The sequence below is a fragment of the Heterodontus francisci genome, chromosome 15 (genome assembly GCF_036365525.1).
Source record: "Heterodontus francisci isolate sHetFra1 chromosome 15, sHetFra1.hap1, whole genome shotgun sequence".
Classification (NCBI taxonomy): domain Eukaryota; kingdom Metazoa; phylum Chordata; class Chondrichthyes; order Heterodontiformes; family Heterodontidae; genus Heterodontus; species Heterodontus francisci.
In genome coordinates this window covers 26,715,411-26,776,358 of record NC_090385.1, presented here as the reverse complement: position 1 = coordinate 26,776,358, position 60,948 = coordinate 26,715,411, and the positions used below count along the sequence as shown (strand labels likewise).

The 60,948-nt window shown below is 44.5% G+C and overlaps 1 protein-coding gene across 1 annotated transcript; it reads left to right on the top strand.

Annotated features, from left to right (window-relative positions):
* Positions 1-17,168: 17,168 nt before the first annotated feature.
* Positions 17,169-23,078, top strand: LOC137377856 (transforming growth factor beta activator LRRC32-like). Its single transcript, XM_068047927.1, has 2 exons — positions 17,169-17,292; positions 18,797-23,078. Exons 1-2 carry the CDS (start codon positions 17,197-17,199, stop codon positions 20,834-20,836), a joined length of 2,136 nt encoding a protein of 711 aa, XP_067904028.1. The 5' UTR covers positions 17,169-17,196; the 3' UTR covers positions 20,837-23,078.
* Positions 23,079-60,948: the final 37,870 nt, after the last annotated feature.

Genomic DNA, 60,948 nt, shown 5'->3' with positions numbered 1-60,948 from the left:
GAGAAGTTGGAGGGAGGTTTGGAGTCTGGGGGAAATTGGAGGGAGGTTTGGTGTCTGTGAGTAGTTGGAGGGAAGTTTGGAAGAAATTGGAGGTAGGTTTGGAGTCTGGAGGAAATTGGAGGGAGGTTTGGTGTCTGTGAGTAGTTGGAGGGAAGTTTGCTGTTTGGAAGAAGTTGGAGGGAGGTTTGGAGTCTGGAAGAAATTGGAGGGAGGTTTGGAATCTGGAAGAAATTGGAGGGAGGTTTGGTGTCTGGGAGGCTTTGAAGGGAGGTTTGGAGTCTGGAGGAAATTGGAGGAAGGTTTGGTAAGTGGGGGAAATGGGACCAGAGAATTGAGGAACAGTACTAACATTTGAAGCAGCAGGAGAAAGCAGCAACAGGTGAAAAGCTATGGTGCTTAGGGAAGGAGGGGGTAGAGTGAAGGTGAGGGAGGCAACAAGAGGGACTAGAGGGAAGCAATAAGAGGGAGTAGGTAACAGGAGAGGTATCGAGTGAAAGGCTTCATTTTCACAGAATTTAGGAGGAACAATCAGAGGTAAGTACAATAAATAGGCATATTGGACAGATATCACAGAAAAAAATCATGATGGAAAAACCATAAAAGCAAAGTGTTACAGAAAGTAAGGGTTACAGGTAGAGTACGTGAATGCTATACAGAAGAACAAAGGACAAAGAACAAAGAACAGTACAGCACAGGAACAGGCCATTCGGCCCTCCAAGCCTGCGCCGATCTTGATGCCTGCCTAAACTAACACCTTCTGCACTTCCGGGGCCCATATCCCTCTATTCCCATCCTATTCATATATTTGTCAAGATGTCTCTTAAACGTCGCTATCGTATCTGCTTCCACCACCTCCCCCGGCAACAAGTTCCAGGCACTCACCGCCCTCTGTGTAAAAAACTTGCCTCGCACATCCCCTCTAAACTTTGCCCCTCTCACCTTAAACCTATGTCACCTAGTAACTGACTCTTCCACCCTGGGAAAAAGCTTCTGACTATCCACTCTGTCCATGCCACTCATAACTTTGTAAACCTCTAACATGTCGCCCCTCCACCTCCGTCGTTCCAGTGAAAACAATCTGAGTTTTTCCAACCTCTCCTCATAGCTAATGCCCTCCAGACCAGGCAACATCCTGGTAAAGGCTTTTAATATATTAGCAAATTTCTTGTAGCATTGGTCACAGAATCATGTTGTCCACAGAAAGCAGTTGAGGCCAGAACATTGTATGTTTTCAAGAAGGAGTTAGATATAGCTCTTGGGGCGAAAGGGATCAAAGGATATGGGGAGAAAGCGGGAACAGGCTACTGAGTTGGATGATCAGCCATGATCATAATGAATGGCGGAACAGGCTCGAAGGGCCGAATGGCCTACTCCTGATCCTATTTTCTATGTATGTTTCTATGGAGGATTAGACTGCAATGTATAATGGGATGTAATGTCAGGATGTAGGCTTCACTCTGCCTGTTCCCATCTTGGGGAGTTTCCAGTCATTTGACAGTGATAAGTGCAGATCAGACAGTTGCCCACAAAGGAGGGAAAATTAGAGAAAGATCCCAGAAATTGGTTAGGATAGAAAATGTATAAAAAGCTCAAGAAAGAAATGTGGCTGCATTAAAGCCATCCCCTCCCAAGTAAAAACATGACATTTATGATAAATTTCCAGCACCATGACTCACATGAAGTGTAAAATTTGCACAAGATTAATGTATTTTCATATTGTGGGCTCACCACTGTGTGTAGGGAAAAGGAGAAACCTTCCCTGACCTGCCCAACAGGGAACTAAAGCATGAAGTAGGGTATTCCTGGTACTAGTAAGGTTCTATTTATTTATGTTTTTGTTCTAGAGTCAACATTGAATCTACTCGGTGACAAATTATTAAAATATATATATTTTTTAGAGCTGCAGATTGGGATCTTCCATGTCAGGTTTCTTGGTGCACACAGTGAGAAGATATGGGGAAATTGTGCAGCCACATAGCCTGTTATTGTTTGACTATTAAAACTAATGATTATGTCTGAGGGTTATGCAATATCTTGGTGTGTGTTCCCTGTGTACCTTAAGACCACTGAAGAAAATCCTGCCTATAGAGTTTACATTGTGCAAACTTGGACTGCCATGTAGCAAAGTAATTCTAAGACCCCCACCTCATAAGTTGTCTGTTTGTATTGTTCCACCCGTAGTATTGTCTATATTGATTTTGACAAAGGGTCTCCAGTCTAAACACTAACCTCTTTTCTCTTTACAGAGCCAGACCAATGGAAATCCAGAAGCAGAGCTGTGCCACCTGTTATAAGGGTACCTACCGGCAACGTGCACGATAGGTGCCTCCATTTCTTCCCTGGCACACTTCAAAGCTGACCTATGAGGAAATGGGGCAGAGGGGGGAGGTGATGTGGAATGGGAAGGGGGGCCACCCTATTCACAACCATCTCCTGCAACGCCCCTCCCACTTCAATTGGGCTGCTCCATCACTTGCCTGCAGAGCTATACCTGCCAATGGGGTTTCCTTATCCTTCACTTTTGTCCCCACCCCTTTGACCTTGGCGAAGGCCGCTCATGGGTTTCGATACCTATTGATCTTTTCTAAAGGCAGTCAAAATATTTGTTACCCTACCATGACACTTATTTTTAGTTCTGCTCCCATTGTTCTCCCAAAGTCTGCATCTGGAGGGGAATAATTTTGCAAATAACCTGACCCAGAAGATCTGAATGCTATTAGCAATTAATCATTTGGGCAAATTAGCATCAGTCTTTAATCATTTAGAACTTACTTATACCAGTTGTTACAACCAGGTGAGAAAGAGGTCTAGGGTTCCCTTTCAGCCTTCACCTGGTCTTACTGTAACAGGGTTTATTTTTAAACACACTGTATTTTTAGCTCCCCTAGGTGAATCCTTGTTCACTGCTTTCCAATTATAAGGCAAAGAAGCCAGCACAAACAGGTTTAAAGAAGAAAAGTGAAATTTTATTAAACTTAAACTTAAACTCTAATCCGGTTAATGTCTATGGACACACAACGCGCCCATGCTAGCAAGCATATTTGATACACACATGCAGATAGGGACAGAAAGAGCAGAAGAAAAATAAAGTGGAAAGGTTTGAGGCAATATCTGAAGAGTTGTTGCTACGGTTCTTCGTGCTTGCTGTAGAGTCCTTGATTGGAGGTGGATCTTGCTTTTCATCGGGGCCCAGTATTCTTCTTAAACCTTGTTCACGGTAGGAGACCTTTGTCTCTTGGGTTTCATATGTCTTCGGTGGGTTTTGGAGTTCTGTGAGAAAGAGATGGAAGCAGACAGGAGAAGAGGAACATTCTGCTTTCTGCAGGCTTTCAGCTCAAATTCTGCTGCATCCAGTTAGTCATGTGGCTAACTGGTCTGACCATGTCTGTTTGTGGATTGAATTGGAGCAGGGAATAGCTCCTTTGTCTGCAAGCACTGTCTGTGAAGATGTAAATGTTTTTTTTTCAGCCATGCTCTGGAAATTCTTGTAACAGGCCTTTATTCCCAGCAACAATTTGAAATTTAATGTCCATGTGGTGAAATTAATATGCCTCATTCTTGGCAGGTGGGGGCCTGCATGACATAGCTGTTACAAATCAGCCCATTTTCTGGAACAATAAGCTGGTTTAACTACTTAGATGTCTGCAGGTACAGTAGATTGATTTGAAACCATGACGAGGTTTCTTTCACACATACAGGTAATCTATTATTGAACCAAATCAATTTCAATAAAATGGTTATGGCTGTCATTACCAATTGCTGAAACATAGAATCATAGAATGATAAAGCACAGAGGAGGCCATTTTGCCCATATAAGCAGCAGAAATGAATAGGAAGAACCAATTTACAAAGCAACATGATTTTAAAACATAGATGCCTGATCGCTAGGGAGTCTGCAACGTTATCAAATTCTCGACCATGTGATCCAATTTCTACATTTATATCTGTGTTTCTTGGCTTATTTGCATGCTATTTCCATTTGCTGCAAAATATGAAAAATACTTTCTTCAATGAGAGCATGGGTAGTTGACAGTTCCATTCAAAACGGTGTCAATATTTGCAAGGGGTCCCTGGACAGTCTTTGTACTGGGTCCTGGGAGTATATTGACATCTCCAGGAAGTTCCCAATCTCACAGTAAAGTGTAAAAACCACTGCACAACTCTGTACCTATATTACACTTAATACCGTTTATCCTAACCAAAAAAAATGAATGTATCAGCTGTAGCTCAGTTAGTAGCACTCTCAATTCTGAATTAGAAGGTTGTGGCTTTAAGTCCCACTCCAGAGACTTAAGAACACAATATATGCTGATGCTCCAATGCAATACCTTTCAGCTGATATGTTACACTGCAACTCTGTCTGCTTTCTCAGGCGGATGTAAAAGATCCCATGTTGCTACTTTGAAAATGAGCAGGGGAGCACTGGCTAATATTTAATCAACTACGCCAGTAAATAGATTATCTCATTTTTTTTTAATTCACTCGTTTGTGGGAAGTGGGCATCACTGGGCTAGGCCAGCATTTATTGCCCACCCCTAATTGCCCTCAAGAAGGTGGTGGTGAGCTGCATTCTTGAACTGCTGCATTCCACGTGGGGTAGGTACACCCACAGTGCTGTTAGGAAGGAATTTCCAGGATTCTGACCCAGTGACAGTGAAGGAACGGCGATATAGTTCCAAGTCAGGATGGTGTGTGGCTTGGAGGGGAACTTGCAGGTGGTGGTGTTCCCATGCATCTGCTGCCCTTGTCCTTCTAGGTGGTAGAGTGGCTGGCTTGGAAGGAGCTGTCTAAGGAGCCTTGGCGCATTGCTGCAGTGCATCTTGTAGATGGTACACACTGCTGCGGCGGTGGTGGAGGGAGTGAATGTTTGTGGATGTGATGCCAATCAAGCGGGCTGCTTTGTCCTGGATGGTGTTGAGTTTCTTGAGTGTTGTTGGAGCTGCACCCATCCAGGCAAGTGGAGAATATTCCATCACATTCCTGACCTGTGCCTTGTAGATGGTGGACAGGCTTTGGGGAGTCTGGAGGTGAGTTACTTGCCACAGGATTCCTAGCCTCTGGCCTGCTCTTGCAGCTACAGTATTTATATGGCTACTCCAGTTCAGTTTCTGGTCAATGGTAACCCCCAGGATGTTGGTAGTAGGGAATTCAGCGATCGTAATGCCATTGAATGGCAAGGGAGATGGTTAGATTCTCTCTTGTTGGAGATGGTCATTGCCTGGCAATTCTGTGGTGCCAATGTTTCTTGCCACTTATCAGCCCAAGCCTGGATATTATCCAGGACTTGCTACATTTCTACACAGACTGCTTCAGTATCTGAGGAGTCACGATTGGTGCTGAACATTGTGCAATCATCAGCGAACATCCCCACTTCTGACCTTATGATTGAAAGAAGGTCATTGATGAAGCAGCTGAAGATGGTTGGGTCGCGGACACTACCCTGAGGAACTCCTGCAGTGATTTCCTGGAGCTCAGATGATTGACCTCCAACAACCACAACCACCTTCCTATGCGCTAGGTACGACTCCAACCAGCAGAATGTTTTCCCCCAATTCCTATTGACTCCAGTTTTGCTACGGCTCCTTGATGCCATACTTGGTCAAATGCTGCCTGATGTCAAGGGCAGTCACTCTCACCTCACCTCTTGAGTTCAATTCTTTTGTCCATGTTTGAACCAAGGCTGTAATGAGGTCAGGAGCTGAGTGGCCCCGACGGAACCCAAACTGTGCATCAGTGAGCAGGTTATTGCTAAGTAAGTACTGTTGACGACACCTTCCATCATTTTACTGATTATTGAGAGTAGACTAATAGGGCGGTAATTGGCCGGGTTGGACTTGTCCTGCTTTTTGTGTACAGGACATACCTGGGCAATTTTCCACATTGCCGGGTAGATGCCAGTGTTGTAGCTGTACTGGAACAGCTTGGCTAGGGACAGGGCAAGCTCTGGTCTTCAGTACTATTGCTGGAATGTTGTCAGGCCCCATAGCCTTTGCAGTATCCAGTGCCTTCAGTCATTTCTTGATATCACGCCGAGTGAATCAAATTGGCTGAAAACTGGCATCTGTGATGCTGGGGGCTTCAGGAGGAGGCCCAGATGGATCATCAACCCGGCACTTATGGCTGAAAATTGTTGCAAATATTTCAGCCTTATCTTTTGCACTGATGTGATGGGCTCCCCCATCATTGAGGATGGGGATATTTGTGGAGCCTCCTCCTCCTGTCAGTTATTTAATTGTCCACCACCATTCATGACTGGCATGGCCTCCTGCACTCTTCATTGAACCAGGGTTGATCCCCTGGCTTGATGGTAATGGTAGAATGGGGGATATGCCGGGCCATGATGTTACAGATTGTGGTTGAATACAATTCTGCTACTGCTGATGGTCCACAGCGCTTCATGGATGCCCAGTTTTGCATTGCTAGATCTGTTTGAAATCTATCCCATTTAGCACGGTTGTAGTGCCACACAACACGATGGAGGGTATCCTCAATATGAAGACGGGACTTTGTCTCCACAAGGACTGTGCGGTTGTCACTCCTACCAATACTGTCATGGACAGATGCATCGGCGGCAGGCAGATTGGTGAGGACGAGGTCAAGTATATTTTTTCCTCTTGTTGGTTCCCTCACCACCTGCCACATTGCTGTTTGTGGGAGCTTGCTGTGCGCAAATTGGCTGCCATGCTTCCTATATTGCATCAGTGTCCACACTTCATTGACTGTAAAGCACTTTGGGATATTCTGAGGTTGTGAAAGGCACCATCTGAATGCAAATCTTTATTTCATTCATGAGAACAAAGGCATCTCTTTCCTTTTAAAATAGGGAAAGCCTTCAGTTCAACTCTTATCTGAAAAGAATGCTGCCACTATTGATGATTGTTTTATATATAAAGTAAAAGCAAATCGCAATACATTCCATAATCTGTGATACACAAAAAGTGCCAACACTGGATGAACACCTTACTGGAGGTTTCATCACATGGTCTGTTACTATCAACCATTCTGCCATTCAAGCATTTTTTCCATTTCCAATATTTTTATAACCAATAAATGGAAGTGTTCAAAGGAAATGAAAAAAAAACACAATTTTTATAATGCCCCTATGATGTTCACCCTGGGTTGCTCCCAGCAGTGTCTGCGACATTCAATTCCAGGGAACTCCAGGGGAATCCTGAAGGGTTAGTAAACCTAGATACCACTCTGGACTACCTGCAAGGGAATTTGTTATGTTTAAATACTGATTTCTGTGTTCTCTAATCACAAGTTAATGCAAATAATTAACATATTTATTTAATACTAGGAAACTAAATTTCAATTAGTAGCAATGGAAAGGCAGAATTAAGCTGCTGTGTGCATTTTGGTGCTGAAATATTTCTGAATGTAGTCTTAATCAACCCCAAGGGAGGAAGACTGGGATAGCCCAACACCCCCATCAAAGAAGAAAAAACCCAATTTTATAATTCTAACCCTGATACTTTTATGCATAAGATAGGAAATTCCCTGTCTGTTTCAGATTCCCCACCATATTGGTCCTTTGGTTTCTGATGTTCTCCAAGTGTCTTCTTTGGTTCCACATTCCTTTTAATACCTCACCCCTTTACTTCCCCACCCTCTTATGGTTTAGTCCTTTCCTCATTGTGGTGGTTGATCATTTTACGTCCTATTTACTTGACAATTAATAAATGTACCCCGGAGACCAGAGTTCGTTTCAATTTATGTACAATTTGAAAATCAATGAACTAATAGATGTATTATAGCAACAACAGCTTGTATTTCGAGTGTCTTTAATGTAGTAAAGCATTCCGAGGCGCTTCACAGGAGCATTATAAACCACAATTTGACTCCATGCCACATAAGGAAATATTATGGCAGATGGCCAAAAGCTTGGTCAAAGAAGTAGGTTTTAAAGGAGGAAAGCGAGGTAGAGAGATGGAAAGGTTTAGGGAGGGTATTCCACAGCTTAAGGCCTAGTGAGCTGAAAGCATGGCCACCAAAGGTTGAGCAAATAAAATTGGGGATGCTTAAGAGGCCAGAATTAGATGAAAACAGATATCGCGATGGTTGTGGGACTGGAGGAGATTACAGAGATAGGGAGGGGCGAGGTCACGGAGGGATTTGAAAACAAAGCTGCGATGTTTAAAATTGAGGCATTGCTTAACTGGAGCCAATGTAGGCCAGTCAGCACAAGGACAATGGATAAATGGGTCTTTGTGGGAGTGAGGACACAGGCAGTAGAGTTTACGAAGGGTAGAATGTGGGAGGCAAGCCAGGAGTGCACTGTAATAGTTAAGTCTAAAGGTAACAAAGGCATGGATAAGGGTTTCAACTGAAGATGAGCTGAGACAGGGATGCAATCGGGCAATGTTGCGCATTTGGAAATAGGTGATCTTAGTGATGGTGTGGATATGTGGTCGGAAGCTCATCTCAGGGTCAAATACCAAAGTTGTGAACAATATGGATCCACCTCAGATATTTGCTAGGGACTGGTGTAGAGCCAATGGCTAAGGAACAGCATTTGTAGAGGGGACCAAAGACAATGACTTTGGTCTTCGCAATAGTTAATTGGAGCAAATTTCTATTCGTCCTGCATTGGATGTCGGCTAAGCAGTCTGATAATTTAGAGATTATGGAGGAGTTGACAGAGGTGGTAGTGAGATCGAGCTGGGTTTCATCAGCATACATGTGAAAACTGACGCTGTCTTTTTGGATGACGTCGTTGAGGTAGATGAGAAGTAGGAGAGGGGTCAAGGATAGATCCTTGGGCCACCAAAGGTAATGGGAGCAGGAAGAGAAGACATCTGGCTACAAATAGATCGATAAAAACTGAACCAGGCAAATGGAGTTCTACCCAGCTGGACGACAGTGGAGGGACATTGAAGAAGGATGTTGTGGTCAACCATGTGAAAGGCTGCAGACAGGTCAAGAAGGACAGGGAGGGATAGTTTACCTTTGTCACAGTCACATAGGATGTTATTTGTGACTTTGATGAGCCGTTTCAGTACTGTAGCAGGGGTGGAAAACCTGATAGGAGGGATTCAAACACAGAGTTCTGGGAAAGATGGGCACGGGTTTGGGAGTTGAGAACATATTCAAGGACTTTGGAGAGGGAAGGGAGGTTGGCGATGGGACCGTAATTTGCAAAGACGTTGTGGCCAATGGTTGTTTTTTTGAGGCGAGGGGTGATGACAGCAGATTTGAAGAAAGGGAGAGAGAACCGTTAACAATATCAGCTAACATGGGAGCCAGGAAGGGAAGTTGAATGCCAGCAGTTTAATGGAAATAGGATTGAGGAGCAGGGGGTGGGTTTTCATAGACAAGCTGAGCTGAGAGAAGGCACATAGAAAAAATAAGAGCAGGAGTAGGCCATTCGGCCCTTTGAGCCTGCTCCGCCATTCATTATGATCATGGCTGATTATCCAACTCAGTAACATGTTCCCGCTTTCGCCCCATATACTTTGATCCCTTTAGACCCAAGAGCTATATCTAACTCCTTCTGAAAACATACAATATTTTGGCCTCAACTGCTTTCTGTGGTAGCGAATTCCACAGGCTCACCACTCTCTGGGTGAAGAAATTTCTCCTCATCTCAGCCCTGAAAGGTTTACCCTGTATCCTTAGACTATGACTCCTGGTTCTGGACTCCCCCACCATCGGGAACATCCTTACTGCATCTACCCTGTCAAGTCCTGTTAGAATTTTATAGGTTTTTATAGGCACGAGGAGAGATAAGAGAGAAACTAGAGCACAATGTGAGTTTATTGCTAGGACAGGGGGAATTTTAGAGGAAGTTTAACCTGATGGACTGGAGAATGGAGAGAAGCGGCAGAGGCAGCCGATTGGACGGTCTCAATCTTAGTGACAAAGAAGTCCATGAGCTCCTCGCTCTTGTTGTTGGAAGTGAGGGTGGTGGAGACAGGGGAGAGGGGTTTAAGAAGACAGTTCACTGTAAAGAAATGAAGCTGGGGGTTATCTTTGCATTCCAGGATGATTCTGAAAGAGTGAGCAATTTTGGCAAACAACAGAGGGACCTGATAGTGCTTTATGTGGCCTAGCCAGCTCGGGCAGTTAACGACAAAACCAGTTGTCTGTCATATCTGTTCTGGTCTGTGTCCCTTGGATTTAAACGAGCTCAGATGAGGGCAATACCGAGGGAAATGGCCAGGGTGAAAGAGAGTAATAGTTTTAGTGGCGACTATGGCATCAAAAGTGTAGGTGAGGGTTTGGTTGAGCAAATCAACAGCTGCAGGAATGTTGTGGTGAACGGAGGGCCAAAGGTGAAACAGCTGGGATTTTGAAAGTGCACTTGTAAGCGAATTGGGGGAGATCTTCTCCCCAGGGTGGACACAGAAGGAAGTAGGTTAGGACAGAGGAGGGGGATGTGGGTACAGAGTGATAAAGGGACATATTACGGCAAATAAAGCAACAAATCCTTAAGAGAATGTTAAATTGTTTGGAAAACATTCTTCTCCAATATTAGCATGATCTGGTTTTGCAAAATAATAAGTACATATGAGAGACGCCATTTGGCTCATCTTAGCTTCATCGTCATCTAACTGTATTTTGTTTTGGTCTTCACTATATACAAAACCAAGTCTTCACCTATATCTGGGACTAGGAAAAGTGAGGCTGCATCAAACTCAGACTAGGATCAGAGTATAACTGGCAGAAGGCTGTACAACTCTCAAATACTTGTACTCTTCTAGTAAAGGTAATCATATCTATATCGTCCCTGCTCCAACATGCCTGCAATTCTATACAAACCCAACAGATGGCGCTTTCTTCCTGAAATATGGGGTGGGGGTGGAATTTTATGCTGACCACCCACCCCCCCACCCCCACCCCCAGTGACTTTGGAGGTGGGGAGAGCATACAGTCAGGTAGGATGGTGGTGGTGGGGGGGAACCAAAATCCACCCAAATTAAGCCCGGGGCAGGAAGGCCTGTGAACAACCTTCCCACCCCACTACCAATTGAGGTCCTTCAGTGGGCAATTAATGCCTAATTAAGGGCCTCATCCTACCTCCCTTGCGGGTTGCTTGCCATCTTCGTTTGTGGGGGAGTGGGGGTTCCTTGTTAAAAGGCACAGTGCCTGAACGAGGGACCCAGCATTGGGAGGGGGGCCTGCTGAGAGCCAAACCCCTTCCCTAGCTGTCGACCGCCCCACAGCCCCTCCCCCGTGATCCCCACCCTGCCATATCCCTCCCTCTGTGACTTACTTGTGGCCTGGGTCCCTCAGCGATCCACGGCTACCGGTGGGTGCCTCCACTATGGCGCTGCTCAGTTAAAGAGCTGCCCGCCTCTTATTGGCCGACGGCTCTCAGCAGGTGGGACTTCTGTCACTGAGGTCCTCCATTCTGGGAAAGGCCCAATGCAGTCCACTTAAGTATCTAATTGGCATTTGATTTGGCGGGCCTTCCCCAAAGGAGGCGTCGCAGGCCACTTGACAGCTCTTTAGACCCCCGTTGCCCAAATAAAATCCTGGCCATGGGGTGGAATTTTCCCAGGCCTAGAGAGGCAGGATTGGGGAAGGGGCCCATGGAAATGGCAGGAAGTTCTGTGAGGCTGGTTTCCCAATGTGTTCCTACCTCCTTCTGTCTTCCCCAGTGGTGGGTCAGTAATGAAGTTGGAAACCCCTTTGGCTGAGGCAGAAGGCCAACTGAAGTACTTAAGAAGGCAATTAGGAGCAATTTTGCACATGAATTCCCTCTTTCCTGACAGCGGAGCTGTCCCACATTGTGTTTCATCAGGGAATCTGACAAGCTTAGAAGGTGAAAGCCTGCTGTGAAAAGCACTGCTTCTGTCAGAGTGCTATCACTGCTTCACAGGTGATTGTCAAATGTTTGGAAGGGACTTCACCTGTCCAGCACTTCACCTACCATCAGCTGCACTTTCCTGCCAGCAGCCTCCAGAATGGCATGGGAGCAGCTTCTGCAGCTCCATCGTCCATCTCTGCTGAGGATCAAGGACAGGGGAATGACTACTGACAACTGCTGCAGCTGCAGCAGGAGCAAAACCAGCAGCAGCACCAGCTGTCTTCTCCTCAGCCATGTGCCCCTCCACAGAGCAGAGAGGATGTCCACAAAGATCCAGCTGGAAGGAGGTAAGACCCCACCACAGGGTCCACAGGCAGAGGATCAACACTCTTTCCACATGTCTGAGAGCCTCAGAAGGAGCAACTCTCATGGCAGGTTGCTGCTGACATCTACATCCTGATGGAACATGACCTCCTTCCCAGTGGAGCAGGTGGGCATGCATTGCCAGTGGCTGATAAAGGGTCTGTCACTGGAGGACCACACCCACTGCCTCCCCCCACCCACGTCTCTGCCTCTCGCCAAGTTGTGTGCTCTCTTCTGCAGGGGGCTGTGAGTGGTTGTAATGGCTTGTGTGGAGAGGAAGGAAAGACACCATTTGTGGAGGGTCACTGTGAGGCCTGGGCGCAAGAGGGCAATAGGCTGAGGGTGAGTGTGAGTGTTAGCTTCTCAGATGGGGATGCGAGGTTCCTACAGAGGGAGGAATGATTGGAGCTGCAAGTTGTGTTGACCTGAGGAGTGCTGTGCAGGAGAATGCTGCGCAAGTCAGAATGTGGGGACTGTCACCTGAAAAGTGTTATGCCGCTCACCAGCCATGCCCTCCTGATGTCCGAGATCCTCTTGGTGCATCGGCTCCAGGTTGGAGGAGACACTTTCCTGTTGCTCATTTCCTCGACCACTTCTATCCATGCCTGCTTGATTGCAGAGGCTGTCTTCCTCCTCCCAACCCTGGGAGAGCTCACCTCACCGTAGCCCCTCAGATCCCTCAGCTGGACCTCTAGGTAAGAGTAGAAAACCCCGGTGGGGGGCAACCTTCCCATTTCTCCTCTCCATTCCTGTGATTGCTGCAGCCTCAAAAATCCAAAGGCTGGTGAGCTTTCCTGAAACATGCTGTGGCCCCTTCAAACAGAAATCCTTCCTCTGACAAAATGGCCGCATCATCCCACCCACCCTCCATAAGTGGTCGGGGAGACCTTAATTAGTTAGCTGTGGCAAAGAAAACTGGAAGACCCACTGATCCAGAGGTCAGGTTCAGCATCCAAAAATGGTCCCGCCTTTCCCAGAGACTAAGGTGGTAAGATTCCGCCCTTGGTTCCTGAAGAAATGTAAAAATATTTTGGAAAAGTCAAGGAGAGGGAGTAACTGAACGTGAAAGAATTAATGTATATAATTTGTCATAGCGTTTCTCTGTGGGGGTGGGACACTTACCCAAAATAATGCATATGGCTAACTTGAATAACATTAGTCTCCCCTTAGTTCAGGATTATTTTCATTTTAAATTAAGAAAAATAAGTGTTATTCACAGAAGGATGCATCCTTGAATGGCACAAACAGACTGGAATTGAGAATAAACTGGAAGTCTCTGTGAAGGTTAATGATGAGAAGGTACAGGAGGGCTTAACACAAATAATCTTTGCAAACGCACATACAGACAAATGCAAATGCACACAAACATGCACATATACACACAAACACAAACATGCACACACAAATATACACAGCGTAAAGCACACACACACACACACAAATATACATGCAAACACATACACATAAACACACACACACAAACATATACAAACATACACACAAACATGTATATACAAATACACATACACACAAATACACACAGCCACAAACATGCACACCTGAAGCGGTGACCAAAGTAGTGGACAGGGAAATGTCTATGAATATTATTTATATGGACTTCCAAAAGGTATTTGATGAAATCCCTCATAATAGACTGTTAGCCAAAGTTGAATGACATGGAATTAAAGACAAATTATTGACCTGGTTAGAAAATTGGTTGAAAGGCAGGAGACAGAGAGTAGGAAAAATGGGCAGGTACTCTAATTGGCAGAAAGTGACTAGTGGTGTCCTGCAAAGATCTGTGTTTGGGTGTCAACTGTTCACCATGTTTATTAATTACTTAGATGATGGGATAAAAAGCCAAATATCCAAATTTGCCCATGACCATGACACAAAGATAGACAGCATTGTAAGCAGTGTAGATGGAATCATAACATTACAAAAAGATATTGATAAAAAGACTTGCATTTATATAGCACCTTCCATGACCACCAGACGTCTTAAAGTGCTTTACAACCAATGAAGTACTTTTGAATTGTAGTCACTGTTGTAATGTAGGAATTTGTGGTTGATAGCGAGGAGGATAGTTGTAGACTGCAGGAAGACATCAATGGACTTATCAAGTGGGCAGAAAAGTGGCAAATAGAATTTAAATAGAGAAGTGTGAGGTGATGCATTTGGGGAGGTCAAACAAGGCAAAGGAATATACAATAAATGGGAGGATAGTGAGAGGTGTGGAGGAAGTGAGGGACCTTGGAATGAATGTCCACAGATCCCTGAAGGTAGCAGGACGGGTCGATAAGGTGGTTAAGAAGGCATATGGAATCCTTTCCTTTATAAGCTGAGGTATAGAATATAAGAGCAGGGAGGTTATGATGGAACTATATAAAACATTAAAATAAAAGCAAAATACTGCGGATGCTGGAAATCTGAAATAAAAACAAGAAATGCTGGAACCACTCAGCAGGTCTGGCAGCATCTGCTTCTCTTTCCACAGATGCTGCCAGACCTGCTGAGTGGTTCCAGCATTTCTTGTTTTTATATAAAACATTAGTTAGGCCACAACTTGAGTACTGTGCGTAGTTCTGGACACTTCAATACAGAAATGATGTCATTGCACTAGAGAGGGTATAGAGGAGATTTACAAGGATGTTACCAGGACTGGAAAATCGCAGCTGTGAGGAAAGATTGGATCGGCTGGGGTTGTTCACTTTAGAACAGAGGAGGCTGAGAGGAGATTTGATTGAGATGTACAAAATTTTGATTGACCTCTCTGCTAAGGTAAATAGACCCTTCACCTCCGCTCTATCCAGGCCCGTGACTAGGGGGCATAGCTTTAAAATGACTGGTAGGAGGATTAGAAGGGAGTTGAAGAAATATTTTTTTCACCCAGAGGGTATTGGAGGTCTGGAACTCACTGCCTGAAAGGGTGGTCAAGTCAAAAAACCTCATTTAAAAGGTGCTTGGATGTGCACCAGAAGTGCCGTAACCTGCAGGGCTATGGACCAAATGCTGGAAAGTGGGATTAGGCTGGGTGGCTCGTTTTTTGGCCAGTGCAGACATGATGGGCCAAGTGGCCTCTCTCTGTGCCATAAACTTTCTATGATTCTATAGCAAACACCCACAAACAGCAATGTTTTTGTGATGTTGATTAAGGAATAAATATTGGCCATGACACTAGGGTAAGTCCCCTGCTCTTCTTCAAAATAGCACTGTGGGATCTTTTACATCCACCCGACAGGCAGACAGGGCCTTGGTTTAATGTCTCGTCCAAAGGACAACACCTCTAACAGTGCAACACCCCCTCAGTACTGCACTGGAGTGACAGTACTGATTTTTGTGCTCAAACCCTGGAGTGGGACTTGACCCCAAAACCTTGTAATTCAGAGGTAAGAGTGTTACCAACTGAGTCACAGCTGACACGTAAGTTAATTAAGTGTATGGCAAAACTGTGACAAATGGATTTCAATGTAAGCAAATGTGAGGTCATGGGCCTTTATTTCCAGAGGACTACAATACAAGGGAGTAGAAGTCATGCTTCAGCTTTACAAAGCTCTGAATAGACCATATCTGCAGTACTGTGAGCTGCTCTGGGCACAACACTTTAGGAAGCTTATATTGACCTTGGAGGGAGTGCAGTGTAGATTTACCAGAATTATACACAGATTCCATGGGTTAACTTACAAGGAGAGATTACAAAAACTAGGGTTGTATTTAAAAGGTTTAGGGGTGATTTAATCAAAGTTTTCAAGATATTAAGGGGAACAGATAGGGTAGATAGAGAGAAACTATTTCCGCTGGTTGGGGAGTCTAGGACGAGGGGGCATAGTCTAAAAATTAGAGCCAGACCATTCAGGAGTGTAATGAGGCAATGCTTCTACAGGCAAGGGTGATAGAAGTTTGGAATTTTCTTCCGCAAACGGCAATTGATGTTAGATCAATTGTTAGATTTAAAACTGCTATTGATAGATTTTTGTTAACCAAAGGTATTAAGGGCTATCATGCAGAGTATATGGAATTAGGTCGCCGATCAGCTGTGATCTCATTGAATGGCGGAACAGGTTTGAGTCGATAAATGGCCTACTCCTGCTCCTGTACTCACACAAACATGCACACACAAACTCACACACACAAATATTCCTCCTTTTTTCCTTAGGCAGTCCCTTGGGATGGAGGATGACTTGCTTCCACTCTGGTTCGATGGGTTCTGCGTTGGCTGATAAGTCCACTGTGTGATCTGAGACTCTGCCACATGAGGGGCAGGTGGTGCTTGAACGGTCAGGTAGGTGAGTAGCTTGGAGGTTTGTGCGCTCCCTCCGATGCCTTGACTTCACCTCCACATGCTCCCGCGAAGTCCCTCAAGGTGTACAATGCCTTCTCGAATTATCTTTCTCCATCTAGGATGGTCACGAGCCAGGGACTCCCATGAGTCGAATCACTCCAAGCTCAGTTGTCCAGCTTCAGTATGCGGATGACAAATATTCATACACACGTAAAGACACAAACTCACACACACAAACCACACACAAACACACACATTCACACACACACATACACATGCCATACAAGCACAAACGTTCACACGTGCAAACATGTACACACACATTCACACATACAAATACAGACACACAAATGTAAACATACATGCAAAGACATAAACACACCTACACATACAAACACATCTACATAAATACACACAAAGACATACATACAAAATAAATGTTAGAAATGAGGGTACTTCCAACAATCACAAATTCCTACTTAAATTTAGTTGATTGATTTCTATTGGGTGGAAAGTCCTGTCTTTGATTGTTTTACATCTTCTGATTGCTTTAAGTATGTTCGAAAAAATAGTAACCATCAGTGCCCAAAAAAGGAAAACCTGACATTTTAGTACAACACCAATCCCGTGGTGTGTAGGGGGCTGATTGCCACACACTATTACACACAAGAAAGGTTACGTTGCGCGTAAATGACTTCCAAACTCATTCAATTTTCCCCGATTACGATAGATTAGGATCCAGGGATATGCTGAACACGCTGTGCAGTCATGTCATTTTATTGTTGCCTGGGGCGGAGAGATGAATCTTTGGCTGTTCCTGTGGTTTACAGCAGTGTCCTGCCTTCCAACAACCAGCAGTGATGATACCAACACCGTGCTCACAGTCTGTCAGACGGTACGGTTTTAAACAACCTCTTCTCTGTTTGAATGAAATACATTTTGCTTCACGATGTTAATGACTGCGTTCTACAGTAAGATTAAAGGAATTTATTTTTAGAATTGAGGTACTCAATTAAGACAACATCTATTTTTTCTTTTTATTTAAAATAGTCGTTTTTATATGCTTTTTGAAGAATAAATTGCTTTATCTCCTTTTTCTGGGAAAGTATTCACTGTACCAATTCTGAAAGGAGTATAAAGGTGTACAGAAGGATTGAAGGCTGTTAATTATTGGTACAGATTATCAGAAAATCAGAACCTTTTAGTTTATGTCCTATTCAGTGTTTGGGGATGTCATCCTGTCAGGGTTAAATAAAATGGACTCGTATATTTGATCAATATTTTGGACTCATTTTCTTTTGCTCATTTTGGCTTCGTGCGTCAGGTAGAAATGTCACAGTTTGATCTGTAGCCTCCCTCAGTAGTTAAATGAAGTTAGGGAGAGTCAATCCTGCAAGTGACATGGTTAGTATAAATTGTACAAGGTCAGTTCGATCGAGAGAGCTTGGTGGGTCACCTTTCATTGCACCGATTCTTGAGTTAGTATACGAATATTAATTTACACATGTCTCTATAATTTAAAATTGTTTTCTGCAAAATTGTAACTCCTTAGTTTTACAAAGTAAAATTAAATTTGAAATTCTTAGGTTGAAATCATTCCCACTCTTTTTTAAAGAACGTGATCAGGTTAAAATTTGGTTTGTTTGACTTTTTGTGTCTTCAGAGTCTTCCCTTGAAGCAGTGGAAAGCTTCATATCTGATAGGCTACAATGTGAACACTCCTCCTTCCATGGCTATAAACACCTTTGTACCAGCTGATCGTTTGGTTAATTGTAAACAGCAAGGATGGAGCCAGGGAATTGGCTTGCAGGCTGGCGGTGCTATTTTTAGTCCACCTAGCGGGGACTAAAAGTCAAGCCACTGGTTTCAGCTGGAATGGGGTTTAAACATTGCACCCTCATGATTTAAAGGCAGGAATGCCAGGGTCACTCCAAGTGAACAGGTTCACAGCATTGTTAAAATGGTAGAAAAAGACATCAATGATTTCTACAATTTTTAAAATCTGTTTTCCATATTTGTATTAGTGGACCCCTTAAGTAGCAATAGGGACACATGTATATTTTGTAGTCTATCATTTTAAAATGTCTACATTTATTTTCTGCAGAATTATAACTGTTTTATAAAAAAAATTGTAAAAATCAATAACTTGCACAGTTTGTCAACTCAAGTTGTGAGAGATCCCAGCTTGGGGAAGAAATTCTTCCAACCTGTTCACTCCTCCCCCTTTAAAATATATGGAACCTCAGAACATTTATTCATTGCTAGAAATTTGTGAATATGCTGAATATATCTGCAAGTTTTTTTTTGTTGCAGTGCAAAATAAAAATTGTGGTCTTAATATATTTTAACAAAAAAATTGTGGAAAAGAAATATTTATTGTTTCCAATCTTATTTGGCAGAAAGACCATGTTGTGTCCTGTCAATATCAAAACCTTTCCAAAGTACCTGATCTTCCAAGGCCGGGGATTAAAAAGGTAGATTTATCCCATAATTCTATCAGAACATTGACAGAGAAATCGCTGCTGAATTTCAGCTCACTGCAACACCTGGATGTCTGCTGTAACCAACTGAAAACTATAGCGTCAGGGGCTCTGGCACATCTGACTAGCCTGAGAGTGTTCATTTTGGCAAACAATCTCCTGGGCAGGAACTTTTCATCCAGTGATGGAGCCTTCAGCCATTTAAAGAAACTCCAAGTGCTAGATCTGTCAGAGAATTATTGGGACAGTGACACGGTGGCTGTACATCTGAAGAGTCTGCCTTCACTGGAAAAATTAAATCTGTCTGGCAACCTACTGATGAAGCTGACACCTGATATGTTCTGCGGGATGCTGTTTTTAAAATATATCTTTCTCGAGAAAAACTATATTTCAGAAATAACCGCAGGGGCCTTCGAGTGTTTAGCAAACTTGGTTGAATTGAACTTAGCCATGAATTCACTTTCTTGTATTTCTGATTTTCGTCTTTCTAAGCTCCAAGTGTTGAACCTGAGCAGAAATGGCATTGAATTCTTCAGAACAAATGAGAGTGAGGAAGTTTACCAGCTTCAAGCGCTTGATCTGAGCCACAACAGGCTGTTTCATTTCCCATTTCTCCCAAAAGTACATCAGATAAAACATTTGAATTTGTCTAGCAATTTAATGATCAGTGTAACACCTGATCTATTAAACGACTCAACTGAATGGGACATAAGAAACAGATATGAAGAATTTATGGTGTTCAATATGACATCCAACCATAATGCCCACTCAAATTTATCGGAAGTCATTTTTTTAGATTTAAGCAACAATGTATTGCTGGATATATCACATGGCTTTTTGAATAAATTTAGTTCTCTTCAACACTTGAACCTCAGCGGAAACTGTTTTCAGAATTTTAGTATAGAAGATGGTGATGGACTGAATTTCCTATCTTCTCTAGATCTGAGTGACAATGAACTTAACAATATATCTGTGGGGGCAAATAATGAACAGCTCCGCTCCTTAAGATACTTGTACCTTCAAAATAATTCCATTCAGTTATTACCCTCTAGACTTTTTGAAGCCCTACCCAAAATAGAAAAAGTTGATCTTGCTAATAATAATATAAAGATTTGTAATGTGACAAATAAAACCATGGGATATGATGGACAGATTCACAAAAGCCGTAATAAAAATAGCTGTGTGTCTTTTTCTGGAATCCCTACTCTTAAATACCTCAGCCTCAATGGAAATAACATTACACAGCTAGCACCTTACACATTCTATCAGACTCCCTTGGCATATTTGGATCTTTCAAGAAATAAATACCTTGAAGTCCCAGATAAGGCTCTGATAGGCTTGGAACAATCTTTGCAATACCTTTCTTTAAGGTGGAATTTGATCCAAACCTCCAAAATCACTTTGACATGTTTGAGTCACCTCAGAAGCTTGGATTTGTCATACAATCAGTTAGAATTTTTACCCTATGGTATAGGATGTGCTCCACTGCAAATCCTCGATATTCGGGGCAACAATTTCCATGTTCTTCAAGACTTAGTAATTAGAAATGTGTCTCAAACTCTTAAAACTCTGTACTTGAGTGGAAATTATTTTAACTGTTGCGCATTGACTTGGCTGGATGCACTGAATGGTACTAGTGTTGAAATTCCAGATATAGGTAATGCCCAATGTTTTTACCCAGAGCACAATGATTCTTCAACAGTCAGATTATTAAATGATCACATAGGGGAATGTCATGACAAAAATATCATAAAAATTAGTCCACTTCTATTTATAATATCTACGCTTGCCTTTCTACTGGTTATTGGATCTGTGATAACATTAATAGCTGGAGAGTGCTGTAGATTGTGTTTGAATATTGGAGAGGAGAGTTCTGAGGTAGACACTGCTCCAATTAAAATAAACAGTAAACACCAGCTGGAAGGGCTGTCTCTAAGTGTCATTAAAATAGAAATGTAAAGTGGTGCAATGCATTACTGAATTGCACCATGGAAGAGAAAGACCAAAGCTTAAAATCCGACCGCAGATATTATGCAGATTTGGGCTCCCATTGGAAATTTAACTAACAGTCTGAAACGACTCCAAGTGAAGGTGAGCTATTGAAGGGAAGAGTCCTTGGTTCTGGCCAGTGCAACAGAACCTCACTCAATCGCGACCTGGGATGTTTTGGTAATAAGTAAAGGCTTTATGTCTTTTTGGGTGAAGATAGTTTCAATTATTGGAAGTGCTTGCTCACCAATGGCTCATTGGTTAAATGTACCTTGTGATGTGATACTGAGTCATACATTCTGGGAATGTCCCTGGATTTGATGCATTGTCAGTGCTGAGTTAACCTATTTCAGCTAGGGTAGCAGTAGATGCTACAATCTGTCTCAGCCTCCATGAGCTTGAGATGGGGAACTAAATTGGCTGTGGCTCCTTCTCCTTTCTAGTGACGCGTGCTGTGATGCTGAGATTGGGCTTGGCTGTTCCTCTCCCCTTAATCAAATCACCCACTAATGCTCACTCACCAGGCTCACATAGGAACATGGGAACATAGGACCAGTGGTAGGCCAATTAGCCCCTCAAGCCTGTTCCACCATTGAGTTACATCATGGCTAATCTGTACCATTTACCTGCCTTTGCTCCATATCCCTTGATACCTATAACTAACAATAAAATCTATCAATCTTAGTCTTGAAATTTCCAATTGACCCAACATCCATGCCTTTCCAGATCTCCATTATCCTTTGTGTGTCAAAGTCCTTCCTGATTTCACTCCTAAATGGCCTAGTGTTAATATTAAGATAGATAACAAATGGCTGGTTGAGAAAATTACTGGAGTACTGCCATACTGAAAAAATAAGATGCTGTCTGCTGGAGAAAAGATATAAGTAAACAATTGATGATTGATGGAACAGCATTTAAATACCTATTGTTACTAAAGTCCTGCTCAGGTCAGGAAAAAAAAACCCGGCCCGAACCTGACAGAACCATATCGGACCTAAGCCCGATCCGGCCCGAGTCCCTCCATTTTTTCCCGCACCTGACCTGACCCGAGCCCGACCCGACCACCAGAATGTTCACTTTACCTACCTTCTGACGCTGAATCTGCAGGAAGCTGCAGCATGAGCGCGATGACATCATCGAGACGCTCACTCGTTCACTGCGCAGACTCAGAGTTTCCCTCCTTGACGTCCCGGACTCCCAGCTCAAGTAGGCTTTTCAACTTTTGACACTTACTAAACTCAACTTCCCAGCAGAGCAAAATGTAATACTTACTGTGTGTGTCCAACCTCGACCCAAACCCGACACATGTCGTCGGGTCCCGCCGGGTTTGGGTCGAGTAGCAGGCCATTAATTGTTACTATTTGGATGAATTGTTAACTTGGACTCCTGAAGTTCATTGTTATATTCTCACTAATGATTTCTCAGGATTTTCCATTGCAATTCCTTTGACACAGTCAAGACCTCTGAACAGTTCAACTAAAGCCTTTTTGTGTAACTTATCTATGAAAGCGAAACACTATTCACAGCACTACTAAACTAACGTGTTTGTTCTATATTGAATTTATATTCATGAGATTAAACACATAAAAATATTAATTTCCACAGCTATTCCACTTTGACATGATTAAACATATATAGATAATGGCAAATATTTTTCTAATAAAAATATCTTATCCTGATGTAGTACGCATAAACAAATTGTTTAAGTGAGAGTTGGTTACAAGCATTTCTTAGGTTGTGCTCTGGAAATATATATAACAGAATTCACAAAAATATGTACCAGAATCCATTCAAATAAATTATTGTTACAAACTCTTTCTTTAAAGTTATTGTTTAGGAGATGAAGTTGAATTCATCATATATCAGCTAATGTACTGTTTGATTTTAAAACTGGAAATTCTGTTTTTATTACAGGCTTCCAGCATTTGTAGTTTTTTGTTTTTATTTATACAACTTTATTATATCTATTGAAATACAAGGCAATGTATTCTGTTGAAATCTTTCATAAATGGCACTAAAGACAGCTATGGATATGAATATTTTTATCTTTTGCTTTATTATTTACATAAGTTTCCAAACAGATTAGGCATTAGTTACATGGACTGGGTACGATTAGATATTTGCTGCAATATCTGCAGGGACAGTAGCATATACCAAGATTACTGGACTACTAATCCAGAGATCTGGGCTAATGGTCTGGGGACATGAGTTCAAATCTCACGACAGCAGCTGGGGAAATTTAAATTCAATTTATTAATAAATCTGGAGTAAAAAAAGGTAGATCATGAAATTATCAGATTGTCATAAAAACCCATCTGGTTCACTATTGACATTCAGGAAGCAAATTTACCATTTTGGCCTACATCTGACTCCAGATCCACAACAATGTGATTGACTCTTAACTGCCCTCTGAAATGGCCTCGCAAGCTGCTCAGTTGTATCAAACAGGAAAGGTAAATAAAAATAAAACTGGACAGGCCGCCTGGCATCAACCAGGCACCGGAAACAACAAAGGAACACCCTGCCTAGTCGACTCTGCAAAGTCCTCCTCACTAACATCTGGGGACTTGTGCCAAAATTGGGAGAGCCACAGCCTGACAGTCATACTCACCAAATCATACCTTACGGCCAATATTTCAGACTCCTCCATCATCATCCCTGGGTATGTCCTGTCCCACCGGCAGAGGTGGTGACATATTGGTATACAGTCCAGAGGGAGTGGCCTTGGGAGTCCTCAACATTGACTCTGGACCCCATGAAACCTCATGGTATTAGGTCAAACATGGGCTATGAAACCTCCTGCTGATTATCAACTACTGCCCTCTGTCAGCTGATGAATCAGTACCCTTCCATGTTGAACACCACTTGGAAGAGGCACTGAACTATAGAAAAATTACAGTGCAGAAGTGTCCGTGCCAGCCGAAAAAACTAGCCACCCACTGAGGGTAGCAAGGGCACAGAATGATCCATTACCAAGTGTGGCTCAGTAGCACCACTACAGACCAAGCTGGCTGAATCCTGAAGGACATATCTTCCAGACTGGGCCTGTGGCCGATGGTGAGAGGACCAGCAAGAGAGGAAAAATCTACTTAACCTCGTCCTCCCCAATCTACCTTTCACAGCTTTTGCATCGGTTAATGACAGTATTGGTAGGTGTGGCCACCGCACTGTCCTTGTGGAGAGGCAGTCCTATCTTCTGGGGGTAAAGTGGGAACAGGTTACTGAGTTGGATGATCAGCCATGATCAGAATGAATGGCAGAGCAGGCTCGAAGGGCCGAATGGCCTACTCCTGCTCCTATTTTCTATGTTTCTATGTTTCACACTGAAGACGCCCCATTGTGTTGTGTGGCACTACCACCGTGCTAAATGGGATAGATTCAGAACTGATCTAGCAGCTCTACTGGGAATCCAAGAGGTGCTAGTGACAATCGCCAGGAGCAGCAGCCATGTATTCAACCCACAATCTGTAAGTTCATGGCCTGGCATATCCCTTACTCTACCATCAATCAAAGAGACTAACTATGATTCAATGAGGAGTGTAGGAGAGCATGCCAGGAGCAGCACATGACATACTTAAAAATGGTTGCCAACCTGGGGAAGCTACAACACAGGACCATGTGCATGCTAAACAGTGGAAGCAGCATGGTATAGACACAGCTAAGCCGATCGCACAACAAGCGGATCAGGTCAAAGCTCTGCAGTCCTGCTACATCCCGTTGTAAACAACTAACTGGAGAATATGGCTCCAAAAACATCCCTATCCTCAATAATTCTGAAGCCAAACGCATCAGTGCAAAAGGCAAGGCTGTAGCATTTGCAACCATCTTCAGCCACAAGTGCCAAGTGGATGATCCATCTCGGACTCCTCCTGACATCCTCAGGATCACAGATGCCAGTCTTCAGCCAATTTGATTCACTCAACGTGATATCAAGAAACGGCTGAAGACACGATGCAGCAAAGGCTATGGGCCCTGACAACATCCTGACTGTAGTACAGCTATAACACAAGCATTTACCTGACAATGTGAAAAATTGCCCAGGTATGTTCTGTCCACAAAAAGTAGGACAAATCCAATCCAATCCAGCCAATTAATGTCCCATCAGTTGATTGTCAATCATTGGCAAAATGATGGAAATTGTCATTGACAGTACTATCAAGCTGCATCTACCCACTGATAACGTGCACAGTTGGACTCTGCCAAGGACACTTGCCTCCAGACCTCATTACAGCCTTGGTCCAAACATAGACAAAAGAGCTCAATTCCAGAGATGAGTTGAGAGTAACTGTCCTTGATATCAAGGCAGCATTTGACTGAGTGTGGCATCAAGGAACCTTAACAAAATGGAAGTCAATGAGAATCAGGGAAAAAACTCTCCACTGGTAGGAGTCATACCTAGCAAAAAGGAAGATGGTTGTGGTTGTTGGAGGCCAATCATCTCAGACCCAGGACATCTCTGCAGGAGTTCCTCAGGGTAGTGTCCTAGGCCCAACCATCTTCAGCTGCTTAATCAATGATCTACCCTCCAAAGTGGGGATGTTCGCTGATGATTGCACAGTGTTCAGTACCATTCGCAACTCCTAAAATGCTGAAACAGTCTATACCCACATGCAGTAATACCTGGACAACAGTCAGGCTTGAGCTGATACGTGGCAAGTAACATTCATGCCAGACAATGACCATGTCAAACAAGAGAGAATTTAACCATCTCCCCTTGATGTTCAACAGCATTACCATCGCTGAATCGCCCACTATCAACATCCTGGGCGTTACTATTGACCAGAAACTTATCAAAGGGCACCCAACAACCATGAAACTGTGCCCCAGTCTGGTAACATCTTCAGGAAAAGAGGAACAAAAATAGGTATAAGTGCTGACCTGAATTTAAGAAGGTGACATCAGTTTCTGGCTAATTTCTTAAGAATCTTTCTAACGGATTATTCTGAGTGCCTGTTGAAAAGATAAATTCTTTGTTGCTCTCCAAAGTTGTATTGGAGGGCCATCTGTTGTTTTTATTTAACATTTTGAGTACAGCATTTAAATAATTTGCACACTTAACTTATTAATGGGAAAATATTGTATTACTGTGTTAAACTGAATAAAATATCTGAATGTTGATGTTAAAAGTTGTATTTCAGTTTCTGTTTTACTCACCACATCAGTCCTATTTAATATAATTTAACATAAATGTGTGCATAGAAATGTAAGTATATAATGTGTGTGTATGTATGTATATAATATGTGTATGTATGTATGTAATATATGAATAATATATTTATAATCTATATTTATAAAGACTAAGCACCATTATGTATAACATAAAAACTGAACTGTTGTGCCAAACAGAAGTTTCTAACCACATACTTTGCATTTGTTTGATCAAGTAGATCACATATAAAAATCACAAGTTAATCATGAATCATTAGGCTGCTCCTTAATAAGTTACATTAATGCCAAAGGATCAGGTGGTACACTGATTTTACACCCCACCCAATATTACCTGTTGACTTCAATGGAAAGTAAAATAGACTGGGGTGTAAGTCCAATATTTTTCCCAATCCCATCAGCTTCCCGACTGGCAGGACAGGTTAAAATGACCCCCATTGCGCAGGATGTAGAATTAGCGTTCCACCTGTTCTCTTGGGATTCCCAACTGCTGAGCCAGATTAAAATTCCCCCCAAGAGTGATTATTCTACCAAGTATCGGCGACCACACTCTGGAAGTGGTTCAAGAGTTTACCTACCTAGGCTCAACTATCACCAGTAACCTGTCTCTCGATACAGAATTCAACAAGCGCATGGGAAAGGCTTCCTCTGCTATGTCCAGACTGGCCAAGAGAGTGTGGGAAAATGGCGCACTGACACAGAACACAAAAGTCCAAGTTTATCAAGCCTATGTCCTCAGTACCTTGCTCTACGGCAGCGAGGCCTGGACAACGTACGTCAGCCAAGAGCGACGTCTCAATTCATTCCATCTTCGCTGCCTCCAGAGAATCCTTGGCATCGGGTGGCAGGACCGTATCTCCAACACAGAAGTCCTCGAGGCGGCCAACATCCCCAGCATATACACCCTACTAAGCCAGCGGCGCTTGAGATGGCTTGGCCATGTGAGCCGCATGGAAGATGGCAGGATCCCCAAGGACACATTGTACAGCGAGCTCGTCACTGGTATCAGACCCACCGGCCGTCCTTGTCTCCGCTTTAAAGATGTCTGCAAACGCGACATGAAGTCCTGTGACATTGATCACAAGTCGTGGGAGTCAGTTGCCAGCGATCGCCAGAGCTGGCGGGCAACCATAAAGGTGGGGCTAAAGCGTGGTGAGTCGAAGAGACTTAGCAGTTGGCAGGAAAAAAGACAGAAGCGCAAGGCGAGAGCCAACTGTGTAACGGCCCCGACAACCAATTTTATCTGCAGCACCTGTGGAAGAGTCTGTCACTCTAGAATTGGCCTTTATAGCCACTCCAGGCGCTGCTTCACAAACCCCCATTGTCTCTTGAGACAAGGAGGCCAAAGAAGAAGAAGGTAATAAAAGACATTCAAAAGACAATTAGATGTTACAATTAAAAAGTTATCAGAGGGATAAATTTTGATGGACTGAACATTGTTTTTCATTCCTCACTTTCCCCTGTCCTTATGTATATTGTTCAGCCAAATTGAACATCATTTATGGCCACTAAAAGAATTGGTAGCAGCTAATAGTGACATGATCTTCAGAGACTGGAAGTCAAATGAAAAGAAAAGAAAGACTCGCATTTATAATGGAAATATATAAATGGAATGTGGCACTGGGCCATACAGACCAGATTTAATAACTAGTCTACACTGAGTTAGCTACTGTCACCCTTGTGCAGCTCACATGATCGCATGTATGTCCCATACAATTGTGATACGTTGTATATCACAATATGTACACTCTTCACCCCACCTGAAAGTATATGATCTGCTGGGAGAGGCAAAAACAAAATCAGCTAAAAATTTGGGAGAAGAAAAATCTGGGAAATTCCTCTCCGACCCATTTTGGCGATTGAAACTAATACAGGAGGCCATTCTGGCCCTGATTTCCTTGCCTTTTGTAAAAGATGATGGCTGGGCCAACCAGAAACAGGTCCAGCTCTCGCATGAAGGAATTCAACGAGTCGGCCTCCACTGCACGAGACAGCAGCCTGTTCCAACGGCTAGGAAAGACTGGTAATTCAACCGAGAATGCCAACACATGAGTCTGTTGGGCGTTTCTGTGGATGGGGATGGTTAGCATGTTGGTGGCGCTAAGGGTGGGGACTCCCTTCCCCCAATCCTCCCACCCACCATCACAAAACTGTCACGGCAGGGTGGTCTGCATCCTTTTTGATACTTCTCATTCCACTTACTTATCTGCCTTTAGTCTAATCACACTCTCAGTATCTCATACATCTTTATTTCTTCCATTTTTCTGATTAGGCCTCCTTTCATCTCCTGGACATATTACTTCTGCCCTTTTACTATTTCCTGATCCGCACCTTAGCTCTTTACAGGTCATTTCCCATATGTATGTTCATTGTGTGTATTTTTTTGTGCAATCTTTTTTCATGTCAGCCTTGACTCAGTTGATAGCATTTTCAACTCTTAGTCAGAAAGTTGTGCAGATGCTGTCTTTCGGATGGGACGTTTAAATCAAGGCTGTGTCTTCCCTCGCTGATGGATGTAAAAGGTCCCATTGCTTTATTGTAAGAAGATCAGGAAAGTTCTCACAGGTGCCCTGGCCAACACTTATCCCTCAACCAATAGTCAATGTAAATGATCTGCTCACTTACCTCATTGCTGTTTGTGGGACCTTACATTGCACAAATTGGCCACTGCATTTCCCTACATTACAACATGATTGCACTTCACTTGGCACTTTGGGATGGTTTGAGGTTGTGAATGGTGCCATATAAATGAAAGTTCTTTCTTCCCCTCTATCCCATTTCCCTCGTTCTGTTGCAGTTTAAAATCCTCATCAAATGCATCTGTAATATCATTCAGTTGTGAAGAAAGGTTGAAACCTGAAACATCAACTGACTCCTATTTTCTTGATGGATGCTATCTGACCTGTTGAGCCTATCCAGCATTTTCTGTTTTTGTTACAGGAATCTATCACTCTAACTACACAGTCCATAAGACTCAAGTTTTTGAATAAAACTGTCCCACCAAAACTTAGCTGTTCTCACACAACAGTTTATCAGCAAAAGTTTTTAAAAAAAGAGGGAACCAACAAAACATTTACGATTCCTGTTGTTTTTCAACTGGTGCTGGATGTGAGATGTAGGTACAGTCATTACTTTACAGCTCATTATCACTAGTCCACATGTTGCAATGAGTCAAAAAAATTCCTTTTGGTAATTTTAAACAACAACACTAAGAAATTGTGGTTAATTGTTTCCTCCAACTGGTGTATCTCCAAAGATTATATGACCATATACCACACACAATGATACAGCAAATTCATTATCTTGAAGAGATGACAGTGTTCCAAATCTAGAAAGTAAGGAGAAGTCAGACCCCAGGATGTTTCAACATTGCATAACTTCCAAGAGTGGTTTCAGTGGTTGGCAGTAATGAGTTCTGTCTCCTAGCTCGCCTCTGCACTTTGTAGAACAGGGTATAAAATGTGTCATAGGCTCCCCATGACTTCTGATAGAGTATCTCTCAGTGACTCAGCAGCTAGCAGGCAAGCTGATAAGAGAGGAAAGAGGATGTCTGTTATTTCTGACATTGGACAATTTAACTCATTTGTCACTGGAAGCACAAGAGTGTGTGTGAGCGTGAACTAAGTGCCTAACGGCTTGTTTGTACTGGGAGAAATCATATTTGTTTCAGAACCAATTGATCCAAATTGACGGTGACCTTCATGTGTTTACATATTGCTGTCTAGCAATTAGATCACACTGCGCCCATTTTTCAGGCCATTTTATAGGCATAAAACAGGCATCAAGTGTTGGATTTTCAATCCGGAGTTGAGAAACCTGACAAGGGCTGGATTATTTTTGGGTCCCAATCCCACACTGTATCAGCATCAGTGACGTGATTTTTAAGTGCAAAGGCCCTAATTGGCCCAGAGGTAAGTTCAGCACCCAATTAGCGTCGGGAGCGGCCTGGAGGCAGGACCGTGTCAGGGAGGGCATTTCTAAAAGAGAAATGGCAGCCATGACTGGGCTTGCTGTTGCCAGGTGGAATGGAGCAGCAGGGTGCTCAAAGGGCCAGCGCTGGCCTGGGCAGGCGTCCCCACGCGGTCCCATGCTATTCTGATGCCTCCCTTGAGGCTTTGATGGAGGCTGTCTCAGAGGAAAGATGTGCTCTTTCCTCCCAGCCAGACCAAGAGGGCATGGATGGAGGTGGTTGCAGAGGTCAGCAGTTGGGGAGGCATTAGGAGGATGTGGGTGCACTGCAGAAAGCACTTCAATGATCTGCTAAAGTCTGGAAACCTGATACCCGGGTGACAGGCCTCTAACTGTAGACACCAGCATGCGCATAAGCTGATCAGACTGAGTGCCCATTGTTCTCCTTAACATTGTCAAATCAAGTAGACAGCTGCATCACTGAGATGTCAGCAACCCTCACATAGGGGTGCAATTGAGCAGGGGGCATCACTGAGGAATGCAACATCTCATATGAATGTCAGGCTGGAATGGGTGAGGGAGGGCAACCTTCTCATAATTTTTTCCCTCTTCATCCAGGGACAGCACAGTGGCGCAGTGGTTAGCACCGCAGCCTCACAGCTCCAGCGACCTGGGTTCAATTCTGGGTACTGTCTGTGTGGAGTTTGCAAGTTCTCCCTGTGACTGCGTGGGTTTTCGCCAGGTACTCCGGTTTCCTCCCACAGCCAAAGACTTGCAGGTTGATAGGTAAATTGGCCATTATAAATTGCCCCTAGTATCAGTAGGTGGTAGGGGAATTGTGGGTATGTGGTAGGGAATATGGGATTAATGTAGGATTAATATAAATGGGTGGTTGATGGTCGGCACAGACTCGGTGGGCCGAAGGGCCTGTTTCAGTGCTGTATCTCTAAAAAAAGAGAGTGCATAATTCAAGAGAGATGTCTCAGTCAGGTGATGGTGTGCTACTGCTCCACACACTGACTCCTAAAGAGAAAGCAGCCTTAGAGATGGTGAGGATGTCATCACGTCGAGCCGTGGGCGATAGGAAGATGGAAGATCATCCGAGCAGAATCATTTGAAAGCTCGATCTCTCATTACCACCTTCTTGTGCCCACAGGGTCAGTTGCAGAGGTGGAGCAAGATGTAGCAGCTCAGTCATTGCCAGCCTCCTTGCGGGGAGAGATGTCCCCAAGGCAGCACCGTCACATCATTCCTCCACACCTTCCACCAGCACGACACACTCCCCACAGTTGGGCCTCGGCCTAGTTTCGAACGGGGAGCACTGGGTGAACCGCACCTCACGAGTGAGCAGGAGGAGGAGGGTGAGGCAGAGTCAGCTGTAAGCAGTGCCCCTTGGAGGATAGAGGAAAGTCACAGCCATGTTCTGCTGGGCGGAGATGCTAGGCCTCGAGTGTCACACACAAGGAGGGCCTTTCTGGAGCATCACAGGCAGACGAGGTCCCACATATTGGAGATCCCTGAGGTATTGTTGAGCCATGAACAGACAATGGAGGAGTCCATGCAGTACATGTGCTCCATTACATCTCAAGGTTTTGAACGCATGAGCTCCTCCATGGAGAGCCATATGCAGCATCATTCTAAGTTGATGAAGGAGCAGCGAACTGGAATGCAAGAAAGAGTGACACTCTCTGTAGCATTGACCATCAGTGTCGCTGATGGCGCAGGGATGCATGGAGTGGATGCCAGCTGCGTCACAGCTGGTGGCCTCATCCAGCATTCAAGGGCACTATGAAAGGGCTGAGGCAGTCTAAGAGGCTGATGAGGGGGGCACTGGAGTCATCCTTCACCTTCTCGTCCCTTCTCTGAGAAAGCAGCCACGCAGCAAGGCCCTGTGACAGAGGCTGCCGCTGCAATGACGCAGGCACAGCAGCTTGTGGAGGAACCCCCATGGACAATGAGGATTGAAGCAATAGGTATCTCAGCCATGAGCAGAGACAAGGGAGCAAGCTGCCTCCATCTCATGGCAGCTGCTTAGGAACTTAGTGCACATGTGCACTGAGTGGAAGCCTTTTCTGTTCTGGAATCTGACTGGTTGGCCTGTCTGTACCTTGATGTCTATGTTGGTACAATCAATAACCCCCTGGGCCTGAGGGAATCCATCGATGATGGCAAAACCCAATTTCCTCTCTGCCTGTGCTGGCTCATCTGTCTCAAAATGGGTATAGCCCCCATCCTCTGCAAGACTGTGTCTGTGACCGGCCTGATGGTGTGATGAGCTGCCGACTGCGTGATGCCACCCAGGTCCGCAGCTGATCCCTGAAACGACCAGGCATAAAAATTCAGCGCCACGGTGACCTTTATGGCTGCAGGTAGGAGACTGCCATGGGGGCCGCAAGGCCTCAGGTCATTGTGGACCAGAGCACAAATGTCCGAGACCAATTGCCTGGATAGGTATAGTCTCCTACGGCACTGGCGCTCTGTCATTTGCAGGTAGCTGACTCTTGGGCAGTACACCCAATGTTTTAGTAGCACTGCCTTCCCCTTGCAACCCCTCACTCTGCTCCTTTGGCGTCCTCCTGACCAGGAGGATGCATCTGCTGAAGCTTCTCCTGCTACTCTGTCCTATGTCAGAATTGCCTGCTCCCTTTTCAACACCCACACCTGCCACTCAATGGTTTACCAGGGCTTCCTGTACCCACCTCTGATGCCCATGTGATGCCAGCAGCCTTTCGTCCCTCTCAAGAGTCCAACCTCTCACTGTTCACAAATGCAAGCCTCTCAGCATCAGCGAAGGCAACTCTGTGCCACTGGTTCAGCAGCTGAGTTTAAATCCCCCATTTGTCACAACTGTTGAGCAATACATTCACTAGCACCCATGGTCTCTGCTGTGTTTACAACAGCTGCAGCCTAACATGTCCCAGACCATCTGTTTTCCCTGTGCCTCCCAATTGAAAGTCTCAAACTGCTGTTCCAAAGACTGTTAATGGCTCCACAACGAGCTCAACAATCTGTTAATTGGAGACATCTGGGTTGCCGGCTCCCCGTCTCCCCACCTCCCTTTGAAAATCACATTGTGTTCCAGAGGCATTTTTTCAATGTGCCTTGCACCCGACCTTGCCCTCATGGGCGATTGAAAATCCAAGCCCAAGTGTCTAATGTGACAGGTGACATGCAAACATTCATTTCATGTCAAAAGTGCACCACCAGCCATCATGAATCAAGCTTCTGCATTGGTGTCTAAAACACACTCAGTAGCTTTTAAAAGGCTCATTATTATATAAGAGTCCTATATTTGTACTAACCTTTCATGAAATTGGTCTGCCCCAGAACCTGACTAGCTACATGACAAATGTGATAAAATTGCTGAGCAGGTCATAGTGCTAACAAGCAGCAAGAACCCTATAGAAGCGCCGAGATGAGGAGAAATTTTTTCCTTCAGAGGGTCGTGAGTCTTCGGAATTCTCTTCCTCAAAAGGCATGGAAGCAGAGTCTTTGAATATTTTTAAGGTAGAGATAGATAGATTCTTGATAAACAAGGGGGTGGAAGGTTATCGGGGGTAGGTGGAAATGTGCAGTAATCAGTTCAGCCATGAACTTATTGAATGGCAGAGCAGGCTTGAAGGGCCGAATGGCCTACACCTGCTCCTAATTCGTATATTCGTATACTCCCACACCATACACTCTTAGGCTGCTGGTTAAATTCTGAGTTATTTTTGTGTTTTTGCATTCAACTACTGAATTCTGACTTCTAGTAACTTTGTGCTGGTGCCTGATTGCTTTTGTATGCTTTGAAAACAAGTTTATTGCAGAAATGGGTAGCCTGCCTTTGGGGCTAGAGAACAAATGGGGGCAACAAAGAAGTTGGAAAAGAGCAGACACCACTTACAGAAGAGCAGGTAAGCACCTGAGCCACCAATCTCCTGGGAGCAGTTCCCCTACAGAAGAGCAGGTAAGCACTGTGCAGGGGGCCTGAGCCACCAATCTCCTGGGGGCAGTTCCCCTACCTTAAATTCACTGAGGAGCAATGTGATTAGTCTGGCACACCTTCTCTCATGCAGTGCCACTGAAGGCATGACATACAGAGGTTGCAGTGCTTCTAAGGAAGCATCAAAGAGTCAGGTATTTACAGATATGTCCCATCTTCCTTTGGTGATTGAAGCCTCCACCTGCAATAATTGTCTTCCAAAGCATTTCGTATTGACTGATCTGTCTGTAGATGCTGGGATGTGTGTACCAATGGGTTGGTTACATAGCACCTCCCATTCAGTTGAAGCTTCTGGCATCCCTTTGTTGGTCTTTCAAAATCCCAATTAGCAAAAGGTCTTTGGTGCTCATCATGATGCTGTGGACAAAAGATAATAATCTACTACAACTGGCACAAAAGTTTAGGAAAGCCTCAGTGCCAATAGGAAAATATAAATGAAAAAAACTGTTCAAAATGTTAACAATACACTTATCTTAACAATCGTCTGTCCTTTCCATGACTTTCCGTTTACTTCTAACTAGCAACCTGAGTTGCCCATTCCTCATGAGTGTGATTTAGATCTGGCATTCTACACACTACAGTTGCAAGAAATGATGTGCAGCGCAGATACTGTCACTAAGGAATATGTAAATAAAGTGCCCAGCTGTTTGAGGTGGGTGATTCCATTTTTAAAAATTAGTTTGTGGAATGTGGGCATCGCTGGCTAGGCCAGCATTTATTGTCCATCTCTAATTTCCCATGAGAAGGTGGTGGTGAGCTGCCTTCTTGAACTGCTGCAGTCCTTGGGGTGTAGGTACACCAACAATGCTGTTGGTAGGGAGTTGCAGGATTTTGACCCAGCGACAGTGAAGGAATGACGATATAGTTCCAAGTCAGGATGGTATGTGGCTTGGAGCGGAACTTGCAGGTGGTGGTGTTCCCATGTATCTGCTGCCCTTGTCCTTCTAGGTGGTAGAGGGCGCGGGTTTGGAAGGAGCCTTGGTGAGTTGCTGCAATGCATCTTGTATGTGGTACACACTGCTGCCACTGTGCGTCGGTGCTGGAGGTAATGAATGTTGAATGAGGTGTAAATCAAGCGGGCTGCTTTGTCCTGGATGGTGTTGAACTTATTGAGTGTTGTTGGAGCTGCACCCATCCGGGTAAGTGGAGAGTATTCCATCACACACGTGACCTGTGCCTTGTAGATGGTGGACAGGCATTGAGGTGAGTTACTCGCAGGTGAGTTACTCGCCGCAGAATTCCCCATCTCTGACCTGCTCTTGTAACCATAGCATTTATGTGGCTGGTCCAGTTCAGTTTGGCGGTCAATGGTAACCCCCAGGATGTTGATAGCGGGGGCTCAGCAATGATAATGCCTTTGAACGTCAAGGGGAGATGGTCAAATTTTCTCTTGTTTGAGATGGTCATTGCCTGGTACTTGTGTGGTGCAAATGTTACTAACCACTTATTAGCCCAAGCCTGAATGTTGTCCAGGTCTTGTTGGACACGGGCTGCTTCAGTATCTGAGGAGTCGCGAATGGTGCTGAACATTGTGCAATCATCATTGTCTCTGCTCTCATCCCTCAGAAGCTGCAACAGGGCTGTGTGTTGTCAGGTATTCTGTCGTGGAGTGACCCCATAGGCTATTGTAATCACCCAAAATTCAAACACATATAGGTTTAGGCCGTTTGGCCCTTGGCGCCTGCTCCACTATTTTGTTAGCCATGCCAGCTCTGTTTTTCTAATTCCAGTTCCTCACCTGTTCTTACTTCCCAAGTCAGTACCCATTTCCCTTTTAAATACCTCAATTGTTTCTGTATCCATGGCCTTCTGGGACACACTTTTGTGTGAAGAGTTTTTTTTGGATTTGCTTTTAGCTGGCTTATTTAAATTTTAAGATTAGGTTCCCTCATTCTGTATTCTGCAACTAAATTGAAGAGTTGCTCCCTATCTAGACATGTTAGTTCCCTTCAGTATTTTAAATACCTCAATCAGATTTCCCTTTAACTGGGGTAATATTAGTGCAGCCAATACTGATTACTTGCAGTTGCATATTTCAGCTGGCATATCCTCATGCTTAGTCTCCTCCACCAATGGTTGCAGCTGGGCCTCTTTGACAACTTATTCCATGGTAAGCACGTATGATCTTTGAAACCTCGGTGGGGTTATATTGCAAAGCAATTTCTGATCTGTCCAAATATCTGTTATAACATGCTGGTGGCATGTTCCACGATGATTATGATGGCTGCATGTGTTCCATTACATCACTGTTTACTTCTTGTTTGTAGCTAACTCATTAAGGAAGGCTAAAGTGGCATTTGGTGACCCAGGAGAAAACCAACCAAGCTTCCCCTCCTTCAAATAACACTCACACAGTACATTTCACAGAATTCTGTGTAATCACAACAGCATTTCCTTGCTTTTATATTCTATTCTTCTGATGATGAAGCTCAACATGTCTTTAGCCTTTTTAAAATTTCTGCTCCTCTGTTCTTACTTTTAATGACTTAACGTACCTCAATCTGTTAATTCCTTTGGCTACACTAGTGCTTCTCATCATACACATGTACATTTTCCATGGAAATCGCAGGATAATGGTTAGGAAAGGGATTATGATAATTTGCCTTCCTTGCTCTAGGGATAGAGAGTTCAATTGTAATACTTCCACCAGCACTCTGACTGAGATCAAATAACTCAGCACAGAACTATCATTGAATCTGGAACCTTTCTAGTTTGTTATGGTCACAACCACTGTCCACTGTGCATAACATTGCTTTTGTTCAAAAGAAATTGAGTGAGTGGGAAAGTTGTGAAGCTTGGAAATGTCACTGAGGGAAAAACAGCTGAGGGAGGGGAAATTTACTGGGTTCCTGTTTCTAAAGAATGGTCTCATCTGTGGTAAGTAACTTTGCTTCAACCTTTTATTGTGGTGTTGACCATGTCTTTACTCATTTGCTCATGCTCTATTTATGTTGCATGCTTTTCACAGCAATCAATTGGTAGACTAGAGTGAGTTTATATCCGATAATTATGGATTTGATACCCTGGTAGTCCACAGATGTATATCTAACCTGTGACAGTTTGAAAGAATAACATTTTAAATATTGCTGAAAATAGAGACATGTTGTCGCAGCTTTTCGTCTTGCACTCATCAGGACAATCCACAAGAATACCAATGTAAGGGAAAACAACAACTTATACTATATGAGAAAACGAGTGCTGGTTGGCAAGTGAACTCTCATTTGTAGAAGTGTTGCAATGGAGAATGCACTGATTTATGGTGACTGACAGTTAACTGCCAAACTTTGTTTGAAATTTAAACTAGACAGCTTGACTCTGAATGGTCAAGGCATTGCCCTGAATAATGAACCAGCGAAAGGCTGTTACTTATTTTGTTTAGCTGAAACAGGCGCAATGTGTGTACATGTTCTTTCTAACAGCCAAGAGCAGGGCCCTGTGTATTAATATATGTAGCTTCCAGTACGTGCAAAGGCACCTGACTATGAGCCCTACTGACAACCTTAAATTAGTTGTCAGCGTAATTCTTAGCACACTGAGGATTATTTAACAAATGCTGTCTGATGGCAGAATCACATCTAATGTTAGACACTGTGTTTTGAGTTTTGCAAGCACGGGCTGGTTGGGTACGGCCTGTACCTTGCCCGTTGCAAACAGCGGAAGGGACATGTTGTTTGATATGATCCGCCAGTCTTTGGGACGTATGGCCTATATACCTAGCATCACACAGGCATTGAAATTCATATATCACATTACTCATTTGTGTGATAGGCAGGATGTCTTTTTAGCTTGATGGCAGCATCCTGTTAGTGGCGAACACCACACATGTTGCTGCTGCATAGTAGCAGAGTGAAACAGCTAGCTTCACCTGTGGCTCAAATTTTTGGGATACAATACCTTTTCAGGGTGATTTGAGGTAAACTGAGGGCTGAAAATGACTGCCTTGGGCCCGTTCATAAAATTGTGCGATATACAGTGAGAAATGATCCGATCAGGGTAGCCATTGCCACGCAGGATGCCTTTGATTTGCCCTATTTCAGCATCAAGCTTGCACGGTGAGCAAATGGCTCGGGGCCTATTTACAAGGTTGCTGGTAAGGCCAATCTTGTAGCGTGTGGAACTGTAAGAATCCCAACGCGTGTATTGACCAGTGAAGGTAGGTTTGTGGTAGACCGTGGTAGAGAACCCCTTTGCAGATTTCTCAGCTAGTACGTCAAGGAAAGGGAGCTCATTTGACTGCTCCATTTCAAAGGTGAATTTGCGCGCAGGATGGAGCCCATTAAGACGTGTAAGGAAATGATTACATGTAGCTGCGGATTCAAATATAGCAAATGTATCATCTACATATCGGAAATATGCAAGAGGTAGGAGGTTAGGTGTCATTCCCTCAAAGACAAGTTTCTCACGGAACCCAACAAAGATGTTTGTGACAGCTGGGCCTAGAGGAGATTTCATGGCTACACCATCTATTTGGGCATACGTGGTGTCATTAAAACTGAACTCAACTGCGCGAGTTGCCGAGTTCATTAGTTCAATGAATACTGATTCATGCAATGGTGGCGGATCTAGATTGCCATGATATGGTGCTGCAGGTCAAATATCTATGGCTTCCTTAAGTGGTACATTGATGACATTGATCACAAGTCGTGGGAGTCAGTTGCCAGTGAGCGCCAGAGCTGGCGGACAGCCATAAAGGCGGGGCTAAAGAGTGGCGAGTCGAAGAGACTTAGGAGTTGGCAGGAAAAAAGACAGCAGCGCAAGGGGAGAGCCAACTGTGTAACAGCCCTGACAACCAATTTTATCTGTAGCACCTGTGGAAGAGTCAGTCACTCTAGAATTGGCCTTTATAGCCACTCCAGGTGCTGCTTCACAAACCACTGACCACCTCCAGGCACTTACCCATTGTATCTCGAGACAAGGAGGCCAAAGAAAGAAAGAAAGACATTGGTGAATAGGCTAGCAATGTCAAATGAGCTCATGGACACAGCATGGCTATCGATGTGCAAGTCCTGTATGGTCTTCGCAAATGTGAAGGAATCCTTCACCGTGTATGTGGATAACTGGCTCAAAACTGGTTGTAACACCAGTAATTTTCAGCAATACTCAAGCTCTGTACTACCAAACGCCTATTTAATAACATCTTAGCTCTTTGTGTGCCTTGTGGGAGAAAGAATACAAGTTGTTCAGTGCTTTAGTGGGTATACTGCTTTAACATCTAAAACATTCCAGGCTGTTATACAAAAAAGGTCCAGTCACTGAGCAGGAGTTTGGGAGCAGGTTTAGGGAAAAACACCATAGAATTTGGGAGGCTTTTGAAAGTGGGTAGGTAAACAGTGAGGAGGCAGGCTGCAGAAAGGAAGTTCCAGATAAATGAAAGCTCTGCCATCAATGGTAGAGTGGAAGAAGGGGAGATACATAAAAGATCAAAGTCAGAAAAACAAAGGGTGCAAGCTGGATGAAGCTGCATTGATAGAGTGGAGCAAGGTTACAAAGGAATTAGGAATTTTCAAATGACTGCACTGAGAGATGGTGGAGGATGATAAGGGTAGGGGTGACAGCAGAGTGGTACTTAGTGTTGGACAGGCTGCAGGTGGCAGAGTTCTGAATGAATTGGTGTTTGTGTAGGGTGAAGCTTGAGAGCTAAGAGAAAACAAGCTGAGAGGTTATGAGGGCATGGTGGTTGTGGGAAAAGGTAAGGGAAATATTGTGGAGGTATAAGTAGCAGTCTTAATGTTTGACCAGTTTGACCAGGTTCAAAGCTCGGCTTTCAGTCAAGCAGTATATTAAAGTTGCGCACATCAGGGTTCAGTCTCACCAGAGACCCAGGAAAGGCATATGGCTGAATTTTCCATCAGGGTGCATGCCGGCACAACCTTCTGGAAGGCAGCCTCCTAATTGGCTGCCTTCACGTTTGCTGTCCTATAAAGGACGGTCGGTGGGTTCCCGAGGCAGAAGGCTCAATCAGAAGGCCTTCATCACAGGATGGGCGACTGGGAGAGGTGGGTGCTGCTGAGGCAGAAAGGCAATCACGAGGGGGCCTCTTGATTACCTTCTACAAATTTGAGCATGGGGATGCCCACAGCTGATGGGGCCATCGGAGTGGAGGGGGTTACCTCCAAGGATTGGCTTGGCCGTGACTGCGGCCTTTCATCCTGGCGGCTCTTTCATTGAGGCATGGAGCCTCTGCCTCTGGTTCCTCCGGCATGACGCTGGGAAGCTGCCTCCAAGGAGCTTCTGGGCTCCACAGCTGGGGGCCACTCCAACAATGGGAAACTGCCATCGCCTTCAGAAAATGGCCCCAAAGTGGGGCCTTAATTGTCCTAATTGGCTGCCCCGCCTCCGTAGAGCGGGCTGCCAACTTTGTTCCCCGGGGAAATTCCCCCAGAGGCAGGAAGGTGTTGGGGACCCATCCTAACACGGTTTCCCCCTTTTTTCCCAGCCCCCCTCGCACCTCCCATGTCTCGACAGGGCCAGGGAAATTCAGTCGATGGAGTCAGAAATTAAAGTGTGAAGTTCCTGGTGCAGCCAAAATCGATTACTTCAGTTTTGTCCAAATTGATCTGGAAGAAGTTCAACTCATCCATGATTTAATGTCAGACAGGTAGCATAGAAAAAGTCATGATGTTGATGGTGGTAGTTAGTATAGAAAGCTAGGTACCATCAGTATACACATGGAATCAAATCATGCTGCCATAGGTTGCTGAGTAACCTCAGTAATTTTGCCAAACAGTGATGGGTCTGTCTTAATGCCATAGCATTCTGTACAGCAGGATTCCAAACTGTGGTGCACATAGCCACGGGGGTACATGAGACATCTCGGGGTGGGGGTGGTGGTGGGGGATGGGGAGGTACGCGGTAGAAATTGTCTGATGGTGGATCCTCTTACATGCCCCATCCGCTCGTGCTTTCTCTTGCACGCTCCCTTGTTTGTTTTCTCCCATTTCACTAACTTGTTGCAATTTGCACTAAATTAGGAGCTGCAGACACTCAGTCACTGGCATTGATGGCACGTGGGCAGTTAAATAAAAGAGTCTTTGAGGTTTGTTGGCACCATTTGATCGGGTTTTAACTTTCTGGTAAGTTGAGCTGCTGCTTGTTTTGTAAGATAGTTTAAAATTAAAAGAGGACTTGCAGTTAAGAATGTTACTGAGATCACCAACAGCCAGATATTACAGGAGGTGGTGGAGACAAATTGCAAATATGCTAGAATAATCCATGGGTTATTCAGCTTTAAAAAAAAGCTTTGCTTGTTGTTACCCAAGATTTTCTTCTCCTTTGCCGAGCCCTTTCCCCCATCATTCAAGGTGCTAGTTTTGACTTCTACACTAGAGTTTTGGGAGGAATTTAAATTATTTTATGTTTCGAAAACAGTCATTTTATTGAGAAAATTTAAACTTATTTTCACCAACTTTGCAGACTGACTGATCCAGTCTCTTCATAAAATTGGTGATTTTTATTAAGTGTATACCAATCCCAATTTAAATCTGAAACACATAACCTGACTAAGAAACAGTGTCATTAAAATGAGAAATATTTTAATCTAAAATGTTAATTTGAGGAAATAAGATATTCAATGTAATTGGGTAAGCAATCCTATTTTTAGATGTGGTTAAGCACAATAGGATGCATTGAAACTAATGCATCTTGTGGAAGAGGAATGTTCACTTAAAAAGTGTAGTTTGCAGGTGCAGTGGTTACAAGACCAAATGACACCCAGTGCTGAGAATTGCATTTACTAAAGCCAGCATAGAATAAGTTTGCTTCAGGGAAATATAGCCCTCCATATTCTTCAACTTTTCATTCTTAACAAGGCTGTCAAGGTTTTGATACCATTTACTCCAAATAACCTGCATGAAAGTGGATTTTCACTTTCCTGTTTCTGGGAAATGTTAAATAGGAAGGAATGATCAAAATTAAAGTTGTGTCTTAATTGTTAATGGTAGATTTACATTGAACTGACAGGTCTTTCATCCTAAATTTAGGTGAAAATGGCAGGAGAGTTATGTTCTATACCCAGTGGAATGGGAACAGCTGTGTCCGCTACCCTTTCACAATTTTTTCTGCAGTTTCCTTGCTGTAGACTTGTCCTGGACATCTCAACTGATGGCAGATTCAAGATTGAGTTCCACCCAATGTTCCCTTTAAAATTCCTTTGTTATGCCAGGCCAGTTTTTTCAATGCGCAGTCCCTTTAAATTTTTTGCAAGCAAAGCAGCCGCGCATGCACGGTATTTAAATGGAACGAGACCTACACAGTACCTTCCAGGCTGCTGCATGGCCATGCATGCACGTAACTTAATGGGAATGTTGGTTCCAACAGATGCAGTTGTCTGAGTTTTGGGTCCAAATGTGGGTAGAGTTCTGCCAACTGTCAGACAAGATTGTCAAGTTTTTAATACCATTTGCTACAACTCAACCATGTGAAAGTGGATTATCATCACTCACTGGATTGAAATCAAAGTATTGTCAGTGCCTTTGTGCAGAAAACAACTTACAAATCAGACTATCACCCACCATGCCAAACATTTGACACATATACTTAATCAAACAACCTCATCTGTCGCATTAATGGCGAGCAGTACCATTAAGGCATTGTTTAAGCACATATGCATGTCATGATTTGTATATTTTGTACAATGTTTGGGCATTAAAAGGGGTAAATAATAAACCTGTATACTGGTAGGGGTAGGTGAGCAGCTGGTAGCACCAGAAGGGGAGACGCAATGAGTAAATGTTGGGAACCTCTGCTGCAGGGGATACATTCAAACTCCCCAAACTTTCCATAAATAAGTGTTCCCTGATAATCTGGGTGGGGTGGGGTGGGGTGGGTGGGATTGGGGGGTGGAGAGTATATGGAAATTCTTTGCTAATCTACAGAAGTCCTTTCCGATGATATTAGTTTTCACTTCTCTGAATCACAGATCTTTTATATGCATCCAAATGGCTCTTTCTGTGTATTATACGCCTACATGCACTTTCAACCTACTAAATTCTATTTCACACTTCTCATCCATTGTGAACTTAGTTCTATATCTATGATTTCTAATACTTTGGTAACCATTTAGGAAATTACCACAGGAAAAAAACCCCTCTTTGTTGAAGAAAGTAATTGCAATTAAATTCCTGCTTCAAAGAAAATAAAGTATTCTATGATAAATTCCATAGGAAGTTCCCTGCATACAAAATACAGGCATAAAATTTCCCATGTTTATCATTGAAAAGGATTCATGCGTTCAGTTGCAGCAAAGACGTATAGCAAAACTATAGCACCCTCTTTCCTTACCTTGAAAAAACTCTGTCCTTTCTCTGTCCAATGATAAAATACATGCTTAAAACCCAATAAAAATCTAATCGTTGCCAACGCACAAGACTTGTTCCTCAATTCCTTCAAAACATCAACCCTGTTAAGATCAATTGAAAAGAAAACTATTTAATTGAGGAAATCTTATCAACGAGCTATACATCTGCAAAGGTAACGGTAAAAGAAACACATTTGAGCCCTTTTCTGTGTTTTTGCACGTGTACTGAATTAGAGTCCTGGATTATACAAATATTAATGGCACACTGATTTGGGATCATTCATATGCAGTCCTGATTTCTATACTTTACCAATTTACTTAGTGTCTTCTGTTTTTAGGATATGTTTAGAACCATACTCTGGAGGTAGAGGTGTTTGTAATGGGATAGCAAGGTTAAGTGGGTACAGTGTCCAGAGTTCCAATTGTGAGTCAGACACTCCAACTGGCCTCAACTGGATTTGGAAGGAGGAAAAAAAAAGTCATTTGCAAGATCCACTCCTGATCGTTTCCCATTGACCAAGTATGCAAGCGAGGGTAATGTCCCACCCCTGGTTAAATAGCTTATCAATGTTCAATGTTTAGGTTCACACATGAACAATGATCATTTGGATGAGATACCAGAGGACAACGAGTGCTACTGGAGGCTTACATTAGTAAGAGTGACTTGATGGGATTAGGGAGAAAATGAGATTTAAAAAAAGAGGGAGACAGTATTCACTACTAGGTCTTACACCTAACTCATCTTTTACACCACGATCTCTGTTTGCACATAGTGGTGTGTTTTTCCTATTTTGATTGTACTTGTGTGAAAAATTCAGTTTTTTTAAATTAAAAGCAAAAGGTATTTTTTTTCAAAAACAACAGTGCATTTTTGAAAGATAGTCATCAAGTTTCAGTCTTCCAGGAAAATCTTAGTCATCAGGAAATTTGTGAAGCATGCTGTGGTCACAAGATCGCATAATAAGTGTAAATTTGGCTCAGTAGCAGCACATCCTCTACCTCTCCTGACCTCTCCACATTGCCTCTGTGTTGTCAGATTGTTCTTCTCACATCCAGTCCTGCTAAATCACAATTTCATCCAACTAAACATTGGGAAAACTGAAGTTATTGTCTTTGGAATTCACCATATATCCCAGCCCCCTGCCTTGCCACTGTAGCAAACTGAACCAGATTGTTTGCAACATTGGCATCCTATACAATCCCAAGTTGAGTTTCTGACCGTATATCTCGTCCAGAACAAAAAGCGTCTGTTTCCACCTTTGTAACACTACCTACCTCAGCCCAGGCAATTAAAACCCTTGCCTTTGTCTCCTCCAATCTTGACTATTTCAGGACTCTTCTCGTTTCCTTCCATTCTCCATGCTCTGGAAATTTCAGCTTGTCCAAAACTTTGCTCCTCATATCCTATCCCATAACCAGTCCTGCTCATCCATCTTCCCCTTAGTCACTGAGCTACATTAACTCCTAGTCTCCCAATGGTTTAAAATCAAAATTCTCATCTTGGTGTTTAAATCCTTTCCTACACTCATTCTCCCTATGTCATAGTCATTTACAGCATAGAAGGAAGCCATTCAGTCCAACGAGTCCATGCTGTCTCTCTGCGGAGCAATCCAATCAGTATGTTTGGTTAGTCTAGCTAGGAGAGATTACTTTGGTAAGTTTTAACAACCTCTAGTTTATTACATATTAAAGTACTATATACCACTTTACAAGAGTATGTCTAACTCCACTGATGCCATATTGCTTCTCCTTCAAATCTCTCTCTCATGTGATCTCTTATATCACCACAGTGGGAGGTGTTATTTACACTTGCCCAGACATTAACCCTTTCAAACCCTTACACTACATCTCCCCCCAAGTCTTTGTCCTTTTTTTATACATTCATTTTTAATTTTACATGTTACCCCATCTCCCCCCAAGTCACTGACATCACAGATTCAATCAGTCAGGAGGCTTCACAACTTTCCCTGATCATGTTGTTATCACACTCGGAAGATCAGTAGATTTTCTATGTACTCTTGTTTCTTGACTTGGACGGCTGTCGTTGAGGTTTATAGTATCCGGTGTTTTCTGAATTTCAAATAATAAGGGATACAGGAGGCAACCCCACAGAAGAGAGGCTAGACGAGGGGGAACCTTCCGAATGTGCAGAAGAAATGGCAACCGAGGATAGTAGTGGACTTAGCGATGATCCCCTGACAGACGCTGATATTACCCTGTTTGTAGATGGGTTAAGGTGGTATGTGGACGGAGCCCCAAACACAAGATGGGCTGTGGTGAAAGGGGATGGTACAGTGGTTAAGGATGGGCATTTATCAGGAGGATTATCAGCACAGGTCGCAGAATTAACTGCTTTGAGGATGGCAGAAGATCAGATGTTAAACATATATACAGACAGTAGATATGCCTTTGGCATGGTACATGTCTATATGGTGGCTTGGAGAGGGTATGAAAACTCCAGTGGAGGACACATACAGCGTGAGGAGGTGGTCAGGGACTTGGTGGAAGCTGCAAACTTGCCACAAAAGGCAGCCATTATCAAGGTTAGAGTGCATCAAAAGGTGCAGAATGATGTACAAAAGGTTAACCAATTAGCAGCTGAGGCCGAAAAGCGGGCTGTGATGCAGCCCCCCACGCACCCCACCGGGATGGCCATTTGCGCTATCGGTTTGCAGGAGATGAATGTTCAGAAGCTTCAAGCAGAAACTTCACAAGAGGAAAAGGAGGAATGGGAGTGTGAAGGAGATAGAGCAGATGCAGATCATGTGTGGAGGAAGGAAGGTAGGGCGGTGGCCCCGGAGTGTATGAGGCAGAACTTACTCAAATTCTATCATGGTGACCAACACACTGGGCGCAACGCCATGATAGGGTGGATGGAATGCTGTTGGTCGTGGCCCGGCATGGGAAGGGATGTGGCTAAGCGCTGTCAGCGGTGTATTTTATGTGCCCAATTTAACCCAGGCAAGGCCGTTAAGATCAAGATGTCCCATCAATCCAGGCCTAGGGGGCCATGGGAACACTTACAAATAGACTTTACGGGACCTCTACCTCCAAGTAAGGACAAAACTTACTGCCTGGATCATTTCATCTGGTGGATAGAGGCATTTGCCACACATGATGGCTCCGCCACCACGGTAGCAAGAATCTTGGTGGAATAAGTAATACCACGCTGAGGGGCACCATTGCAAATTGACTCAGACCAAGGAACACATTTCACCAGGAAAATAGTGAAGCAGATATGCGTCTTGATGGGAATTAGGCAAAAATTCCACATACCATATCATCCTCAGAGCTCAGGAATGGTAGAAAGAATGAAAAGAACCCTTAAAATATCCTCAGCTAAAGCAACAGCAGAGACAGGGAACAGAGACCTGTTACCCAGTGTCCTGATGAGGTTACGGGCAACCCCTAACAGAACGACCAGACTGACACCCTTCGAGTTGATGACAGGCAGGGCTATGAGGCTTCCAGGGAAGTCTATATAGGAAGTGAGTGGTTAAAGTGATTTGTGAGAGAGTTATGTAAACAGCTACATGGCTTAAGGCAGGAGGCAAGGGATCAGCAAATAATCAAAGACTTATAAACTGACAAGGCTAAGGAGAAGGAAAGATTGCCCAGTGGCAGGGACTTGGTTATGGTAAAGGCGTTGCCAGGAAAACCCGGTTGGGCACTGTGCTGGCTGGGACCCTACGATGTCCTTATGACCAGTGACACATGCGCTTGCGTGGATATGCAGTGCAGGGGCCAATGGAAACACTGGTCCCAATTACAGCCTTACAACGGCACTAAGAATAACTGAGGCTGACCGGCATCCATCATCTGGTTCCCGTCTGCAGGACCATGAAGGTCGTAATGTTGTTTCCATGGGTGGGTGTCGTCCTCCCCATCGCTGAAGGAGCCGAGGCTATCACCCTACAGCAGCAGCAGATGGGACTGTGGTTTACCATGAGTGACGCTGAGTGTGACCAGGAGCAAGGAACACTGACTGTAACCATGGGGAAACAAATAACCTTGAATTGCAGCACAGGTGTACTCACGACAAGGAATGATGATGACAGGTTCGGTGGAAGTTCAAAAGGCAGCACGTACATAACATTCCCAAACTCAAACAGTGTGTGCATTAAAAACAAGGGGGAGAGCTTTTTTAGTTGCTCAATCACGGACTATATACGAGCATGGTGTGAGATGGATTACACTCAGTTCAACCATTCTCACTCCACGGACACAGGGTGGGGTTTGTGTAACCCGAAGGAAGGTAGTAAGTGGGCATGGGATGTGTCCATACAACAATGCCAACCCAAGCCACTACCAAAATCACCAGAACTGCGGGTGCACAACCCGTAGTATCTTGCCCAGGGCTGAGCCCGGGCCCAGGCAATGGGCTGGTGTTAATAAATGAAGGTAAGGTTTTGTATGACAATGTACACCATCAGCTGGTACCTGTAGTATTGAATATATCGAATATAGGCTTACCCCTTTGGTGTTCCATCAAAATCTGAACATTGTACTCAGCCCTGTTGAAGCGAGTGTTGAAATAGGCCGCACAGTTTGACGGCAGGAATGGGTGAAGTCTCTGCTCCCGAGGAAAGGGACAGAAAAAGTGCAGCTGGGTAAGTGACGCTGCCACGTTGTTAAATACCAGAACCTCTGTAGTCAATTCCATTGATTTAGCCTCAGTGGACTAAAAGGTCTGCAAATTGAGTGCCCAACTTAGTGATATTAAATAGAGAACAAGAAGTCCAGGCTGAACAACTCTGTACAGACCAGGATCTAACCCAAACAGTGCAGGCCCTGGTAACCGTATTGGAGAGTCGCGCAGAAACCATTAACAAATTGATTAATGAATGCCACAACGCCTCACGCAAGGCAGCCCAACATGATGTCTGCAGCACTTATGGGTCATGGGTGCTTGAACAGGCATAGGAAAACCTGAGGCAAATTCACGAGACAGAATCCATGTGGGTTACAAATGAACAATTGAACGACCTGTCTAGGAAGGCAGGGTCGAACAGAAACGGTTGCCAGCTCAGAAGTTTAATACATGTGTACTCAACTAATGCTGAATGTATTGTAAAAAACAGAATGTTGTTCGGCATGGTCTTAGCACTCCCAGTCCTGATAAAATTAACACCAGGAAGGACCTTGTATAGAGTAGAGAATATAGGAGTAATTAGAGGAGATTATTATGTGAGACAGTGTGACGTGCTATCATATGCAGCAGAGAAAGAAGGAAGTATGATCAGTACTACTCTGGATGGGTGTAGTGTAGGGACCTCCACAGTAGTGTGCCCCCACCCAATATACGAGACAGAAGAAGCCAGATGTGACTTTAAGGCAACGGCTAATTGTACAAAGGAAGCTATTGCAGCCCGGAATGGAACCAACACATGTAACATACCTGGGCAAAAGGAGATATTGTTTCACCAGATCACAACAGGAATACCATCACAGGAATCGCCTATGTACACTGACCAACCATACCATATGTCTGCACTCCCAAGTGCCAGCCCAGGTGGGAAGGGTTGAACTAATAGACATCGACAAGTGGGAGATGGTTTATATGCAGGTTGAAAAAGCCATAAAAGACAACCTGACACTATACACCAACCAGTTCTCCTACGCAATCCCCCCACTAACTGAGCATGTTACTGCGATATGAGAGGAGCTTGGCAGGGTGCATAAGGCATACTATACTCTGCAGCAGAAGAACAAGGACATCAATAAGGACATAGAGCAGATAGATGACACCATTTGGTGGGAGGACCTCTGGAATTGGGGCCTCAGTGTGCAGATCCATCCATGGATCCGGATTATTTCCCATGTTTTGGTTGTTGTTATTGCTGCTATATATGACTTGCCTCCTGTATAGCCTGAAGAGACAGCAGAAAATTACACTGGCCAATGTTCTGGAAGGCATGGAACGAGTACCCTTGAAAGGCGGGAGTACCTACTGGGTAGGCCTGTTTAGTCCTTAGTTTAACTTGAGTAGCGATCGAGTTTAGCTTGAGCAGATGTTACAGCTTTCTTGTAGCATAATACAAAGTATCAATCCTAGACTAAGCTTGGTCACTAGGACAAAGGTGAGGCCGTAAGAGGATGCTAGGGAAGGATCCGAAGCTCATTGAAACCAGTAGGATCCCTGAATTATTTGATGGGAAGAGGATTCTAGGATAACGGCTACCTTGCGTTGGCTAAGGGCCAAAAGGGGGGTCTGTAGGGGACACCAGCATATGGCCATTATGGGATACTTGGCTTAAAGCCAAAGCTGCTAAGACTTGAGAAAAGCTTACTTGTGAGACACAAAAAATCACATAACTAATCTAATCAAGAGGTAGATGAGATCGGGGAACAGAGTAAGATGGGAAGATGATGTAATTAAAGAACAGCTGGTCAAGTAAACCTCTTGTAACTGTATAAGATGATTGCTCAAACATTGTACTAATAGAATCCCTGCAATCATTCGTGAGAGTAGGACTTCTTGCATGCTCGCAATAAAGGTCGCTCGTTTGAACAAGACTTCTGCTTCTCCAGGCATTTTTGGATACCGGGGCAAGCCCTTACCCTTACATCACGATCTACCTACTTCTGGTACTGTTGCCATTTTGGGCCTTGTCACTCAGGTTAACGGCGCGTGCTCCTAACACCCGTGCCATGCTAATGGCCTCACCAAGATGGCATTCAGCGCAGGCCAGACCAGAACTGAGTGTGAGTAGCGTGGACGTCATTTTGGTACCTAAACAGCACCCGTAGCATCAAAACTATGGGTGCTACTGGGTAGCATTCTGTGGCCTAAACTTCTATTTATAAAGCCCAGGATCCCATATTGTTTATTAACTGCTTTGTTAACCTGTCCTGTTACCTTCAAAGATTTTTGCACAAACACCCCCAGGTCTCTCTCTTCTTGTACCCCCTTTAAAATTGTACCATTTAGCTTGTATTATCTCTTCTCATTCTTCCTTCCAAAATGCATCACCTCACGCTTCACTGTGTTGGATTTCGTCTGCCCATTCCACCAGCCTGTCTTTATCTTCTTGAAGTCTATAACTATTTTTCTCACTGTTTACTACATTTCCAAGTTTAATGTCGTCATCTGTAAATTTCAAAATTGTGCCATGTACCCCCAAGTCTACGTCATTAATGGATATCAAAAACAGCAGTGGTCCTGGTACAAAACCCTGGGCAACTCCACTGTAAACCTCCCTCTGGTCCGAAAAATAGCCACAACTCTCCAATCTATCCAATAGCCAATTTTGTATCATTACTGTTACAGTCCCATTTATCCAATGGGCTTCAATTTTGCTAACAGCCCTCCTAAGTGGTACTTTATCAAATGCCTTTTGAAAGTCCATGTACACGATATCAACTGCAGTGCCCTCATCATCCATACCCTCTGTTACCTCATCAAGAAACTCAATCAAGTTAGCCAAACATGATTTGCATTTAACCAATCCGTGCTGGCTCACCTTTATTAGTCCATGCTTGTCTAAATGGCTTTTAATTTTCTCCTGCATTATTGTTTCTAAAAGCTTCCCCACCACTGATGTTACACTGACTGGCCTATAATTGCCAGGTTTATCCTTCTCCCTTTTTTTGAACAACGGTGTAACATTTACTATAAGCCAGTCCTTTGGCATCATTCCTGCATCCAAGGATGATCAGGAGATTGTGGCCAGCACCTCTGCAATTTCTACCCTTACTTTACTCAACAACTTAGGATGCATCCCATCTGGACCAGTAACCTATCCACTTAAAGTATTGCCAGCCTTTCTAGAACCTGCTCTTTATCTATTCTTATCTCATCCAGTATCCTGGCAACCCTTCATTTACCATGGCTTTAGCAAAGCCCTCTTCCTTAGTAAACACTGATGCTAACTATTCATTTAGTATTTCAGTCATGCTATCTGCCTCCACCAATAGATCTCCAGTTTGGTCCCTAATAAACCCCACCTCTCCTCTGACAATCTTTTTACTTTTAATATGTCAGTAGAAGACTTTTGGATTCCCCTTGATGTTAGCTGCTAATCAATTATCATACTGTCTCTTCATACCACTTATTTCCTTTTTCAATTCTCCTCTGTACTTTTTATATTCAGCCTAAATGTCCCTTGCACTGTCAAGCTGACATCTGTCATATGTCCCTTTTAATGCTTCATCCTACTCTCTAAGTCAATATCCAGGGAGTTCTGGTTTTGGTTGCTCTCCCTGTTCCCCTTGTGGGAATGTACCTAGACTGTACCCAAAGTAATCTCCTTGTTAAAGGCTGCCTGTTGCTCCATTAAGTTTCTGCCTGCCAGTGGTTGATTCCAATTTACCATGGTTAGATTCCTCCTCAGTTCACTGAAATTAACCCTCGCCCAGTTCATTTTAGGTTGCTCTTTGTCCTTCTCCATAACTAATCTAAACCTTATGGTACTCTGATCACTATTCTCGAGATGCTCTCCACAGTGACATTCTCCATTTGCTTTATTCTTTAATCCTGCTTTATTCCCAAGGACTGGATCCAGCAGTGCCTCCTTCCTCATTGGGCAAGAAACAAACTGATCAAGAAAATTCTCCTGAACACACTTCAGAAATTCCTCCCCTTTCTCTTCCCTTAACACAATTACTGCCCCATTCAATATTGGGGTTGTTAACGTCTCCCATTATCATTGCTTTATCATTCTTGCACTTCACAGTAATTTGTTTGCAACTTAAGCTATTAATCAAAAACCCAGCTGGCTGCAATCTTCTGGAGCTGAATTACAGAAGAACTTGAGAACTAATGGTATATGATGCAAAGTATTAGTAGGGATATTTTCTACAATATGCTTAGTGGAAGGGGTGGGGTTTATGACCTGAAAGGTAGTCCTCCAATACCTTACTTAAGTGTTTATTCTTCATGTGTGATCTAGACAGCAAGGGAGGATTTTTAACCTAACAAGTTGGATGGGTTTCTGAGCAGGCAGAAGGCAACACCTGAAACTGCTGACGTGTTGGGAAGCAGGCAGAAAAACACCCACATTCGCCTTTAACCCGAGAGTGATCTGCAACATGCTGGAAATCCCTATGGGACAGATAGGTCTGATATTTAAATATGTAAACTACTCATTAGCTGCTTCTTTAACCCTGGATTTTGAATTTAACAGTGCGCGCATGGGTTTCCCAGGCTTCCGGGAACTCACCTGGGAAAACAAGGTGAGAGGACAGGAGGACTTGATGGAGTTGAGCAATTGACAAGCAAGAAATGCTTTAAACACTGAGACCTGCTTCCTCGCCTAAGTGAAAGGCTTTTGCTCACAGGACTTGTTCTGGGAGTGTGCATTGGAGGTGATTTCCAATACTTAGGAGGTCATTTCTACTACTTTACAGCCTTTTGCCTTTGATCTGCACTTCCCAGCTGTCAACCTGCAAATCTGCATGGGAGTCACTTATGCAGGTCTACCTTGGACCTCAAATGAGCAGCAGCAGCTTTCTCCTCAAACACAACACTGCTCCACAGGAGAGAGTGGATGAGCACAGAGCTCCAGCTCGCAGCAGGCAATATCCCCATCGCAGGGTTTACAGGCAGAGGATAAGTTTCCTGGACATGACTGAGCACCAATGCCTCAGGAAGCTCAGACTGTCCTATCAGGTGGTAGCTGACAATTGTAGCCACCTGGAAGAAGACCTGCTGTCAAGTGGACCAGGTGGGCACGCATTGCCAATGACAGTCAAAGTCACCACAGCCCTTAATTTCTTCACCTCTGGCTTCATCTGCTCGTGATATTTGTAGAATCTGACAATCTGCTGCTCACAAATGGATCTCACAGGTGACCGATGCCATGTTTGCCAGGCTGACACTTATGTTCAGTGATGAGTCCAGTCAGAATGAGCAGTTGCTCAAATTTACTGGAATAGTTGGCTTCCCACAATGCCAGGGAGTCATTGACTGCACACGTGGAAATCAAGGCGTCCCCAGATCACCCAGTAATCTTCATCAAACGAAAAGGATTCCACTCCATCAGTGATCGGCCAGTCTCCAACCAGCGAAAGATAACATTTCATGTTTATGCAAGATTCCCAGCAAGCAGCTAATATGCATTCATCGAGTCAGTCAAGCCTCCCAGAGATATTCACACCTCAAAGCAGAGTTAGTGGACGGTTCCTTGGAGATGAGGGTTACCCCCTGAAGATATGGCTGATGACACCTCTAAGGGGTCCAAACACCGATGCCCAGGAAAGGTTACAACAGAAGCCACCTGAGCACCAGAGTTGTAATTGAGCAGCAGCCAGGATGCTAAAGACGTGCTTTGGGTATCTGGCCAGGTCTAGGTGCGCTCTTCACTATGCAGCAGCAAGGGTTCCCAGAATGGTAGTGCACAACATTGTGCAGCAGTGAAGACTGGTGCTCCGGGAGGAGGAAGGTGATATGGTGAGGGTACCAGTAGCTGCACACTCAGCTGCCAGATTTGCCCGGGGTGGCCTGACTCAGGCATACTTCAGTTAAACTGAGGCAGTGCAGCCATCTGGCAAAAAAATTCTGAACCCAATGTACCTCCCCCAGTCCCCAGCACAAAGCAACAATTCATCTTTCTCATATACACCCATTGCTCATCTTTAACTCTTGTCATACCGTTCTTCACAAGGCAGAAGGCCACTTGGGCAGGTGGCAGGCAAAAATAGGCACGACAGGACAACAAAGCAGTGAAGTAAATGTTATCGTGCCTAAGCATGGAACACAATGTGACAATGTAACACAGTGTTAAACACCCAAGCGAATACCCTTGTGCAACTATAAATCCTTTATCTTCCATGTTCTACTTCTACATGGTGCAACTTCAATGGCCTCAGCAGAGTTAGAGACAGGATGTTCCTATCCCTGCTCCAACTGCTCCGATGCTCTTGGTCATCATCCTCTGAGTGTGGGAGACTGGGAAAGCTCCACCAAAGACTGCTTCACCTGCACCTCTGCATGGGAAGATTCGGCCATCAGGACAGGAGGCAGCATGTGGGCCTCTGACAGGGAGGGCAGGGCACAAAGGGTCAGAAGCAGAAGCGCTTTGAGCAGAGTCCCCACTTCCATGTCCCCTTTCTCCATCTTTCCTCTCGAGGCCCACCCGCACTTCCCTGCTGGCCAAGAACTGAAGTGTCGAACAGCCAAGGTGGCATTTTCCTTAAATCTTAATAAGGTGGCATTTTGAGCATGCATTTTGAGAGGCAGCATGTACTCAATAGACTGTCGTGCCTGATGCTCCAAGGAGGTGGCCACTCTTTCCATGAAGGTAGACACCATGGCATTCAAGCTGGAGACAGATTCCTCGAATCTCTCTCCAATTGTGCACAGTGCATCTGGAAAGGCTGGCAGAACCTCACACATTTTCTGCTGCTGCTCTTGAATAGTCCTCTTTGCTGACAGCCCTCGAGGCTCAGCATCTGCATCTAACTGAGCAGAGCTTGGAGACTCCTGCACCTCCGAAGGGGACTCTCCACTGCTCTTGCTCACTTGTGGGCTGGAATTTTACACCACTGACCGCTCCTCCCCCCCTTCCCCCACCCGGGAGTGGGCTGCAGGGGAGAGGGTAAAATGGTTTAGGATGGCTGGGGTGCTTTGCCTGTCGCCTACCCGCCCCTGCTGCTATCTTACTAGAGGCAGGGGAGGTGGCAGGTAACCCCCCCTACCCCCCGCCCTTAGGCCAATTGAAGCCCTTAAGCGGCCAATTAATGGACACTTCAGGGCCTCTTCCCGCCACCGCTGGTATTTTACCAGGCAGGCACTTCGACACCTGAGGAGGCCACCCAGTAATACCTGGCGGCCTCCTTGTGGACTGGGGGGGTTGGGGGTTCCTCCTAATCTGGCGCCCCGTGCCCCACAGAGGGGCCCCCCCAGCAGCATGGACCGCCCCTGCTGAAACACTCTCGCCTTGGAGGCCGAACATCCTGCAGCCAGGTTTGGAAGCCACGAATGCAGGCCCTTAACTGCCTGAGCCACACAAAATAGCCGCGTGGCTTCCAGGCCTGGCAGAGGCGGGCTCACCCCCAGCTTTCCAGCCTCTGGGGGAGGCCACCGCCTCCATATTAAATTCCAGCCGTGGTATGTGATTCACCATGTGACAACCCAACTACCAGTCTAGGAAGCCCCACTGAGGTGTGTATATCTGAGATGGTGGAGGATGCACATGAGTTGTGTGACAGTGCATCCTCAGAATGAGTGACCTCCTCTGAGGAATCTTCATCCTCCTCCTACACCAGATCCTGACAGGTGCTTGAAGGACCTGAGGGAGATGAAAGACATGAATTAGAACTGGCAAGGTGAGATGATTCTAAGTCATCATTGTGCACATTACCATCTATTATTGCCTACTTGCCTGCCAATGTGAGGGAGTATTGTACGGCATATGTCTGTGTGATATTTGGTTCTGTCACCAGGTAGCTGAGAGGCCCCCATCTCTCCATCTCCAATGGCCAAACATGCCGAGCCTCGACTTATCACCAGTGCTTCCTCTTCTGCAGCTGTAAAGGTGGTGCTGACTGGGAGCCGCCTTCCGTTCTCTGCCTGCCCCTAGTATTCTGTGATCTCTACTGCAAGGAGAGAAAGAAGATATTAATGAATGTGAGAAATGGAATGTTTTGAGAGGATGGAAGGGCAACATTTGTGGAGGGTCACTATGAGGGATGTGTGTGGCTTGCAATAAGAGATGAGGGTGAGTGTCACTGATGGCTGGTCGGATGGGGATCTGAGGAGGTGCCTCAACAGTGAGGGATGGGTGCACCTGCAAGGTGTGTTGGGCTGAGGAGTACAGTGCAGAAGGAGGCTGGGGAAGACAGAGTGAGCGGGTTTGTACTTGAATGTGCCATGCCATTCACCTTTCCTGCCCTGATCACGTTAATGAACCTCGTGCAGCATTGTATCAAGATCCAAGGCACTATACCCCTGCTGCTAACCTCCTCTGCCGCTTCCAGCCACACCTACTTGATTGCAGTGGCAGCCCTCTTCCTCGATCCACGAGGAACAGAAACTCCCTGCAGGCCCTATAGCCCACAGCATTATCTCCAGAGACGCATTGCTGAAGTGTGTTGTTGCCTTGTCACGTCGCGCCTCCATCGCTACAGGTTTTGGCTCTGCCTACACACTTTTACCATCCTTCAAATGTGATCCTCGCAGGGTCCCTTTAAATAGTGGAACTGAAAGAGACTGATGCAGGTCCCGCTCCAATTGACTGGGAAACCCGGAAGTCAGATGCAAATACAGTGGCTGGGTTAAAAAGTCACTGACTAACAAGCTGCTGAAACTTCCAGGTTCCTGACGTGCTGCCAGTGTCTCCTGCTACGAGTGGGCCTGATGTGTGTGTGTCGGTGTGTGTGTCTGTGTGTTAAAGTTAAAATTCAGCCCTAAGTCTCTAATTGTCTATAGAAAGTGTTACAAGCAACCTGGTCCTTTTCTCACCTAATGTCCACAAATATTCATTTCTTTACAGTAGAAGTTGATTTTTAGAAACTCCAGCTGGTTCTTTCCTCCCTTGCTTCTGGTCACTGAGGCCCATTGACTTGAGTGCAGCCTTGGCTCAGATCAGCAAATTCAGTACAGATCCAATATTGAACCTGGGATCTTCAGGTATGGTTTAGCACTGCACCAATTAGTGTCCTTGCCTATTAGACCTTCAAGGGAACAATGGGTTCCATTTATTTTCCTATTCTCTCCTCCTCTGACAGCTTTGACTTGTGTTGCACATTTGCAAACTGTGAAGTACCAGAAAACCATGAAAATTTTATGTGATATTTTAAGCACTCCAAACATGAAACTGTAGTCATGAAGAGGTTAAGGGAAATTCCAAGCTCCAACGCAACTTCTACTTAATAAGCACAACACTAATGCAATAGCAAGTTCCCTATCCAACATATCATCATCATTCCATCTACACAATAGATACATATTTTGAAAAGGATTCTCATCTTGCAAACAGACATTTATGGATTGGAAGGCTTGGGGTTTTTTTAATCTGAAAATTAAATGATAAAAAATAATTTGTTGAAAGGAACTAGATGTTACAAGAAAGTTGTACGTGCATCTTGAATGCAAGTTCTTTCTAACTTGGAGTTTCCCTCCAACTTAGAACTATTTCAAGGGATTCCTTGTATGGGCACAAAAGAAGTTTTGAAACAGCTGACAAATTAGCTAACTACAATTCTATTCCGGGTGATTCACTGTGTGCGTGTGAATGATTTAAAAGTGAGTGTCTCACTGGTGAAAAATTTGAGGAATGAGGTGAAACCATTTTAGTACTTAATATATCCCTTGGTTGACATCCTTCCATCTATGAAAGATGTTGGACACGCAGCAAACAATCCCTTTTGGTGGGGTGTCTTCACTTGCTGCACCTTTGCTGATGACTGTGAAGGCCAATCCTTGACAGGCAGCTTCTGCCACAAGTGCCGTACGTGAAGCTGCCAAGCAATGCTGTGAGCTGTTGTTTTTGACGTTGTTGCCTGTTGCCGTGCTGCTATAGCAACTGGTCGTCATGGTAGTGCACACCAATCCACAGGATGTGGCGCCATTTTCCTCTTTCGCCAGCTAGTGACTGCCAAGTGTGATAGTCGACATTTAGGGCCTTCGTGTCATACCTGCAAACAGTCTTCAAGCGGACCTTTGGGAACCTGGCCCCGGCTACCTCACCACACAGAAGATCCGTGATAGGTAACTGTCTTCCAGTGTGAGGATGTGTCCAATCCACCGAAGCCACCTCTGTTTGATTAGTGCCAACACACTTGGCAGCTCTGCCTTTGAGAGGACTGCCACATTTGTGATTTTTGTCCCATTGGGACAAGGTGTTGCATCTCTGCCCCTGATCACACTAAATAACACCCCACTGGAAGTGGTTAGAAAATTCTGCTACCTTGGGTCTATGGTGACAGACAATCTGTCCCTTGATACAGAGTTTGACACATACAGAGGGAAGGCAGCTGCCACCTTTGGCCGCTTGCGAAATGCACATGGATAACACCAAGCTGACCCTTAGGACCAAGCTAATGGTTTATGAGGCCTGTGTTCTCAGCACCTTGCTGTGTGGCTGCAAAACATGGGTGACTTACAGCTACCAGGAAAAGAAGCTCACTAATTTCCATCTTCACTGTCTGCAGCACATTATGAGTATATCCTGGAGGACAAAATCACAAATGTGCAGTCCTCTCAAAGGCAGAGCTGTTAGAGTGTTCCTGTGCAGATGTTGGTAAGGAAAGAGTTGGATTTGGTTGGAGTGCTTAATTAGCTCACTGACACTGATTGAAGTTTTTGAGGAGGTGACTAGATGTGTAGATGATGGTAAAGCAGTTGATGTAGTCTACATGGACTTCAGTAAGGCTTTTGATAAGGTCTTGCATGGGAGATTGGTTAAGAAGGTAAGAGCCCATGGGATCCAGGGCAATTTGGCAAACTGGATCCAAAATTGGCTCAGTGGCAGGAGGCAGAGGGTGATGGTCGAGGGTTGTTTTTGCGATTGGAAGCCTGTGACCAGTGGTGTACTGCAGGGATTGGTGCTGGGACACTTGCTGTTTTGTAGTGTACATTATTGATTTAGACATGAATTTAGGAGGTATAATCAATACGTTTGTAGATGAAAATTGGTGGTGTCATAAATAGTGAGGAGGAAAGCCTTAGATTACAGGATGATATAGATGGGCTGGTAAGATGGGCAGAGCAATGGCAAATGGAATTTAATCCTGAGAAGTGTGAGGTGATGTATTTTGGGAGGACTAACAAGACAAGGGAATATACAATGGATGGTAGGACCCTAGGAAGTACAGAGGGTCAGAGGGACCATAGATCACTGAAGGCAGCAACACAGGTAGATAAGGTGGTTAGGAAGGCATATGGGATACTTGCCTTTATTAGCTGAGGCATAGGATATAAGAGCAGGGAGGTTATGATGGAGCTGTATAAAACGCTAGTTAGGCCACAGCTGGAGTACTGTGTACAGTTCTGGTTGCCACACTATATAGGAAGGATGTGATTGCACTGGAGAGGGTGCAGAGGAGATTCACCAGGATAGAACATAGAACATAGGATGTTGCCTGGGCTGGAGCATTTCAGCTATGAGGAGAGACTGGATAGGCTAGGGCTGTTTTCCTTAAAGCAGAGAAGGCTGGGGGAGTGGGGAGGGGGACCTGATTGAGGTATACAAAATTATGAGGGGCATAGATAGGGTAGATAGGAAGAAACCTTTTCCCTTAGCTTAGGTGTCAATAACCGGGGGCACAGATTTAAGGTAAGGGGCAGGAGGTTTAGAGGGGATTTGAGGAAAAATGTTTCCACCCAGAGGGTGGTTGGAATCTGGAACACACTGCCTGATGGGGTGGTAGAGGCAGGAACCCTCACAACATTTAAGAAGTATTTAGATGAGCACTTGAAACACCATTGCATACAAGGCTACGGGCCAAGTGCTGGAAAATGGGATTAGAATAGATAGGTACTTGATGGCCAGCACAGACACAATGGACGAAAGGGCCTGTTTCTGTGCTGTATAACTCTATGACTCTATGACACTCACATCTGGATTTGCACATGGTGGGCCGAATGTTATGGAGTTGGCGGGGGTCGCGATGCCAGGCCAGAAAGGCAGGGGAATCCCCGCCTCGGCCGTTTGAGGGACCCTGGCCACATTTTACAGCGCTCAGGCAGTTAACTGCTTTAACTTTATGTTTAAGGATGGGAATCCTGCCTCCAAGAGCTGCCAGCCAATCAGAGAGCTGGCAGCTTAGCAGTCTCAGCAGCACCACCAGGAGTGGTGGCCACTGCTGGCACTGCACCCAGCGACAAGAGGCAACATGGACTCTGACCTCAGAAGCAGGTAAGTGGGAGCGGGTTCGCCGAGGCCAGTGAGGAGGGTGCAGTGGTTGATGAGGGTGGGGCGGGGGGGGGGGTGGGTTAGTTGTTGGCACGGAGGTAGCCTTTGCCTCTGGGGGGCCCTCCATGGGTCACAGATTGCCCAAGTGGAAGGGCAACTCCACCCCCAGCTCGCAAGGTGACTGTTTCTACTGGATGGACTCCCCACGTGACGGGGTCCCACCAGCTGCTGGTAGAATACCAGCAGTGGCGGGAAGAGGCCCTTAAATGGTCATTAATTGGCCACTTAAGGGCCTTAAACGGCGTCTGGGTAGGAAGGCCATCCTCAACCTTCTCCAATCCTGACCAATGGCATTGGGAAGGCGACAGGCACTCCACCCCCTGCCTTCCCTTTCCATTTGATGGGTGCCCCCACCACATCCCAGCCCGTCCCTAGACGGCTGATAAAATTCAGCCCGATGAATGGACGTTTAGGGTGAGGTATTGGAATAATATATATTATGGAATAGGATAATGTGAAAACGTACATATTGTGGAACCAAGACATAATGGCTTCATTGCCAGACCTGCCAAATTACTCTGGCTGTGCAGGTGATACATATGCTGTGTGTGCGTGTATTTGGTGGACAAGGACAGGTTGTACCAATGGTGTATTTGCACATATAGGCATTGTGAGTTCTGATCTAGAAGTCAAAGTCAGACCACCCCAGTACCTCACTAGAGTGAGCATTTTTCACATAAGTGAAATGTGAATATTTTATCATGTGGGAGATCATAGTTCAACCCAAGCTTTTCCCAAAGGCTCCTGTATGCATAAAAATGCACTTTTCAGTCGACATCAAAGAGTAGAGATCAGGAGCAGGAACCTAGTTGATAGTTTCTTTCCTTCTTTGTCCAGGGACACAGAAGCCAGTTGTTATGTCTGTACTGCA

Excerpts from the sequence above, each read along its gene's own strand:
- LOC137377856 (XM_068047927.1), top strand. The coding sequence starts at position 17,197 with ATGAATCTTTGGCTGTTCCTGTGGTTTACAGCAGTGTCCTGCCTTCCA. Across the intron at positions 17,293-18,796 it reads TGCTCACAGTCTGTCAGACG|AAAGACCATGTTGTGTCCTG; the intron begins GTACGGTTTTAA and ends CTTATTTGGCAG.